This window comes from Apteryx rowi, unplaced genomic scaffold (assembly GCF_003343035.1).
Source record: "Apteryx rowi isolate R43461 unplaced genomic scaffold, aptRow1 scaffold_269, whole genome shotgun sequence".
In the NCBI taxonomy this organism is placed as follows: domain Eukaryota; kingdom Metazoa; phylum Chordata; class Aves; order Apterygiformes; family Apterygidae; genus Apteryx; species Apteryx rowi.
In genome coordinates, this window is record NW_020449074.1 from 671,838 (window position 1) to 741,453 (window position 69,616).

The 69,616-nt window shown below is 42.7% G+C and overlaps 6 protein-coding genes across 20 annotated transcripts in view; 4 read left to right on the forward strand and 2 right to left on the reverse strand.

Moving 5' to 3' along the window:
• ITSN2 (intersectin 2) overlaps window positions 1–3,735 on the forward strand; it is an 82,953-nt gene extending 79,218 nt beyond the window's left edge. For all 7 annotated transcript variants that reach the window (XM_026068098.1, XM_026068103.1, XM_026068097.1 and 4 more), the window contains 3 exons: window positions 71–154; window positions 451–624; window positions 2,234–3,735. In XM_026068098.1, coding sequence (XP_025923883.1) covers window positions 71–154; window positions 451–624; window positions 2,234–2,391 — 416 coding nt within the window. In that variant the 3' untranslated portion in view covers window positions 2,392–3,735. The remainder of the gene's footprint in view (window positions 1–70; window positions 155–450; window positions 625–2,233) is intronic.
• Window positions 3,736–4,674: 939 nt separating this feature from the next.
• FAM228B (family with sequence similarity 228 member B) lies at window positions 4,675–17,357 on the reverse strand. 2 transcript variants are annotated; one of them, XM_026068107.1, is made up of 9 exons: window positions 17,086–17,357; window positions 15,537–15,650; window positions 14,307–14,426; window positions 11,713–11,787; window positions 10,827–11,024; window positions 7,639–7,716; window positions 6,431–6,518; window positions 6,175–6,319; window positions 4,675–4,863 (listed from the first exon to the last, which is right to left on the reverse strand). In XM_026068107.1, the coding sequence occupies exons 1-9, from the start codon at window positions 17,152–17,154 to the stop codon at window positions 4,803–4,805; spliced, it is 948 nt and encodes a 315-aa protein (XP_025923892.1). In that variant the 5' UTR covers window positions 17,155–17,357; the 3' UTR covers window positions 4,675–4,802. The 2 variants fall into 2 exon arrangements, with proteins under 2 accessions (XP_025923892.1, XP_025923893.1); XM_026068108.1 differs by lacking the exon at window positions 7,639–7,716.
• Window positions 17,358–17,784: 427 nt separating this feature from the next.
• On the forward strand, window positions 17,785–23,719 carry PFN4 (profilin family member 4). Of its 7 annotated transcripts, none has more exons than XR_003253890.1 (6): window positions 17,785–17,890; window positions 18,374–18,573; window positions 20,152–20,289; window positions 21,896–22,001; window positions 22,092–22,212; window positions 23,175–23,719. XR_003253890.1 is itself a non-coding variant. In XM_026068110.1 (6 exons), exons 2-6 carry the CDS (start codon window positions 18,457–18,459, stop codon window positions 23,201–23,203), a joined length of 474 nt encoding a protein of 157 aa, XP_025923895.1. In that variant the 5' UTR covers window positions 17,785–17,890; window positions 18,343–18,456; the 3' UTR covers window positions 23,204–23,719. The 7 variants fall into 7 exon arrangements, 5 of the variants coding, with proteins under 5 accessions (XP_025923895.1, XP_025923894.1, XP_025923896.1 ...); XR_003253891.1 differs by having other exon boundaries at window positions 23,178–23,719; XM_026068110.1 differs by having other exon boundaries at window positions 18,343–18,573; window positions 22,129–22,212.
• A 70-nt stretch (window positions 23,720–23,789) lies between these two features.
• On the forward strand, window positions 23,790–32,327 carry TP53I3 (tumor protein p53 inducible protein 3). Of its 2 annotated transcripts, none has more exons than XM_026068104.1 (6): window positions 23,790–24,298; window positions 26,732–26,874; window positions 27,344–27,611; window positions 29,582–29,794; window positions 30,812–31,008; window positions 31,802–32,327. In XM_026068104.1, the coding sequence occupies exons 2-6, from the start codon at window positions 26,737–26,739 to the stop codon at window positions 32,000–32,002; spliced, it is 1,017 nt and encodes a 338-aa protein (XP_025923889.1). In that variant the 5' UTR covers window positions 23,790–24,298; window positions 26,732–26,736; the 3' UTR covers window positions 32,003–32,327. The 2 variants fall into 2 exon arrangements, with proteins under 2 accessions (XP_025923889.1, XP_025923890.1); XM_026068105.1 differs by lacking the exon at window positions 23,790–24,298 and adding an exon at window positions 25,882–26,053.
• A 340-nt stretch (window positions 32,328–32,667) lies between these two features.
• On the forward strand, window positions 32,668–37,920 carry SF3B6 (splicing factor 3b subunit 6). The gene is made up of 4 exons (XM_026068114.1): window positions 32,668–32,797; window positions 33,116–33,234; window positions 35,655–35,793; window positions 36,280–37,920. The coding sequence occupies exons 1-4, from the start codon at window positions 32,768–32,770 to the stop codon at window positions 36,367–36,369; spliced, it is 378 nt and encodes a 125-aa protein (XP_025923899.1). The 5' UTR covers window positions 32,668–32,767; the 3' UTR covers window positions 36,370–37,920.
• Window positions 37,921–42,268: 4,348 nt separating this feature from the next.
• Window positions 42,269–45,415, reverse strand: FKBP1B (FK506 binding protein 1B). The gene is made up of 2 exons (XM_026068116.1): window positions 45,301–45,415; window positions 42,269–42,556 (listed from the first exon to the last, which is right to left on the reverse strand). The coding sequence occupies exons 1-2, from the start codon at window positions 45,409–45,411 to the stop codon at window positions 42,428–42,430; spliced, it is 240 nt and encodes a 79-aa protein (XP_025923901.1). The 5' UTR covers window positions 45,412–45,415; the 3' UTR covers window positions 42,269–42,427.
• Between the last annotated feature and the right edge of the window lie 24,201 nt (window positions 45,416–69,616).

Sequence of the window (69,616 nt, forward strand, 5' to 3'; positions counted from 1 at the left end):
CTGGAGCTATTGCTACATCTATTGCTGTGTCTACAACCAAACCATTTAATTCTGACCTTTTCATTCCCAGCTCGCTCACAGAAGACCTCAGGAATAGGACGCTTGATGGTGCATGTGATTGAAGCAACAGAGTTAAAGGCCTGTAAACCTAATGGTAGGTGAAAGAATTAGTGGTAAATAACTTTTATTCCTGCAGCGTGTGGAAAGGCTTGTTGCAAGCAGTTTGGTGATTTGGAAAACATTGTGGTTTCAGCTGCAGCTTCTGAACGAATTAGCCATCACTTAGCTCTAGAGGACCCAGAGAAGGAACAGCTCCGTGCTGCTACAGGATATAGGGGTTGCATAACCCACATTTTCTGGRTGGCAGCAGAGATGATGTGTCCAAGCAGCCTTCAGCCTGGGAGGGAGGTTTCTGCATTGCTGAGGCATTTCCCTGCTTGTTCTGTTTAGGGAAAAGCAACCCSTACTGTGAAATCAGCATGGGCTCGCAGAGCTATACTACGAGGACCCTGCAGGACACCTTGAACCCCAAGTGGAACTTCAACTGCCAGTTCTTCATTAAGGATCTGTATCAGGATGTCCTGTGTATCACCATGTTTGACAGGGATCAGTTTGCACCTGATGGTAAGCGTGAACATCTGTTTCAGAAAAAGATCGTGGGTTTTATTGTGACTTGGGGTATGTAGTTTCTCACCAGCGGCTCCAAGAGCCTGCAGGTGTGATCATTTTCTGAGAAATGTATAAAAATGATGCCTCCTCACTCAAGGGGGTTGGCTAGCCCTGCAGAGCCAATGAAGCTCTGGGCAATCAGACTTGACCCTACTCCATCTCGTGCATCAATAACAGAATGATTTTTTGTTAAGCTGGGGAAACAGAAGAGTTGAAAGCAGAAGTTCCTCTCTTTCACTATAGGCAATGCCTGAAAATAAGATGCTAGGTTGTATTTGCAGACCAATAGTTTCAACCATTCTTTTTTCCTTGGAAACTGAGCACATCTTTGGCAATCAGGAGCTTCCAATAGGTTTTAAAAGGGTCAATGCTTTTTTTCCGGGCACTGATACACAGTTAATTAGTGCAGATTTGCAAGATTTTGCCTTGAGCTGAGTTGCCATATGCATAGGTATAGCTTAGGCTCTTCCTCATGTGAGGTAACGTGACTTTGCTTGCCTGTTTCACTGGCTCGGCTGATGTGCGGTTACTGGGTACGCTCCCTTCTGCCAGCTGGAGAGCAGGGTTCTTTCTGACTGTTCGTGGTAAACTAGCACCTTTTAATACACATACACCCATGCATATATATTGACATACATATATATGTTTGTATATGAAATGGCCACAAAGAGGGTATATCATTTTTGAATGGGATTGTGAACCTACTAGTGAGAGTGGTTTTTCAGGGTCATTGTCCTTGTGAAAACAATTATATATATATATGTATGTGTGTGTGTGTATATATATATATATATATATAAAATATGTGTGTATGTGTGTGTATATGTGTGTGTGTGTGTGTGTGTGTGTATATATATATATATATATATGTCTAATTAAAAGTTAGCTGAGCCAAAATAGTTGAATATTTTTTGTTTGGCTTCATAGCACTGCAAATGACTTGTGAATAGACTCCATCACTTAATTCTGTCCTTCCAGCACTAAGACAGGAGGACATTTGAAACAGCATTACTGAAAGGGGATCTGATATTTTCAAAGCCCTTAGATCAAACTGTGACATAAAGGCATGTTTTCCATTCTAATTCCATAGCATTTTTGTCTTCTAAAAAGCCCCTTTTTTGTCAGTACTGGCTGATTTACACAAGAGTAAAAATCCTGTCAAACAGGGAGCTTGAGACTAATGCTCTGGTACTGAATACTTACGCCCATGAACTTGCTCTTCATGTTGAGATTGTCACTTGTTGTAACTTGTAGTTGTTACAGATAGAAGTGTGATAGTACAGCAACATTAATGATAGCAGGAAAAGGTGAAAAGCCAAAGCTAAAGTGCAAAATCAAAGCTAGAGAGTTGTAAGGATGCTGCATGTGACATCAGGAGAAACTGCCGCGTAGACCTGAGCTCTCCTGTCTGTTGGGGGTAGCTTCCTCTTGAGGTGATACTGGCACGTTATTTTGGTCTACACACTACATAGCACATTGCTTCTTAACCTTGCRCTTTCAGGTCTTCTAAGCAAAGACGTCTTTGTTTAATGACATTTCTTACTCGTTTGCATTTGTCCAACAGATTTTTTGGGTCGCACTGAAATTCCAGTAGCAAAAATCAGAACAGAACAAGAGAGCAAGGGACCCACAACTAAACACTTACTGCTGCACGAAGTTCCAACTGGCGAAGTCTGGGTCCGTTTCGACCTGCAACTCTTTGAGCAGAAAACACTCCTTTAAGAACACTTTTTTAATTTATGAAGGACAAATGAAGCTATCTGCCTGAACATTTTTTCTAAAAGCTTCTTTGCCCTAAGCTGGTTATTGAGCAAGAATTCCTGCTGCTTCCATATTCCTCTTAGTTACTGGTTCTGTTTGAGTTCTTTGCTGTGTTCAAAGTTGTTGTTGATCTATGCAAACAAAAATGTTACTGTATACAGCATACATACATGTACACTGTATACGTGTATGTGTACATAGTATAGCTCAGTGCCTTTTTATGATATTGAAATATGTTGGGTTTGGATGCCAATGTTTCTGTTTTCAGGGCCATAAAAAGTATTAAGTAGAAATGTGGCATCAAAATGTATGTACATGTTACCACTTAGTCTAACATATAGACTGAGGAATGGTTTAGTTTAATGCTAGGATCATTCCATTTGAAACCTGAAAAGTGATATCCACTGGAATCTTCCCATCTCAGGATGATAACTTTAAAGATAAAAGCTGAAGAAGCCTTAGCACTGGAGGAGTCTCCAATATATTGTATATTCTTTAAAAATCAAGTGCAGTTCTTTACTTGACTTAGTTCTGCACTGAATCAGTAATTGCAACTTGATTTTTCTTTCTGCTTCAGTTTGATTAATCATTCTCTGCTGAGACAATGTGGTTGTAAAGAATAACTAGAAAAAATATTTTAAATACTGTGACCCACAATTATGTGGAAAAATACTCTTCAGCTTTTGATTTTCCTAAATGTAAGTTATTTGTGTACATATCCTCGGTTCTGCAGACCTCCATGTGAATCTTGAAGCTTTGTCATTGCCAACATGTATATAGAGAGTAAAATATAAAGTTTATTAATGTAATTTGTCTACAGATGTTTATTGATGCATAGTGATTTTTTTTAAAAGTATATTTTATTGTACAGAAGAATGTGAAATAATGAGAAAACTTATAGGATTGAATTCAAGAAAAGTTTATTAAAGTCTAAAATGTTTATTCTGGGGAACTGCTAGCCCAGCAAGCATCTGTAAAATGAAAGTGGTTGTAAAACAAAATCTTTCTCTTGGCGCTAATATCAGGGATGGTAAAAGAGAGTTTCTTTATGAAGTGTTTGATACATTGTAACCATTTTACTGCCTCCTTAAACTGCTTTGTTGAAAAAGCACTGCATGCAATTCTGAACACTGTGTGCCCTTTTTTATCAATCACGGGTGCTGCGATACCTCCTGATGTCCGGTAGTTTCGCACCCGATTGCCATCTGTACGCCCTCCTGTTATAGGACTGAGGCAGCCTGTTACTTGTAACAGGTTTCTGCGGTTCAGTATTTTCTAACCCTAAATAAAACTAAATCTTGGCAACTCTTTGAGAGATTGTGTCTGTACAGGGGGAGGTAAGAACTTCCTGAACCTGCACAGAGAAAACTGTGCGTCTTTTCAGGCTGAGCTCCTGTGTAGTCAAACTAGCAGAGAAACAGGGCACATAATGGCACAATAGAGAAATAATTTATAGGGCACTGGCAGCATCTATTGTTCAGTACTGATCATCTGAAAAGTACCAGACATTCTGACCCAGAACAGATACCATCTCCCCTCATTACTTCCTGCCTTCTCAAACAATGAATATATATGTTAGTTTGATTTAATGCATGCATGCTGTCAGACAAAATCCTCCGACTACCTTGCCTTGGTAGTACAGTAGGACCCTAGCAATATTTTGCAAGACATTCCGTATTCGAGTCCTGATAAAGATTTAAAGAAAAAAAATCATTATTTCCTTATCACTGCTTTCTAATCTGCTCTTCTGTACCTGTCTGCTAACCGTGCACAAAGCCGAGGGCACCTCCCTAGTCGTTTAAAGAGAGGGTTTGTTCTTAACACACAAGGTAACCCGTTTGAGCTTCTTTCGCAAAACTGCAAGAGTTGAAGCTGTAAGTGAAATTTGCTTTTCCCTCTGACCACTGCTAAGATTCGCGCTTCTTGTAATATGAGATACAGCAGACTCAGAGCTGTAGCTATCTGCAGTCCTGGGGAAAACACAGAGAGTCTATGCTGCACAGAAGAGTGGCTTAGCAGAATTTTTTTCTAACTTTTCTCACTAGTTCTGTCTCTTTTAATACAAAGACACCATCAGCTTATAATAAACTAGAGAATGTCTGCACTGTCTTCCTAGGGCCAAGCTTAAATTAAGTCTCCTAAAATATTATTTTGGATCCACACAGGTTTTGACCTGCAACTGGAAATAAAAGGAGCAACATCTCACACACTTCTTTGGCTGTTGTGTAAAGAATACTTCRGAAACACGTTTAAGGTGCTAAGTTTATTGCAGCCTGCCAGAAGGACTGGCCTGTTATCGCCTGCTTTGGCAGAAGCTCTAACCTGTRTATTGTGAACGGTACCTTCTGACGGCTGTGCTTCCCACCGCACAGTCAGCTGGAGGACAGGTGGCACGAGCTCTTGCCATCTTTGTGGTGCTCAACAACTTTTCGCCTTTAAACAGAAATAAAAACTATTACTACTCCCTTCAACACTATGATTGCTGCAGCCCAGCACAKCTTCCTGTGCTAGCTCTTTCCCCACACTGAGTCACTCCAGGAAACTTGGTTTTTGACCAGTTTTCTTCCTAAAACCTGCCACTATCCATAACTGCTCTAAATATTATGCTGGATTAAAGCCTTGGGCCAATAACAGGCATGAAAAAGATTCTAGTGGRGTGAGGAAGGTGGGGGAGGGGAGCATGGAAAGCAAGGATAGAGTGGGCATGATTCAGGAAAACCTCAGGCTCTCGCTTCAGTCTGATGTTCCTGTTGCTGGAGAACAGGAATTCCTTCAGGTGTTGTGTACTGCGAAGCAGAACCAGGGAGCTTTCAAAAGGGGGGGATGAGAGCACTGGGACTTTAAAAAAACCTAATGAAACAAAACTCACTCTTCGCTCATCCCAAAGGCTTCTCTCCCTGTCAGGGCAGCTGGGGTTCTCTGTTGTCCTCGGCTTAGGGAGCAGAGCAGCAGTTGCCATCGCTGCGCCAGTTCAGTGCTTGCAGGGTTGCAAGAGCAGAGAGCTACTGCAGCTCCATCCTCTAACCACCCTTCAGCTGTCACTAGGACACTGAAGGACCCCAGCTGAACAGTGTCGCTCCAGCCCAGGTGCAGACCCAGAAATTGTTCTGTTATTTTCCTTATCTTCTACCACAGCCCTTTAACGTTAGTGACTGCTACTGTATTTTGGATCTAACCACCCTGTAGGCAAGAAAAACCTGTTATGAACCTGAGCTCTGGGCTGCAACTTTCTGGAGTGGTGTTTAGCGCCCTGAGTACAAGCAGCTCCTTTACAGAAACAGCCGCGTTGCTCAAGCCAGGACACACACTGTATCACAAAGGTCAAAGGACACTCTGGCTGAGCAAACATGGATCTGATCTCACTCTGCTGCCAAAATCTAGAAACTGATAGCAAAAAAGCATGAACATTAAATCCTCTGAGATCTTCCAGTTACAACATCAAGGAGGTATTCTCTAGCCTGAACTGTAGGGCTGGCTGCCAGGCTGCACCCAGAAAATGCAAGAAACTTTTCACCAAAAGCTGCTTTATTTCAAGGCTCCACTTAGCCATCAAGCTCGACTTTTAGCACATCCTGCTGTCAACTCCGTACCTGAAGGCTTTCCCTTCACCAACACTCCCCTTCTCAGGCGAAAAGCAGAATTCACCATGAAATTTAGGTTTTAGCACTTTTGCTATGCAGCCAAACACAGAGCTTGTCCCCTGTAGCTCTTGCGCTGCCTCTCTATAAGCACGTTAGCTCTTACCGCTTTGTTTGGTGGACCTCACTAGCAATGTAGCCATGTGGTATCTTCAGCCACTCAACAGCATCCATACGTTGTCGGCTTAAAGGAAGCAGTGGCAGTTCTGCTTTACTGAGTTCATTCAGTTCTCTGGACGAGCACAGCCTTCCTGACAGGAAAGTAACAAGTGCACGGTGTGAGCATCTACTGTCACAAGCAAGGATGGCCCTCGATAGGAAATGCTTCCAAGAAAGGGTTCCTGATTGATTATTTTAAATACCTGTTTCGCACTGCTTGATAATGCGTTTCTCAGTAAACTTTCTTTGCATGTCTTTTAACAGCGGATCCTGTAACGTTGGTATTGAAACCTGTGACAGAGACAATTAGTTCATGCTACATAAGCACTTTGTCAAACAGCCTCAAAGACTGAAGTCAGAAAAGTGTGAACTTCAAGATACCACTGGTTAGCAGGGAAGAACCATCAACCTCATTTTTATGAATGAGGAAATAAGGCATGGACCTGAATGGCCTGATTCTGGGAGATGCTGAGCACCTCAGCTCCTGAGTCAGGCTATGAGGCATTCAGCAACTCTGCTGCACAATTAGACTATAGGCCATGAGATCTGGCTCCTATCACAGTGATGTCACGCGACAAGGAAAGGATCAGACCCCTCAYCCTGTTCAGTAACACTCTCAAGCCTTATTCCTCAGATGATACTCTCCTGGAAGGTGTGCGCTGTGGCCCTGAAGCCCCAATGTCAAAGGCTGCACAGTGCACCATTTCCAGAGTGCTCGGGCCAAGCTGGTGGAGAAATGGGCAGCTCTACTTCTGTTCTGGAGAAAAGGAGTCATTGCCACTGCACGCAGCGCAAAGTCCAGCAGGACCCAGCTCAGAGCGTGCTTACTGCATTAATCCATAGAGGTAAAGGATGCAGGTGACGTGGATGAACCCCAAGTGCCTCATTGCAAGTACCAGCTCAGTCCACACAGCTGCTGAGGGACTGTGGCATCCAGGAGGGATTTAGAGAATTGCACTTCAAGGATTTGAGTCCGAGTCCTACCTAACTCTTCCATTAGGTACCCACGTCTTTGKTGTATCTGAGTGAAAGTTTCTGTAAAGATTATATCTGAACTATTTCCTTTTACAGACACAAACCCAGCTTTGCTGTGGAACTCCCCTACTCTCCTTAGACAGGATGCTTCCCACGTGACCACGCTGAATGCGAGTTCGGGAAAGCAAACCTCCCCCCATTGCCTACTGTGCCTTCAAGTCTGTGTTTACTATCCAAACCCTATTCCCAGTGACACCCATTTTCAAACACTCATGGGCTTAAATGCAGTAGGAGCTGGGACCCCTGTTTGTTCAGCTAGAACGTGCTGCTTTACACCAGCCCCAGAACAGCAAGTCAGGAACATAACATGGCCTCCTCTTTAACCATTAACTTCATGCTGGTCATCTAAAACCCCCATCATAAATAACCATCACACCTTCCAGCAGTCTGTACACGTCTTCAGGAAGAACGGATCATACTCTGAAGGGTTGTAAGTGTCCAAAGCCGCATAGCCCTGGGGGAGAAGCAGGCAGCAGGTCAGGTCTCAAAAGCTATTGCTAATAAAGCAGTAGCAGAGCAGCCAGCCTAGGTGGAGGAGATTACGCAGCCAGGCATGGTACGTACACAGTGCACTGGAGGCAGCAGAGACTACAGGGGCTTCCGAATTTTCACCTCAGAAGGAAGGTGATTGAGTATAACAGGAAAATTCATCCATTTTAATTTATCACAGGCATAAATAATGCTTTCACGAAGCATCCAGAAATTAGAGACTGGAATCACAGTCATAACTAGGACTGTCCAAATATTGGGAATTCTGTCCAAAGGAAAAAATTTTGACACAGAAGGAAACTGATCTTAAAAAAGTGACTGATCCCCCACCAGCCATAGTTCCAGGCCGGTCACTATTCCCAAGATGGGAGTGGGGGGTCTCAATCATAAGCATGTTTTTGTTACTACATGTAAGAGCAAAGACCTGATCTACCCCTACTGGTTCAGACCACAGCTCCATCTCATCCAGAACTCTGCTGTCAATGAACTTTAGATATTTATTATGCAATTCAAGTTCCCTGTGACCAGAGATAGCTGGGGAACAGCAGTCACCACCACTCCAGCTTTCACTGTTGATGTCAAGACCAAAAAAACACCAGATGAAACAGGCTGTCAAGAAGCTGAACACACTGAGGTAGCCAAGGTCAACACAWTGAGCAGGCCTGATGATAAGGTAGATTACATCCATTTGCCTCCAAATTATACTGTAATGTTGACAGCCAATAAGACTAGACTCATCTAAATTGTATTAAACAGGAGCTGCAGAGATAAGAAAAAACAGAAACCCAAAATGAACAGAGGCCACAAGCAATGCCCACAGGGGAAGCACACAGAACAGTTCTACCTAATACTCTCAGGTCACTCTCATTCTTGCAAAATGTTTCCAATTAAGGTTTCTAGGTTTCCTGCGGAAACCATTCTCCAGGGGTCCCAGCCCTGCAAGGAAAGGAGCATCCAGCCCTCTAGATCTTCACTCTACACAGTTCTTTTTGGAGGTCTGTGAATGTGATTTCAAGCTGAGAGCTGGAAGTGTCATACTTTAACCTGAACAGTCCAGGACGTGCTGCAGAACAAGGCCAAACCACAGGAAGTGAGATCTGCAGCAGGTTTCGGGGTCACTGTGTTGAAGTTACTCCCATGGGCTAGTGACCAAGGCCCCAAGAGCCTGCGCTGTTCCCAGGCTCTCAGCAGGCACCTGGGCAGCTCTGCAGGGCTTGAGTTACTCCTGGAGAGCGAACACTGCTGTGGCTACAGGAGCCTCTGCTCCTGGCTCTGCCTGGAGAGAATACAGCAGCCCCTCTCACCTTCTCYGGTTCATGTCCCTGTAAAGCTTTATGCCTTAACATCACTTGGTTTGCAGAGTTTTAGTGCCACCCCTTGGTATATTATTACATATCATCCCCTTACCATACATGCTGAGGCCACAGTCCGTTGGGTTAGGTGCTGCTCAGCACACCCGTGTTTGACCCCTTTCACGCAGAAAGAATTAAGATTGGGTGAGAAAGGAGGCAGGGAAGCAAGATGAGAGAAGGACTGAGACAGAGGAACTTGGAAGGGACAGTGAGGGGAGAAAGAGTAGGAAGGGAAGAGGAGAACGGAGAAAAAGGGGAGGAGGCTTTGAAAAGCAAGGGACAGTGGAGAACTGGGGGAAATCTCAGCAGCAACAAGGGGAGGGAGAGACCAGGCTGGGGAGTCTGACAGAAAAAAGAGGCAAAGCAGTGGGAGAGTCGGGGGTGGAGTAAAAGGGAAACTGAGAACAGASACTAGAGGAAGAAGAATAGATATGGAAAGGGGGAACAGACTGATGACAGATACAGGACGATGAGGAGACTTGAGGAAGAGGACATGGAGAAGCCTACAAGCRGGGAGAAGAGCAAGGGAAAATGGACAAAAAGAAGTGAGAGGAAAAAAAGCGCACAGCCAGAATTCAGGATATTAACCAATCCACGGAAGTGTCCTAGCTCTGCAAAACRTATCGTATGCTGACATAATTAATGCAAACGTATGCAGATTAATTTTTCTGTTACTCTGAAGGGCTCCAGTCTGCTTTCCAGACACCTTCAAGACAGAGCTGACAACACGGGGCAAGGAGAAGAGGAGGGCATCCCTGGGTTGGGTGCAGCAAGCACACGTGTGTTATGCCACCTTTACCAGCCCCAGCCAGGCAGCACGAAATCATTCAGCAGCACGAAATCGCCATGATGGAGGCTGACCACTAGTGCTGCGCTTGTTCAGGGAGAAGAGGGACACATCCCAGAACACCAACCACTGCTTCTCGAGGACATCCAGCAAAGTCCTGACCTAGCACAGCAGCTTGCAGGATGGACTAATGCAAATACAGACAGGTACAGTATACCCAACATATCCTAAATCCCACAATGGTACACTTGTTCTTTTTGCTCTATATATCTAATTCTGAGACGCAGAAATTTAAGTCATGCAATGTGGTACTCAACAGCAGTCTGAAATGCACAGTGAAAACACAAACAAACAAATATTTCCTACAGTGACTGCAATTTTTGTGAGTACTGAAACACTTGGAACTACAGAATCCATGGCTTGGGTCTATTCACCTGTATGCAAGCCTAAAGAAATTGTTGGTGTCTTCCCATTGGTATCCTTCCATTCCCACCTTTTTTCCTTTTATAAAGTTAGATCAGCGGCATCCGAGGCCACAAACACTTCTCATTCACACTCTGCCAACATGCTGCAGTACTGCTTTAGCTGAACTCCCGAGGGTGCAGKTCAGTCTCCGGTAACATACTCAGCCTTTGGTTTCAGCTGACAGAGCTGAAGGTTTTCCCTCGAAACGGTTCAGCCCACAGAATGAAACCCAGCGTGTCCTTCGCTGCATTCACAACCYGGTTCATATTGAGTGCACCGAACAGGACAATTGTTCATATATGACGGTGAACTTAAATAAACTGCAGAGGTCCTTGGGAAGAGTAAGTTACAGACAAGGCATATCCGAACTCCAGGCTACTCAACCAAACAGTAAATAACATAAAACTGATTTTGTCTGCAACCCTCTGCATGCAACCCTTCCCATGACAGAAATTTACTCCTTGTTCATACCTTCTTTTTACAGTAGTTTAAATATAGAGAGAGTTGTTCTTCATTCCTTTTCCGTATTTCTTCACTTGATTTGCTGTCAACTTTGTCCTCAATTTTCTGCAGCAGTGGCTCTGAAACATCCCCAAGCCATTTCTTGTACAGGATCTCCTTCTTTCTCAGATTCAGGAAATCATTGTGCCTCAAATACCTGTCCACCTCCTACGTAAGGAATGGAAAATAAAGAAAAAAAATTACAACCTGTTAGCCAACCACATTAAAGAGTGAAGCTATACAGCATGGCTAACCTCATCTGACTAGTCACTACGGCCAAGGCCCTGCTTCCCAGCCCTTCTTGCTGCTCCTCTCTCGCCTCACTTCCCATCACTTAGCTCCAAACTCTCCCTTGCGTGGTCTCTGGCATTCAGACTCTAAATTCATTAGGCTCCAGTGTAACACGGCAGAAAATAATTCACTCTTCCCACCAGGTTAGTGAGCTGAAACCATTTCAGAGTGGGGGTCTGATGAGCACCAGCTTGTGCAAGAGAGGCAGTGGGAGTAGGACCTTCTCCTTGCAGCAGTGGCAGTCTGCTCGATCAGGTCAGCCCTCCTGTCCTTTATCCACAGGACCACGACCACTATCTAATCTCACCCACAAAACAAAAGATAGGGGCAAATGAGCAATTAATTCATCAAAAGAGACATATGAGTCCAAAGCTTCTATTTAGGATTACCACATCCTCAGGAGCCTGAAGATGATGGCGCTGGAGAGGCCAGAAACATGTACTTCTAAATTTAGCTTTCCAATATTACAGACAACTGACATTTTATCACCAATCACTGATGAAAGGAAACATTCTGACATGCAGGAAAGCAAACAGCAAATGAGAAAAGAGACATCACTCCTTACCCTAACGAAATAATTTTCTCTCTCCAAGATAGACCGAGCACAAGCAATGATGTCTCGACTTTCGTCAGGCACTGCCTAACAAAACATCAACAGAACACAGGAAGTAAGAGCAGGAGTTAGAACAGGAGTCAGAATTACCTTTGCATTCAAAATACTTACTGCGCTGTGACGGAAGTTATGTTACRCTGCGCCCCAGATGCCAGAGGCAGGCAGACCGCACAGGCAGGCAAACCCTCGCTAGACTCACTCTGAGCAATTCGATGTAGCAGCAGCAGCAACATGGTGGCAAGAACTAGACTGTACATGTCCGGTGGGACCAGACCACACACACCCTTGGTTGCTCCTCGCTGTGCCTGCTCCGTCACTTGCTCCTTGCCGCTACTGCTCACGCGTGCCAGAAGAAGGTAGCACAGAGCATCTCTCCGCACTGAGTCACACCTTCATTTTCCATACAGATACAACCACACTACACAAACAGCAATCAAACACACGAAAATCATGACGAGATGTTATGTCAAGGAATTCAGAGAAGCATAAAAGGAAAATGGAGGAAAACAGTTAAGTGTAAGAGGAAGGATAATGAGAAAAACCCTTCCAAAATAGGAAACTGCCTTGCTTCTCCCTCTGCTCATGAATTTGTCTACATTTTAAAACTCAAGGACTTTCATAGCATCAGCCAAGTTCTTCTCTAGCACCATTCTCATCTTACACTTTCTGAAGATCAAAATAGGGAGAAACTGTCCTCCGCATCATGAATATTAGGATCCTAAAAACATGGTTTAAGAACAGCAGCCCTTAAAATGCTCTATCAATCTAATTTTTAACAGGCAGTTCTGTGTATCACGCTTTATTATATAGTTTACTATGTATCGTGCAGCTTAACTGCAAGCCCTGCACACAGGCCAAGGACCACAAGGAAGAGAGACCAAATTCATCCATCATTTGTGGGTAGAGTGTCTTCAGGCAAGATTGGAGCACGTGCATGCGCACACACACACACACACACACACACGAGATATCTCTCCTCTGATCAGGCAGCACCTGCTCTGTGGGTTAACCAGAGGGATTCTTTCTTCAGGAGCAATCCACAGCTTTTATAAGCAACAAATTTACAGAGAATTTTAATTCTACAACAAAAATACTCCACAGCAAAATTTATCTTTAAGAATGCACTATAAAAAAAAAYGACCAGCAGGTAAGAGGCAATGCAGTCATAGTTATGGCAGGGAACTAAAACACGAGCTGTTTTAGACAGACCACCTCACTGATGCTAACCCGAMCTTACAATCTGTTTTGCCTTTCTGGGATAAACCAGCCGTTTAGGAACTGACAGCACTTACCTCACTTGCACTGGCTTAGCTTAAGACAGCAGGTACGCAACTGAAATTGAATAAATTCCCACAGCTTAACAAATTACCACTCGTTAGCTGATTTGCTGTAAATGGCATGTTCATAGCCTGTCCCAAATGAGAAGGAGTTGGGTTAGACCACCAGGAAGGCTCAGCTGGTAGTCTTAGGATTACCACCCCTTTCAAATCTGCATTTCATGCTAACATCGGCTTAGGTATCACTAAAAGTTTAAACTAGTTTCAGTACATCTACACTAAACATTTCCACCAATGTAAGAAGATTAATCCTAAATTAACCCAGCTTTACTTGAGACATAGACCTAAACCAGAGGCAAGGCTGAAATAATCTGCTGCACCTACTGTCCACCTTCTATGGTTTCCATAGGTGAATTCAAAGTCATCTGTGCTGCAATCTTCTTGTGCCATTTAAGAACGGAGCTCCACCATAGCATTTTTGTTTAAGCCTAACCTGCTGCTGACAGCACATGACTGAGCAAATGTGGCTGATATACACAGAATGGAAAACAAACCTGCTATTCCCTGTGCTTTATATTATTTTTTAATCCCAATCAGAAACACACTTATACCCTTGCTTGCAARGCTGCACAGTGTAGTTTGCAGTGACGTCAGCCTTGCCCCTGTTGGCCAGCTCCAACGTGTTTCTCACCCTGAGGTGACACGAGCAGACACCATACTACACCATACTTTGGAGCAAGCAATGAAGAGGAAGCAGGAACGGCCAAGCAGTATCAAAATAATAAAAAACAAATGGAAGAGGGGACATAAAATTTCAGATGTGTTTTAAGATCCTTTCATCCTAGTACTTGGAAAAAACAGCACATTACATTACAGCCAACTGATCTGCACCACACAATCACAGGACCTTTCTAAAAATAGTACCTTAACAATACAGGGAAACACAGCCCTCTCTCGAGCACAGGGTAGCTACTAGCACTCATGCAGACTGTACGTTGATAAACAGGCGAAAAGCTTTCCTTAAGGATGATATACTTTTGAAAAAGTCTTACAGAACTAGTCAGAAACTTGTTTAAGGTTTTATGTGAAACCTTTCCACACACCAAATTGCATGGAACTCAACATGGCTACTTCAAAGGGATGCAAGGATGTCTTAAAACTTTTACAGATCTTCATTCCTCTTCCCAGTGACACACATACCTCAGATTTTACAGGTATTTGCACAAAACCATTTTCATTCCATCCTTGAAGATACATTTTCAGTCCTACCTTCACATGGCGGAAGTCTTTCTGTGTTAGCCAATCTCTGGTAGAGTTTTTCTTCCCAAAACAAGTACTGCAGGCAGAATTATTTGCTGTGCTGCTCTTCGCTGGCACTGAAGAGAACCTCTGGATAGATTAAAAAAAAAGGAAAAGGTCCATATTAAAAGTCAACCTGCTTTATAAAAATCAGGTTCACATCTAGGTTCTGCAGTCAAGTTACAAACTGGGGTATAACTGTAAGTCTACCTAACATCTCTGCATCAGGCTGCCTTGTAAACCTCATTATTTGTGCGCAAATAGTATAGCAGGCAGGGCAACAAAGCGTTATTTTAGCAGTTCTCAGAAATACTTTAGGATAGGAAGAGGGGAACACTTCAGCCAGCTGAAACAAAAATGTGAACCACAAAAGTGGTTCACAAATTATTCCAGAAYGCTTGTCAGCTCTGACAGCATTTCAAGACTTATCAAATTCCACCTCCTGACTTTGGCTTCTTTCCTTTCTGCCCTTTGCAGTTATATAAAAGTTCCTTTTAAATAATTGCTACATTCCGACACAGGGATGGTTGCATTTTAGTGGTTTTTAAAGTTAGTTCTAACAGATGAAGCTTAAGCTAAAGTATTAACTCTGAGATCCAGCCAGGAAATTCCATATCCTGTATTGTACGCGTACCAGGATCTTTGGCTTGATTTGTAACCAGGAGATGGTAGAATCACACAGGGAAAATGGCTTACAATGAGGACATTACTACACGATTTGCAAAGCAGCTACTACGCACTGCCTTTCCCATCTGGAAATGAAGATTTTTGTCTACACATGCCCCATTGCTTCTGCAGAATGCCGTGTCTGCCACAGAGGAAAAGGGGATCTGGGGGGTTGATATTCTCTGTGAGAACTCCCCAGCTCCGAAAGTGATCTCCCCTTTTCCCAGACAGCCCAAAACTGCTAAGCTCCAGAGAATGCTGTAAAGCACATCTGAGCTCGTGGTTTCTGAGAAGTGGGAGAAGCATTCTCAAAGTTTTCCTTGTACTGTAATGACTAATTAAAGGAGTTTGTGCATTATATTACCTGCACAGATAAGTAGCGGCAAGCACACCCTGACCTAGCACTGAGCTCATTTCTGATATAAAACATGCAAAACAGGGAGGACTGATGCACATAATGATAGTCAAAAGTGCCAGCTACTTGATATGACACAAGTGCTTGTACTTTCCTATAAGCAATATATCCTTATCTACCTGCCAAGGTGCCAAGGGCTCCTGCTTCAGACCATCTTTTGCAGGTTTCCTTCCATTCAAAGTACTGAGGCTTCTCTTCTTCTGAGATAGGGATGCTGTAATTCCCTGGACAAGCTTAGGATAAGGAAAACACACACTTTAAAAGTTTCTAAGCTTACCAAAAAAAACCCACACTAGCATCCCCTCCATCCATTTACAATAACTAATATTAAGTCTTCATCTTAATCCAGCTTGACGGAGAGACTGAGCCTTTCTGTGAGCACAAAGGAAGGGAGATGTTTGCTTTCATCACAGCGGACTGGGACCCCAGGAGGGAGAAAAAATRGAGCAAACATAGTAAATCAGCCTGCTGAAGGTATCTACCTGTTAAAGAAATCACAAGTGGTAAAGTTTCTAGCTGCAGAATGTTCTTCTTAATCTTAAAAATTCAAGCTGTCACTGAGTCTTAATCCTTTTTCTGTTTTGTTTGGAGTCTTACTATGAGATGGTAACTCTCCATGGTTGATCAAGGCAGGGTCTACTTGTTTGAGACACCCATTGTTTTGCAGGTCTTTAATATTTGGTCACCTGCTATGACAGAAACACAGTAAAGGATTTCTAAAGTCTGAATGGACAAAACAAGACTTGAAGATTTCAAGCTAGCTTACCAGCTGCTKTCCCCAAATGCTAACCTATGTGAGCAGATAGGCTGTCATGTATTAGGACATTTGTTCTATCATGACCTAGCCAGAAATAACTGCCTAACTAAAATTTCTTGGAGGATATATCTGCATCTTATTTTGCCATCACCAGCACAGTTTTAGATAAGTAATGTTTTTAGAGACAGGTTTCTCTTGCTTCAGATCAGTTCTGTTTAGTAGAACAGAACTTTCTTCCCCAAAATACTCACCTCCTAAAATCCACACATAGTCCCTGTCCAAAGACAATGTTTGTAGAAACTTTGAGAAGACAGATTTTAATCATCATCGTGACAGAAAAGTAGTATCCTCACGTACTCAGTCCTCTCAACCCCCCCTTTTCCAACTAAAGCCTTTGTGAGAAGTTACCCCCGTGAGCTGTGCCTGTAGGATCATGCATCATCGCCTCCTCCRCACACAGGGAGATGCACGTTATCCCTTGCAAGCACGGCTGGCCATCTTTCCTGCGGGCTTAGTCCCCTCTGGTTCCCTCAGGCGCCGCGCGAGGGCATGAAGAGAGAACCAGCCTCTAGAGCAGGCAGGGCCCAACTCTGTGGACAGGAGCTGATAGTTTGGGAAAGGGATTTCAGTAAATCTGACAGTAGCCTGCGATCCCTATCCGAAACACGGCCTCAGCCAGTTCAGGGCAGGCAGCAGCCCATCGCTTTGGGGTGGAAAAGAAAATACTAAGCTAAGAGATAACGTGCACAGATCCAGCAGGTTCACAGATGCAGCGGGTGAGGAGAGGGCAGTGCCAGCGATACCGGCCTGCCCTCGGCCTGCCCCGGCCCCGCCCCGAGGCGAGACCACGGCCCCGCGGTGAGGGCAGGGCAGGGCAGGGCAGGAGACCCCGGGGACAGAGGCCCCCTCACCGGCTCCGGCGAGGCTCCGGGCGGCCCCGGCGGCAGGTCGCTGTGCGGCGAGGCAGCGCCGCGCCTCATGGCGGAGCCACAGCTCCCGCCCGCCCGGCCGCGGGGAAGATGGCGCCCCTCTGCCCCCCTCCCCCCGGCGGTGCTTTCACCCCGCCGCGCCGTGTCCCTCCGCCCGAGGAAATAGTCCCTCCCCACCGCCCTCAGCCTGGCGGGAAGCGGGAAGAGGAGCGGCCGCCCACGGGGAGAGCGACTCGGCTCCCCGTCTCCAGGGCGAGCACCTCCTGGCGGCCATCCCGGGCAGAGAGGGGGGCGAGCCGCGGGGGGCGGCCGAGATCCTTCCGCAGCCGGCGGCCAARCGTCCCTCGCTCCCATGGCGACTCSAACCCGGCCGCCCGCGCCGGGCCCTCCTGGGTCCCACCAATCAGAGAGGGAGCGCCTCGCCGAGTGAGCCAATCAGGAGCGAGGCCCGCCCGCCCCCGGGGCCGGGGAGCGTCGCCGCGCCGCGCGGCCGGGTGAGGCGCGGGAGCGGGGAAGGGCGCCTTCCCCCAGCCTCGCGGTGGCGGCGGCGGCGACTGGGAGACTACAACTCCCGGCACCCCACGCGCGCACGCCGCCGCTGAGCGGGGCGTGCTGGGAGCCGTAGTTCGGGTGGCGCGCTGCATGCTGGGAGGAGCGGTGGCGGCGGTGGCGCGCAGGCGCAGTCGGGGCTCCGCCATGGCGGCGTCGCCATGGCAGAGCTCTCGGCGGGGCCGATTTTAATTTTAATTTTAATTTAGTTATTCAGTTAAATCCTCGTGAGCCAGGGGTTAGTATTAAGTAGTGATCTAGTCTGATGTCCCTATGACAGCCCATTCACCGCGCTACCCCAGTGGAAACCTGAGAACTTTATTTAATTGCAATATTAATTTACCTTTCAATACCCTCATATATATATAACCTTCAGATTAAGTAGCAGTAAAGATGCGAGGTTTTTCTAGAGTTAGCATTGCTCACTAAATTCCGTAAGATTTGCTATCTTATTACACAATACCGACTTCCTGACACTGAAGCGACAATTTTCTGCTTTGGTTTGCTGATTGTAGCAAGTTTTTTCCTTATTTCTTGATATTTTTACTGAGGACTATTTCCTTACTGAGAAGAAAGTTAAATACCAGGAAAAAAAGAACATAGACATGCTTACACTACAAAAATGCAACTGGACTTTTATAGCCTGCCTTATGAAGGTGACTGTTTTCCTGCTGCTCCCTTGTTTTTCAGGATTTTTATACCGTTCTTTTACTTATCCTAGTGTTACTCCCGCTGACGCTCCTAAATTTCACGTGGAGGAAGATCTGGTTTCCAGTGGAAGAGGGGGGACAGATCRCACGGAAAATGAACGAGCTGCAGGCTTTGCTGAACGACAGCCTACTCAGAACGAAGCACGTGGAGAATGCAGCCCTCATCAACATAAATGAAAAAAAAGTCTGTGCGTCAACCTTTGGCTTTAATGTAAGAGACCAGGGAGTGTCCTAGGAAGTGGCGGTGGAGGTGGAAGCTCAGGGAACCCAGAGCACAAAGTAACCGCGAGGGCAGGGAGCGCTGCGCTCTGTGAAACCTGCTTGGTTCTTGCAGCCTCGGAGCTCAGCGGGTCCAGTCTCACTGCTGTCAGCAGCCTGACTTGCCATGCCGATTGCTAAGTTCACGTCTTTGATCCTTGGAGGAAAGATGCCGTTTAACTGGAACGTCCAAGGAGTCGTTTTTGAGCACTTTGGGCTCAGTGATTCCATCTGTGTTAGTAAATTAGATGTACCTAGGTCCGTTCTCTGGCACTGAGACCTGCTGTTTAGGAGTGGCCCGTGTCCATACGATAGCCTCAAAACAGAGTGGCTGTACCAAGCTGCCTATGGGGAATGGTCCTGGTCCACTCTAATTCCCAAACTGTGCCAGGAAGTTGTTTGGAAAAGTACTTGCCAGCCCTGGCCAAAACTGTACCTGGGACTGTTATAACAGTACTCAGAACTGTTCTCTGGCACTTTTCATTTTCTCATATAGATGTAGCTTATCTGTTTTCACTGCCCCCCACACCAGAGAGTCACCCCATGTTGCTGGAAGATACCACTTCCGTTCCTAATCCCTACGACACCAGCTTTCAGGCATTCCCCTGCAGTTTTTACAGGGGTACCTATTGCTACCCTTGGGATACCCTGAAGAATGTGTTGAGAAGATGCAGCATTTGTTAAGGTTCCTCAACAGAGGAAACTGTCATCAGTCCACTAGGCATTAAAGCAATAGTCTTCAATATGTAAATGACCTTTAATATATAACACAGCTTTTTAGACACTGCAGCCCGCTGGCTGTTCAGCAAGGCAGATTACATGCTGAGGTCTGGAACAAAGTCCTCCGCTGGTGTAAACTGTCACGAGCTCCATTGACTTGAAAGAATTTCAGGCCAGAAGGGATCATTGGATCATCTCATCCAACCAGCTGTATATAAACCTGCCATTTCATCGACTCGGTTACACATAAGCCGTTGTTCATTGACGTGAATGGATTTGTGGCAGTCTGACTCAGCTTGAAATGGGGTCCTGGTGCCTGTGTACACTGCTCCATTGAGATGTGAGGATTTAGCCTCCTGGAATTGGTAGAAGTTACACTTCCCTAATTCAAGATGAAGCGTATTTGAAACTGGCATCCTTGTGGCTCTGCACAGGCCCAGGGGAGGGCAGAGTCCTGCCCTATAATACCTTTAAACTGAAGGGTGCAGTCACCACTGCATGTATTGCTTACCCAGAGAAATGTCACTGACTGATGGGAGCATTAGACAGTAATCACAGCCTAAGCAGAGTGTCTCAGCAGAGACACTGAAAATATCATGTACAGCGTACAGTATATCTCACTGTACAGACACTAGAAGTCTAGTTTCAAAGCCAGGCACTTTTTTTCCTTTAAGATATCACAATTATAATCACAGTTAATCATTATATTCACAGTGAAGTTAACTATCAAAGAAAGTGGGAGGGTGGAAATGTGTCTGTGATTGCAAGGACGTGTACTGTCGGTCCATAACACTGTATTGTATAAACACAGGTGCCCGAAGAGAATGCTTTAAACCTGATCTACGCTTTCTACAAGAACTTAGTGCAAGTGAGGAGGGAAGGGCTCTACTTCAAGGAGAAGTACTACAAATGTGTCCGTGCAGATGAGCATTCCATCTATCTTCGAAATGTACGTTGGCAAGAGCTACCGCAGTCCTGAGAAATGCGTTTGGAAAGGATTCCTACTTTCTTCCCTCATGGCCTGGTTATGTGAATATCTTAACGCAAGTGGAAATCCTTCATGTGTTTCTTTCTTTCTGTTGATACCACCTTCCCAGGGGGTGTGGAATGAAATCAGTGCAGAATACAAAACTTGTCAGCTATATAATACAAATGAAAGGGGTAACACCATTCAAATCAAGTTAATCAAATTACTTTTTTTTTTTTATTAAGCCAGAGAAGAATGTTTTACCCACACTTTTCCTGGCACAATCATGTGCCTTTAGAGTAAGCAAAACATTAAAGCTTCTTAGTATGAGTTTCTCCCTTTTACAGCTGTGTGCAAAACCAGGATCAAATGCTCAGAGGGTGCAAGTTTGTGGTAACAGCAGTGGCCAGATTTCAGTGGACTACTTACCACCTATCATTCAATATTTGAATTAAAAACTAGAAGTATAGATCCCAGTGTTTCAGTCTAGATCTACTTTATGCTACTCTAAATTCTCAGTCAATTCCAGTTTCAATTAACTGTTCCTCTTTTAAAATGTTACAGTAAGTGCTTCTCTGGCATGAAGTGATTCCTGCATGTCTGTGTACATATATGAACCATACACCCTTACATGTCCATGTGCATCCCCCACACCAGCTGTAGTGCTTCCCATATCCTCCTGTGAATCTCCCTAATCTGGGAAAAAAATATCACTTTTTTTTTTCTGGGTTGTTTTTTTGCCACATTAAGGAGTTAATCGGGTCATAGAAGGGCCTGGCAAGCACTGGGACCAGCAGAAGGTCGTGGGAGCTGGTAGCTGGGTGGAGGGAGGGAAGGGGCACGGGTGAGCAGGACCTTGTCTGGCAGAGCTGTTAGACCAGCTTACCTGCCTTGTACGACTCCAGCCTCCGTAATTCACCTGTGAAATTCAGAAATAGAAACTGAGGGCACAACTGCACGCAGCTGTGCTCARGATGGCAGAATTTTGTTACTGCTGAGTCGCACAATCTGAAGTAAATACACCCAAGTCAGTGTTACTGGGGTCGTCTTCCTCTTCTTCCTCCCCCCAGTAAATCCACCCTTGAAATGCGCTGAGCAACTTGCAGAAGAGGCTGAGCAACTCTTAAATTTGGATTCTTTTTCAGAAAATGCTGTACTTTCCAATGGCTTTTTTCCATTCATTATTACAGATCAGTGAGGTAGAGTTTGGCAGGTAGGCTTCATAAAACACTGAGGATGCTTTCATGTAAATACCAGAATTATTTTATTTGCATTTAACCATGCTTTTGCATATTACATTGGGCACTAGGATAAAACTTCCTCAAAATCAATACAAGTGAGATTATGCAATATAATAAAGCATTTGATTGACTCGCTTTCATAGGCAATAGTCTTCAAAACATGCACTGTCAATGTTTGTCTGCATTCTGGGTTAGGCTTTCAGAGAGTATTTGCCTTTCTGCAAGAAAACAGGTATCTTGACAAAGAAAATGCCTGTAATTAGCCCAAATTATAAAGCAGTATATATGTATATGTATATATATTTTTTGAACCTTGTAATTTTACACCAATTTTCTTCATCATCTAGCCAGATGGAGGCGTGATAGTAGTGAAGACAAACACTTTCATCCTGGTTGCTGCTTACAGAGCGGGCATGTATCCCAGTGTGTGTGTTGAAGCTGTGGAGAAACTAGGTAAGAAAAATACATGTGTCTGCATCCGCACGCCAGCAGCTCGTGGATTAGCTCTGCCCCTGCAGACAGCTTCAGACATTAATCTGACAGATTACAAAATCCTGGAAATCTGTGAAATTGCATACAGATATAGATCATTGCTACATGGCTAAACCCTCTCCAGAGGTCACGTCCCACTGGGCTACCTACGTATGCTCCAAAGCCTCTGCAGGTATGAACACGTTGCAGAACTCTTATTCCTTGGCCTTTCTGGCACATTTCCTGGGACAAGTTTTCTGTTAGCTACCCTCAACCAAAATGGGATCTCCCACTCACACTGCCTTGACCCCTTTAATTAATGCTGATATAATTAACCCAGTGTCTTAAGGATACTGTCTCAGAGCATCAGCTTTGATACACTTATTCACAGTCTTCTTCAAAGACACATGAGCTCTCTAAGGGTTTCAAACTTTCTCTTTCTAGAGCTTGTTCCCATCTAGGCCAGTGTTAAATAGTGTTACTGAGTCTAAAAATTGGGCTTTATATTTTAAGTTGATTTCAGACTGGATCTATTGGATCTGCTGCTGATGGAGCTGGAGCATATCCAAAAGGTGCCATTGTGTTATTTAGCCCAGGTCAGTCTAGCTGACTCCAGAGCCATATCTCAATTCAGACTAGCTGCTTTGCTGCCACGAGAGGAAGGGAGAAAGTGTAAAGTTGGGAGACTGCAAAAATGCTAACACTTGCAAAATCCTGTAACAACTGGCACACAAGTCATTTGGTCTTGCAAACAGTCACATTGCCTGTAGTGGACTGATGTTCCTGAATAAAGTCTAAAGTCTGTTTTCAGGGTCAGATTTTCAGAGGTTTAGATAATGTGTTTTGGAGTTTATTCTTGCTGTTCTGAATGATTTCTTTGTGCAGAGAAAACAAAATGGCATTGACTTTTCTTTGCATCTTATGTGAGATTTCTGCAAATGATTTGTGCTTAAAGTGCTCAGTGTTTATTCTGTAGAATAGATAAGACCTCATGAATATAGGTACTAATATTTTTAATGTTCAGCTAGAAGTGCTGCTGTCCATTCAATTACAACATGGTCTGCAGTGGATTTGAACTTGAAAAATGCATCTCCATTAATAGCAAAGCTGCTTGATTTCTATCATTGTTGATCTTTTTTTTTAATGTTTTTGTAGCAGACTACTTTAGAGAGAAGGGTAGCTGAATCAACAGAAAACTTGAACTTCATCAAGCACATAAGGACTGTGCACTGCGAAATCAAATACAGAAGTTTGAAGTATTATCAAATTCAAGCAAGAAACTGTCTGCTGTTTTACAACATCCCAACCGCTGAGCRAAGCCTCTACTGGGGGGGAATCAGCCAAAATCCTGCTGGCTTTTCTTGGGGGTTAAGGTTCTTTTTCTGTTTTTTTCAATAGCACYTGAAGGTACACTGCTTATAAGAGGACTATGCTAAAAGTAAGTTTCTTAATAGAATTGAGAGTGATGTCCTCAAGACACTTGGTTTAAGATGCTTAATTTTTCATATGTTGTCTTTTAGCCTATTTCCAGATCGGAAAATTAGGAATCTCCCTAAGCAGAGACAGTTCTGTCATAGCATTTCTCTCAGCTATGCACAGCCTCACAAGCCCAGGGGACTAAGGAAATGATTGTATTAACAAGTTTTCAGATTGCCCTGTGTACCTTTGAATATTACAAATAAAACACTTTTTTTAACATAGCAATCTGCATTGTCATCGACTGCTATACAAAGTTTTAAAACTGTAGTGGATTGTGGAGTTCTCTCTTCCTTCTTCCCTCTTCTGAGGAAGAGGGACAATGTTATTACCAGGCTTTAATGAGACTCTTCAAATTGCTGGACCACAAAGAATCCACGTGGGAGTGAACCCATTAATATAGGGGGGACAACTGAGGCTCTGGCTAGACCACCAGGTGAAGAGCAGGCTCGAGAAGACCAGGCCATGGAGAAGACCATGATCTTTTCATCTGCAGAAACAAGTGGGGTACTAGCTCTTGGAGTCCTGTGAGAACAAATGAATTTTTGGCTCATTTGTTTTAAAATGAGTTTGGTCTCAAAGTTTAAAAGCCTGAATCAAAAAATCTCAAAATCAAGAGGAAAAAAAATCCACTGGAGAAGACCACACAGGGACAGACATATTTCTAATTTCTTAAATACTCGGAAGTGTCATTTTTATTCCCTGACAACTCTCAAATACTCAAGAGCTGGCAACTAGGATACAGAAAAAGGAATAATCTGATCCTTCTCCCACTGTGGGAAATGGCAAAGCTCAACAAAGAGGTGAGATGAGGCAGCTGAAACATCAGGTAGAAATGCAATGGGCTGATGGACACAAAACAGTAAACTTTAATGTTGTGCTTTTGCGGGAATGAGCGCATAATAAACCCTCCAGAGGTGGGTATATAGCATAAGCCCTAGTAACAGCTCACATGCCCTTAATGCAATTTCAGTAAAACCAGTCTGCACTATTCAGAGTTCAGAAATCAAAACAGCAATTAAATACTTTGCTTAGGAACATACAAATACACACCAGTTGCACAGATAGATGCCAAATAGCTCAGTAAAGGCATCAGACCGAACTTCCCTGTTTCCCATGGGGGGAGCCTTAGACCTCTACATCGTTGTCAAAGGGAAAAGGAGATTTCTGCCTTGATCAGTGGAACAGACAAGTCCGTAGGGAGAAGTAATGGTGAAACGAACCAATATTTCTGAYTCTGTTTGTGGTTTTCCCTCCAACATAAAGCACAGCTTCCTTCTTTCCACCCCCTTAACTTGCTTGGGAATAGCTGATTCTAGGGGCTGAGCTCGGAGAGGAGGAAATGGGATCAAACTCTGTTCCCAAGGACAGGTTGGGGTTCATCCCACTGTGGAGAAAGTATTCCCTTCTTTCCAGGAAAAAGGTCAGTCATAAACTGTAGCCAAGACCCAAATATCTGCTTTAAATTGTTGTTTTGGGCCACTACTAACAGATCTGATGATTTGAAATACTTGCACTTAGGAGAAACTTTGTTTTTGAAAGGGACTGACTTTAAAATCACTATTTTCAAATAGTTTTCCTATCGCGGGCCATCTCTGGAATTTAGGGGGTGAAGCAAAAATAGGAATGAGCAAGATTTTCTGTTCTTACTTGTTCATTTGTTCTGTGCATTTGAAGGCAATGTAGGTATTGGTATCTTCACTATAATTTTTCTTATACTTTTGTGGGTCTGCCTCTAGCAACAAAGACGAGCATTTATAAAAAATGTGGGTTTGTGGACTGTGTTCGCAAAGGGACTATGGGGTAGATACAACACTCTAAAAAGCCCTAATTTTGCATCTGATTTTTAATTCATTCCATTTGGAAAAGTAAAGAGAATAGGAGCAGGTATTATGAGATGGTATCTGGTGGGCTCTTGTCGCGGCAGAGCTGGCTTTCCAATCAATTTCTGTGCTAAAACAGGCAAATTTGGTGGGATTAAAGTAGCTGAAAACAACAAATAAACAGTTGTCAGAAAGAAAAGCCTTTCTTTACGTTAAATCTTACATTAATAATTGGTGGCGATTGTTTATTCACCATAAAATAGCCACACAGCACCACCCTGTGGGGATTGACATTCCCAAGGTTTCAAGGGGTTGGTTGGTCTGTGTATTTAGTCTTAGACCAAACACTTAAGCATGCACTTTTTTCATGCAGGTATCATCATCCAAGTAATTTTACAGAGGGAATTAGGGTATATCACGCAGTTTGTTTACTTGGCCAGAGTGTGGCTCAGAGCCTTGCCTTGCATTCATGCGTGCGCAGGGGGTCTGTACTGTATTCAGCATGGGAAATAACACAGATGGTCCAATCGTTCCCTTCTTCTCTTCGCCTTCCACCCAGCACCCATGGGGACGGAGGGACGACTCCTCCGGATGTGATTCTGCCAGGTGGACAAACGCTTGGCAATTCAGCACATCTTAGCAAGTTCTTGGTGCCGCAAGGGAGGAACCCAGAAACGCTGTTTCTGAGGAGTTACGTGGAAGTTCCTGCGATCGTGGCACCCCTTACTGCAGCAGGTCAGGAGGGCAGGAATCTCCTGCTGAGGCATGGAAAATATATAGGAAAATTTTCCACCATTTGCTATCTTTCATTCAGGCTAACTCGCTGGTGTTCCTGGGCATATCCCCAAGTTGCCATCCAAGGGCTGAACCATAAAGCAACCCTTGCATGAGTTTAAGTGTGTCAAACAAAGAATCTTTCTGCTAGGGATTTTAAAATTCTGTTTGCATCTACTGTTTTAAGGGCCTGTGAGGTCTTTTGAGCACTAGAGCCCTAATTTTGCAATAAGTCCCAAGCAAAGGCATTTTTTTTCATTTCCATGCTACCTTTTACAGTTAACACGGGTGGGTGGGCAGTGCTGGTGCCACGCACACCCAGCTCTGTGCAGGGTTAGGGCAATGTGTGACTTGATGCAATGTGATCTTTGTGTTTTACCAAATGGCTTTTGCAACAATATGTGATGGCCCAATTTTAACGTATTTCATTGCATTGTAACTCCTCAGCTTTCACTTTTACCTTCAAACTGTTTCAGTTTGTATTATCTGTCAACAAGTGACATCTGTGGAGCCCTCTGTCCTTCAGAGATACTGAGGCTTTGTGGTGGTTGCACATCGCTGTATCTTAACACTGAGCAGAGATTGTCCAGCAACACGTAAGCGTATCTGCCTTCATGCTGTCTTTGGGGTTTTTTTTAGAGAAAATGTTGGCAGTGTATTTTGATTGCCCAGGAGGCCCAGAGAATCTCTATGTGAAAGAAGTGATGAAACCACATCCAGGAGAAGGAGAAGTGCTTGTGAAGGTCTCTGCCAGCGCTCTGAATAGGGCTGATTTACTCCAGGTATGTGTACGTTAAGTGGATTTATGCATCTGAAAACTACCTCAAATTTGCAAGTCCCCACCTAAAGTCATGACAAACCTGAAAAGTTAAAAGAGGCCTGGTGAACATTTGGATGGGAGACTTCCAAGGAAACGTTCATAGGGCTGAAAGAAGAGGCGTGTTGAATCAGTAGATAAATGTTTCTGTCTGGGTCATTGTGATGCTGGGACCATGGTGCTTCTGGGTGGCATAGAAAGGCAGCTGTCTTTTGAGAAGAGCTGTAAAACTGGAGCCCCAGTCTGTCTGGATGCTTAGACCATTCCTCGGGTATTAGAGATGAATGCAGAAATGTTCCCTTGGCTGAAATCCAACATGGAAAAAATCACGTTCTGTCAAACTCTTGTCTGAGCTGCTCTAATTCGAGCTGAAAGGCATGCTCTGCAACCGGAGACCATAACATCTCCCTCTCTCTTGTTTTGTTTTGTTTTAGAGGAGAGGGACGTACCCTCCCCCAAAAGGAGCAAGTGAGATTTTAGGCTTAGAAGCAGCTGGGATTGTGGCTGGGTTTGGACCTGGTTGCAAGGGCCGGTGGAAGATTGGCGATGCGGTAATGGCTCTGCTCTCCGGAGGTGGCCAGGCAGAATATGTTACAGTACCCGAAGGCTACCTGATGCCCATTCCAAATGATATGACTTTTATTCAGGCTGCAGCCATTCCCGAAGCCTGGCTAACAGCCTTCCAGTTGCTGCATTTTGTAGGTGAGAGATGCATTTGCAAATCCATCCCATCAAAACAGCTGGTCTTCATTTCTTTTATTAAATGCTCTGTTTTTTGTCTCCATTTGAATGTTATTTGCTTTTGAAGAGCCTTTTCTCTGTCGCTCAATTCATAAAGTCTTTTTACCTATCTGGTCAGAATTAGGTATGCCAGACCCAAATTCTGAAACACTGGCCACAGATTGTGTATTTACAAGGAAGAATATGGAAGGTGGTTGACTTTTCTTTGCCTCTATGTTTCTTGGCTTGAATCACAATTTCCACTAAGACTAAACCCTGAAATAACTTGTGTGTTCTCCAAACTACTGAAAAATCCTATGTCAAAAGATTTGCCTTCACTACAAGGATGACCATATCATGAACTTGCTCACTAAGACTTGTTAGACTATGTCCTGTATTGCCTGTGGAATTATATTAGACAACATCTTCTTGTATCTTGGTTCAGAAAAAAATTAATTGTAGGTAAAATTCCCTCTTAGCTGATTTAAAACAGGTATAAGCTAACACTCTTCATTTTTAAAATATGCTACAGGGATGGTAACAGTAGCACTTTCCAGGGTTTTCCTCAGCTGACAAATATCCTTTCCTACTCTCTTCAGCAGTAGTACTTGAAAGCTTCACTAGAAAACAGGAGTACAGAGAAGTAACTTTTCTCACTATCCTGAATGCAGGCTCAATTTCAGGACAGAAATACACCAGCTGAGGAGCACCGTGAAGCTTGCACTGTTGTTTCTTGGAGGTCTGTAGTCAATTAGGACCACGTCTCAAGGACTGTTAGGTGTCCTACTTCCAGCAGCACGCAGTAGGACACAAACAAACATGTTAGGACAAGCAGCTCTGCAGAGAAGGACCTGGGAGTGCTGGTGGACACCAAGTTAAGCATGAGGCAGCAATGTGCCCTTGTGGCCAAGAAGGCCAATGGTATCCTGGGGTGCATCAGGAAGAGTGTTGCCAGCAGGTCGAGGGAGGTGATTCTCCCCCTCTACTCAGCCCTGGTGAGGCCACATCTGGAGTACTGCGTCCAGTTCTGGGCTCCCCAGTACAAGAGGGATGTGGCACTACTGGAGCAAGTCCAGCGAAGGGCCACAAAGATGATTAGGGGACTGGAGCATCTCTCTTATGAGGAAAGGCTGAGAGAGCTKGGCCTGTTTAGCTTGGAGAAGAGAAGGCTGAGAGGAGATCTTATCAACGTGTACAAGTATCTGAAGGGAGGGTGTCGAGAGGATGGGACCAGACTCTTTTCAGTGGTGCCCAGCGACAGGACGCGAGGCAATGGGCACAAACTGAAACACAGACAATTCCATCTGAACATGAGGAAAAACTTYTTCACTGTGAGGGTGACAGAGCACTGGAACAGGTTGCCCAGAGAGGTGGTGGAGTCTCCTTCTCTGCAGATATTCAAAACGCGCCTGGATGCAATCCTGTGCAATGTGCTCTAGGTGACCCTGCTTGAGCAGGGGAGTTGGACTAGATGATCTCCAGAGGTCCCTTCCAACCTCAACCATTCTGTGATTCTGTAACTGGTAGATGGTAAAACAACAGGTAGAATTGGTCCTTAAAGTTACCCAGCACTTCTGGCATTTCTCAGCTGTTGAATGCCTGATTTCTCAGTATCAACTGAGTGTATTTTCCGTTGATAGCAGTTGACAGTCCCAGTATAAAAAGGCTGACTGCACTCACCTAAGCCGCTTTGTCATGGATGCCCAGAACTGGACAGGGCTAAGTGAAGCCGTTCCAATGAAGTCAGCAAAATGAAGTTCTGGCTGTACAGTGCTAGTCGTATTAGTTCTGGATTCGTTTCTTTTATTAAGGATATGAAGATGTCATACTGGTCAAAACCTACTGGTCAAGGACATCTCTTTCAGCTTGCTATTCAGTTTTGTCCCCCTTGATCATGTTTTAATCCAAAGGTGATGCCAAATGGTAATCAGTTCCCTTATGCCCTCCCTCAGGTAAAATACAGAAGGGTGAGACAGTGTTGATCCATGCTGGAGCTAGTGGAGTTGGTATAGCGGCCATTCAACTGGTAAGACTGGCAAAAGCTATTCCCATTGTAACAGCAGGAACTCAAGAGAAACTCAAAGCAACAGCAAACCTTGGAGCAGCTGCGGGCTTCAACTACAAGACCGAAGATTTCAGTGAAAAGGTCTTGGCATTCACCCAAGGTAAGATCCTCTAAGTGAAAGATATAATACTGAGGAACAGTCTATACCTCCTAAAGCAACAATTCAATTTCAACCAGGAGTTTCCATCATCTTTTCAAAGAGACTGATTTTGCAGAGGCATGTGACTGACTGCAAATTTTTTGTGCTCCCTCTGGTGCTGGACAGGGTTGGGAATCCATCGTATTGAATCTGCTATACAAGAGACATTGAGAAGAGAATGCCAGAAGTCTTATGACTTCTTTTTTTCCCCAAGAATAACAAGCTCCTGGCCAAATTCCACATTGGTTTACTAAACCCTACCTCATCTCAATTCAGTGTGACATTCTTCACTTCCTATCCTAACTTTCTTTTAAGTATTGTACACTACATTTCATCTTGGAAAGTATTGATTTCAACAAAACTCTACTTGGGCTTGCAAAAATAGACTCAATGTCAGAATAGCATTTCTTTAACAGGCATGGATTTAGCATGGAGGGAGGTTTCACCTTAGTTAGTGAAGGAGCAGACAGTAAGTAATGACTGTATTAGCACAACCTAATGTCCTGTTCAGCCCAGGAAAGTATCTTTTGTTAGTTTAATTGGGCTTTTTTTTCTGCATGGACTCCCTTTGGCTTTGTGTTCATTCTGGGTGTAAAAAGTGGGCTTATATTCTTTTTGCTTCCACAAATTGAACTGTGAAAACAAATCCTAGCACTTGTCTTTGTGAGTGTTTGAATACAGGCACAAAAACTTAAGTTTTCTTACTGTTAGAAAAAAAGAGCTTTCTCCAAGCATTTGGGTCATAGTTTATAATGGAGCTCTGCATCTGTATATATGTATCATTCTTTTTTTGTGCCTGATTCTAAAATTCTTTATAAATCATTGTTCCAAATCCTAATTTCACTAGAATGATTTAAATAAGAATTTCAGGATTGGCTCTGTACCTATAGAAAACAAGGTTTTAGTGTTGTCTGAAATTATCCTACATTTAATGCATCCAGACTACATTTGCTGAACTCTTTTCTGTTTCCACTTGAGGTTCTGGAGTAGATATTATTTTAGATTGTGTTGGTGGCTCATACTGGGAGAAGAATCTCAACTGTCTGAGTACTGATGGCCGGTGGATTATATATGGACTACTGAGCGGARGTGAAGTACATGGAGATTTGTTTGCAAGGTTGCTTTCCAAAAGAGGGAGCATCCATACGAGTCTATTAAGATCACGAAAAAAAGAGGCAAGTAATGACTATCAACAGTGTATGCAGTTTGATCTTAAAATCTGTGATAGTTTTGAGAGCTTTCTTCTGACATCTGTGCTAAAGTAGAATCTAAAGCATTATCACCAGAAAAAACACCTTGAACTGTTATTACCTACCTTGGAAAACATTGCAAAATTAAGTTATATTTTTCTTTTTTCTACTCGCATCAAATGCTTCCCATTTATAACTATTGAAATCAGAGGAATAATACCCAGGATTACATATATGTACTTCTGAAGTACTGTACTTGAAAAATTAGTCCTCAAAGAAGCAAAATGTAAAAGATCAGACAACTTGAAGTTGGAGCAGGGGAGAGAAGAACCCCGATTAAATGATCTAGAACCACATTTTTCAGAGTAGAGACCAAGTCCATTTGGATACCCAGAAATTATCAATAAAAAATGACTTTATTTGGAAAATTCTCAGATATTACACAAAAAGCCCTAGGATGGATTCTGTCCACGAGCTAATCCATAACAGTCTCAAGAGTTTTATCAATCTGAGTTTTAAATGATGCTACTTTGAGTTTATACTCAAGAGAATTGAGTATAAAGAGAATTTCATCCTCTGGCAATATAGTTCATCTAAAAGCTTTCTTGTCCTTTGCAATTTACACCTTGCAGGCGTTTATACGTCTGTCTCCCTCTGATAGCGTCAGAAAGTTAGAGTTTCTCCGAGAATCGTGCTCATTTTGTGTGCTCTGCATAGAGACCCCTCTGTGAATGAAACGATTGGGAATAATCTTCAAAACGCTCTGATTTCTCCTCAGTATAAGGAGCAGCTGGTGAAGGCCTTCACGGAAAGCGTGCTGCCGTGTTTCTCCGGAGGCGCCTGCCCGCGGCTCTGGCCACTCGTGGACAGCACCCACCCTCTGCACGAGATCGCGGAGGCACACCGGTGCATGGAGGAAAACAAGAATATCGGCAAAATTGTCATCGAAATGCCTCCTTCGTCTGAAGGAAAGGCCTGACGCTGGAGTCGTTCCGTAAACAGATTTGTCACGGATGCTTCCGAAACGGGGCAGCTGCAGTTTCTGCTCCCAGGTCGGGAGCGATTCGTGGTGGAGGGAGGACAGAGGGGAGGAATACGCCGAGGTCCGGCAGGGCACGGCTAATAAAGGGACACAGGGGGAGCTTTGGCATCGGGTCTTGAACGCGCGAGTGGAATCCAAGCGAGCGCTCCTTAAGCGAGACTAAAGTGCCCTGCCCCTGCTTCCGGCCGCAGCTTTGGGTTCTTTTGCGGTGGTTTTTCCCCCCGGCGTTTTGCATTATCGTCGGGCTCCTGCCACAGGCTGCGGAGCGTGGGCGGGGCCATGCGCCGGGGCGGGGCGAGAGGCGGGGCGATGCATGGAGGCGGGGCGAGAGGGCGAAGCCATATGCGGGGGCGGGGCCATGGGAGGAAGCGTTACGCGGGGGCGGGGCACGGGGGCGGGGCGTCACGCGGGAGGCGGGCTAAGCGGAGGAGGTGTCACGCGGGGGGCGGGGCAAGCGGTGGCAAGGCGGTCCTGACGGGGCGGGGCAAGCGTCAGGCGTGCCGTCACGTATGGCGCGCGGGTCACGTGGCTCCTCCCCCTGGCGGCGGGGCCCTATCGCCGCGCGATACGTCATTCCCCGCGCGCCGCCGCGGGGCAGGCTGGGATCGCATCCGGGTCGCCGCCGAGGCCAGGCGAGCGTCGTAGCGGCTCCGCGCCCGCCCCGCGTCTCTCCGCAGGCCCCGGCCCTCGCCCGCCGCCGCCATGGCGATGCAAGCGGCGAAACGCGCTAACGTGAGTGTCCCCCGCCCCGAGGGCCGCGGGGCCCCCTCCCTCCCGGTTTGGGGCGGTGGCCCCCGTTTCCCTGCGGCGTTTGTCGCTGCCGCGCTTCCAGCGAGCGCTAGCACAAGGCCTCGCGCCCCTGCTGCCGCTTGTTCCCGAAGCGCTTGACAAAACGCAGGGAGTTCACGGCTGTGGAGGGCAGGAAAGGAGCCTTGACGCGCGCAGGCTCCCCCCGTGCCCTTAGCCGCAAGGCTGAGTGCCCGAGGTGCTGCACTTAAGGTGTGAAGTGACCCCGTAAGTTTAATAATATGTCTGTTGTCCCTGCCTCAGATTCGGCTGCCTCCAGAGGTTAATCGTATCCTGTATATCAGGAACTTGCCCTACAAAATCACAGCGGAGGAAATGTATGATATTTTTGGGAAGTACGGACCCATCCGACAAATCAGAGTGTAAGTACTTTAGTTTTCTTTGAAAAGTTAAGATTTATATGTGTTTTAGAATGTTCACTGTATGTCAGTATTCCTGTTAGAGAAGGCTACAACTGGGTTGCTCTATAACAGCAGCCCTGTGTCTCAAAGTTGTATGTGTTGATTTTCTCTTATGTGCAAATGTCATTAGAGAACAATATTGCCAGTAAACAAGTGAAAAAGCTTAAAATTGATGTGAATGCAGGTAAGTGGATAAAAATAAAAAGGTACTCTCTCTCTCGGAGAAATTGAAGTCCTGTCATTTCAAAGACTACCATTTCTTCCCTCTGTTGTCCAAGCAAGAAATCCTTTTATTCTAATACTGTGCAAATCTGTCTTCTACTTGCAGATATCAGTATTACTTTCACAGGAACCATAGAATGAACCAGGAATCTTTTTATAGTAGGCACTAAGCAAATTTGTAGTGAAAGAGACCCTTGTCTAAGTAACATCTTTGCCTGCAAAGCAAAGACAAAGGTTGAATATAACCAGTTTTCTATTTTAATAAGTTCTAGATGCTAACCTAATTAAAAAATAAATAACTGCTACTACTGCTTCTGAAACTGTCTCCCACAAAATAATACAGGACTCCCTGTACACCAGATACTGCTTCTCCCCAAGCCATATAGTGTGTGGATAATGGAGAGCTGACTGTAATACTAATACTCTTTTCTTTTTTCTTTTTTTTTTCTTCTTTTTTAATGCACTGAGCTTATACAAGTCTTTACCAAACCTGGGGTTGTTCTCTTTAGTTCCTTCAAATATTGAAGATCTGAGCTCTGATGTTCCTTTTTTTTTTTTCTTCCTTAAAAAGAAAACATTGTGAGCCAGACTTCTTTAGGTGTACAAATAGAAAGGAAATGTAGTCCCTGTTTCATAAGCTTTTTATACTGCTTTTATCCGACTGCTGACAGAATTAGCTGCAGCATTGTGCGTTCTCAACTAGGCTGTTTATCAGGTTTGTAGAGCAGAATGCATCCTTGTGGCTGATATCGCTCGCTATTTCCCCCTGCTCTGAGAGTGGGAGTAGGTAGTTAATCCCCAGTGTTTAGTTGTTTTGACTATGCAGGATATAAATATGGAATCAGTTAAACAGACCAAGCTTTACTAGCCCAAATAGAGATGCTTATTTCAGTCAGAGCTATAGAAATTAAAAATAATTGTTCAGTGTATAGAACAAACCGTGTCTTGATTATATAATTCAGCAAAAAAAGAAGTAGAACAAAGAGAGAAATATGCTCTTGAATGCTGTGTTGGAACATACAGCTAGTTAGATCTTGCTAACATAGTGAAGAGCAACAAAAGTGACTGGGGAAGTGACTGAAGGGACAAGGGGTAGAAGAATTTGCTTGGCTAAGTAGGTGGAATTCTTCCCTAGCCGGCATAAATTGACAAAGGAGAACTAGTACTTAAGGTTTCTGAAAGAGTATAGGTAGGAACAGTGAGACAGTAACAACCAAGAGTTAAGATGAATATCAGAGGAACTGTCCCTCAGTGAGATTTGTTGGAATATGCTTTCTCAAGGGAACTGCTGGCAGTCTCCTGATAATGGGGTAAAATCACTGATTTGTGGGGGTTCTTGCAGAAATTCTAGCACTGTTGTGAGACCAGCTGTAGTGCGGAACTGCCTGTGTAATGACTTTGGTCCTTTACTTTGCTGTTTTCAGTCTATCCTAATTTTCATACACAGCTGGGTGTGGGCATGTGCTGTGTTGTTTGTCCTCAGGAATTCTCTTTTTATAATCTGCATAGTGAGAACCTGAGAGAGGCGTTCTTCTGATAATCAAGTTTACTATAACTATCTTAAACATTTGCTGAGATCTTTCGGATTTTGTAAGCTATGTAACCTTTCCAGGGTAGTTAGCACTGTGTGCTTGGAGATGTCTCGTATCCGTCAGGCAAAGGAAACYGAATTGATGGCCTGGTAGGTGACGCTCGTGCTTCCGAAGTGGTATTGTGCCAGTGTGGCTAGTTTGAGTCTCTTAAATTGACCTTGTGATGTGCTAAAAACAGTATTCCTTCCTCGGGTTGCACATGTTTCTGATCTAGATAGCTGTTAACTGATAACCCCTTTAATTACTGTTAAAACAACTTCAAGTATTTCCAGAAACATGACAACCACTACCAGCAACAGCTTCCAGCACTTACTGTGGAGGGATGAATTCTCCTCAGAGTATAATACAGTACATGCCTCTGTTAGGTTTTGATACAATTTTTGACTCTGAATTGTAAAGGAAGATCAGTGCGGAAAGCAGGGATGTAGTTCAGTATCTAGAAAAAAATCATTAGAAGCTGGTTTTTGTGAAGATGCATTAGTTCATCTAATCTCTGTCATTGCTAAATACTAATAGAGGTGTTTTATATTTGTGTTGTTTAATATTAAATCTGATCTTGCTCTGCAGTGGGAACACTCCTGAAACAAGAGGAACAGCATATGTTGTCTATGAAGACATCTTTGATGCCAAAAATGCTTGTGATCACCTGTCAGGATTCAACGTGTGCAACAGATACCTTGTTGTTTTGTACTATAATGCAAACAGGGTAAGCATGCTTGGGGGGTTTTTGAGTTGCCGGGGAACCTAGTTTAACATAAATAAGTTTCCTTTCAGTTTGAAAAGGCAGTTGCTTGGATATTTTTTAAGAAATAAATCCAAACTGGTAGGGGAAGGAGTTGGTTAGAGATTTCACCTTTGGGTAGTTGATTGGTGTGCAAAAAGTATGTTTGGACTGAGGATATGAAAAACGTGCTTCTGGTGAGTGTACTTTGAGGAAGAGGTAGCAGGGACCTTAAAAGTTAACAGCTGCAACAGGATATGAGATCTTGTTTAATAATAAAAAAATCTCAAAGTTCTTGACATTCTGCCTGGCCCCCATAATATCTTGTGTCCTATGGCATTCTCCAAGGCTGAGAATTAAACAACACTGCATGTGATAGTGATGTAGTTCATAAAGATGAGCCATCTGCAGTTATTGGGAAATAGTATGTAATGAGATTATTCTTCTCATGTCTTTTATTCTTAATTACAGGCATTCCAAAAGATGGATACAAAGAAGAAAGAAGAACAGCTTAAACTTCTCAAGGAAAAATATGGAATTAATACAGACCCACCAAAATAAACTGATCTTTCTCTGGAAATACTGATTTTTAAGCCTTGCCATTGTGTTCTTGAACTAAACATAGGGATTCTCAGTCAAGTCTAGCTTTTCTTGTTTTGTTGATATGCTCTAACTTGAGTCTTTAGATCTTAGCATTAGAATTAAATAAATGAAGAACATTACAAAATCTGCTTTAAGATAAATCCCCTTAAATGGACATGGTTCCTGCATGTTGTAAGGGTGAACTGGCAAATGCTGCATAACCACAGTCGTGTTTCTAGCAGGATCTTACAAGAAGGACCAAGTACGTTGAGTGACTCCGGCCTACTGAAACTGTCACCATTCTCAAGTGCTGATTTTAAACATGGCAGCCAGTTAATTGAAGAGTTAGTTCAAAGGGCTCTGCGTGAACTGTCTCCATAAAGGTGAATTTCACTTGCCACTTACTAAAAATGAGGTATGGCAACTAAACAAGAGTGTCCCTGCCCCAGAGTGTTGCTGGGGTTTTTTTTCTTTTTTCTTTTTTTTTAACAAATAAGTATGGTTTGATAGTTCATCATACCTGTGGTATTGTACAGAAGTTACTGTGGCATTCAGCCTCTGGGAGTGTTTGAAGGAGCTTAACTCTGTTGGTTGTTAGGCTGCTTCTTACCAGAAACAAACAGAACCCAAATCCATGTTTATAAAAAGTTTCTTTTGCAAGTTATAGAAAGTGAATGGCCTTTTAAAATAACTGCTTAGGTGACTCCAGTGAAAGCATCTCATTCCCAGTGACCGGGACAGAATAGCTGTAGTGAAATAATTGTGCTTGAATAGTGCATGGCTGCAGGACTGACTTCGTGTCATAGGAGATTTTTATTAGGTGTATCAGGTTTGTGCTGAAGTTAAAAGAAGCAATAGGAATACACTTCACGTCATTTAACGTAGAGAGCACCCAAGCCAAAGCAAGACAGTAGATGATAATCGTAATTTTAGATACCTTAAGGTGATTGTTTTCTACCCAATGTTTTTGAACTTTAATATATCTCATGCACATGGATTTTAGTTGTACTATCTACTGGAGGAGGAACAAATTAAAAACCTTAGGCTCTTTTCTAAAAAATATCAGCAGTCATGTCTGGTGAATAAAACCGGGTGTGATACTGAGTATGCCTAGCTACTATTAGTCAAGAGTAAGCTCTACCTCGGTTCTGAACCAAGCAGGAGTTGTGTGATTGCTGGTAGCCCCCCTGCCTCTGGGGACGATTTATTACGTTGGATTTGATGTTTAACTTGTGTCCACACAACTTCCAGCCCGTGCAGGACCTGAGCAGATGGCAGCCTGTTTTCCCTGAGGAGTTGTAATATAGGTTAAAAAACTTTCAGTGCAGTATATTGTCGTAACGGAGTACTTCCAATTTTTATTCTTAAATTTTTGTGGAAAGTATTACTTCAAACGTGATGTTCTTGCATTCATTTAGTAAAAGAATAAATCTGCTTGTTTGCGTAGCCGCTTTTTAATCAAGGCTTGCTTTATACTGTGCCACTTCTACATGTAACCTTTTAAAAAAAAAAAAAAAGTCGTTCATCATCTGACTGCTTATAATTTGTGTAAGAATCTGTAAAGCATCCGTCACCATAAGGTCTGCGCTGCTGTGGGTGCGCCCGTGTGTTTGTACATACACACGTGTTCGTGTCGTGGTCAGGGGAGGGCGCGCAGCTCCGGGTGCCGGCGTCCAGGCCCCCAGCAGAAGAGACCCCCGGGAGCTGCCCCGGGCTGCGCACGTTGGTTCCCGGCTGAGAGCAGCGTGGAGGAGGCTGCCGACACGGCTGTCGCGTGGTTTCAGCGCTGGGCGGGTGCTCGAAACGCCGTCATGGTGAAAGAGCTGTTGTCTTCCCCAGCTGCCTTGGGAGAGGTCCCCCTGGGGTTTGTCCCCTCGGCTTACGCTGCAGAGCGTTACCCTCAGCGTGTTCTGTAAAGTCTTGTCCCTGTTCTGTGCCTCCTCCGTACTCATGTTATTCCCTTCAAATTCAGGCTGCTTCTTGCAACAGTGAGACTTCAGCTGTCCTCCGTGTCGCAAATAGAAATATCAATGTGGAACCGTGACAGAAGACTGCAGCTAGGGGAGAGGAAGGGGGTCACCCAACCGGGATGGGGGAGATTTGAGCCAGTTAGCAGCTGGCAAGGCTCATGGTCCTTTCTCTAAAGGTAAATCTCTGCTGCTCTTTCGGGCAGCTTTGCGGCTTGCCCAGCCATCTGTGGCCTCCCCTGTCAGGTGCAACTGGCACAAGTGGGCACGCGTTAAACGCAGAGGACCTGCACTCTGATCCCTGTCGTTATTCTTGCGCGATAGCTGCTCCCTCCTAAGCCAGTTTGGTTACCAGGCTTCAGCCATCAGATTAATATAAACTTAAGGTTCTCGGGCAAAACCCATTTGACTTTAAAATGTTTAAGTTAAATCTTAGAGTTGGCATTGCTTCTATGTGAACATCCATAGCTTTTTAAAAGTTACATACATATATATATATATATATGTATATATACACACACACGAACCCACTTGCTGGGATAACTAGGTTAGTGCAGCCAAAGTGCTGGGCATTCAGAAGGCCTCAAGTTGTAATAGGAACTGGAGGTGTTTGCTACCATGCTGGATTGCTGCTTCTAATAAATACTAAATAATAAATACTGATAATAAAATACTGAAGTGGTAATAATTGAGTCACGTTCTGTCAGCCTTATTAAAAATGTTTTAAATCATATGCAAATATTGCATTCCTTCTGTCAATAGCAGGAAGCCTGTCGCTTTCATTGTAGTGTCTGTTTTGATGAGGATTTGATGCTATTTGAAAAATATATATGAAAAGCAATTCTTCGGGGTAATAAGATTAATAAAAATTCCTTCAATGAATCCTCAAGATCAGCAGCTTTTTGATTTCTCTGAGAGCTCAGCTGCTGCCTTTCATTAAATATTCCATTTCATACTTCTTCTTCTAGTGCCTGTTCAGGGCTCTCAGTGTCCCTGCGCATGTAAAATGAAATAATAATTTGTACCTGCAAGACAGAGGGAATGGAAATCGAAAGCCCGGAGGATTATTTTGATGAGGTCTGCTCAAGATTTTGTTTGAAATGTAATATCAAAGGACAGGGAAATGAGTTCAGTTCTGTGAATGGCAGAGGGGGCAGCACGTAAAGCAGATGTTACCAGCCCTGCACTCTACATCTGTGCTGGGTTTTTGTGTGTGTTCATGTTCCATTTAATTTTTCAGGAAGTAGGGCATGAAATTAAGCCTGGAAGGTCATTTTTTCCATCTCTGCTGTTTAGAAATTAGTAACAAGAGCATATCTGATTACATAGGCGATGACAGTAAAATTTTTCCAATCCATTGTATAGTGGTAATAATTATATGTACTGTGTTGATAGATGATATAATTAAATAAATTAACACATTTGCAGTCAAATCAAGACCTGAAGATTACATTTCCTTGAAGACTTAATTTCCCTAAGCATCACGAAGCACAATTAGTTTCCAGATTTTTTTTTTTTCAATGAAAGCGACATGAGAAATACAGTAATCTTTGCTTCCAGCAAAGGTCTCTGAAGAGAAGGGGCGATGTGGGAGAGCTTCATCAGCCAGCTGTGACACGAGTTCTACGGGCTCGCTGATGGCAGCGCTGTGCTGCTGAGGGCAACAGGAAAGGTAAGTGCACAGCAGCTCTTCGGCCGGAGAGGAAATGCCCGAGCAGCTCTCAAAGCCCTGCGGGAAGACGTCTGCCACTGATAAGGACCCTAGCAGAAGCTCAAAGGTAGAGCGGTGCTGTAGCTACGGCTATAGGCGCAGCAGAGGCTTCCCAGAGTCTCAACGGGATCAGTAGGCGATGAAGGCGTACAAGGAAAACAAGGTCGTTCCAGGTAAGCCAAATCAATTCTTTGCATCGTCGTTCCCTTCAGAGCAGTTCAGGAAAGCTTAAAATGGGACCTAATGGGAGAAGCTTTCGACCAGTGCCCAATCAATCTGTTTGACAGGAGCGATGGGGCTACATTGCACGGACCCGCAAAGCCTGAAGGAGCTCCGGGGTGAAACTGGTGCAATGCAGCCTGTGATGTRTAACCTCGTGCTGAAGTCAAGACCAGTCCCAGAGGCAGGGAAGTGCAAAGGAGATCGTGCCCTTTGAAAAGAAGTTGGGAGAGCTTGTGGGCATCAGACAGGTCTAATTTCCTCTCTGCTAACAGGAAATTTCCCGTTTAATAGCATGAAATTAGTCTATCCTAAATAACAGGCCTATTAGTGAAACAGGTAGATAAAGTGTGATCTAGTTGCTACAGTGACCCTGGATTTCTGCCAAAAAAAGAGGTTTATTCCCACCATTAGGGAATAATAGCTTGTAAGAGATGGGATTATTTATATATTAACAAACTAAAATGCTGCTTTGTGGCTAAGACGAACATCCAGAGAAAGCAGCCAGATCTGTAGTCACTGGTGATCAGATTGCCAATCTGGATTTTCTGTGCTCATTTTATATTTGCTCTCTAGGAGGTATCATCCCACTGTCTACTTGCTTGAAGCTTTGCCGTCTGCCTCCTCACGCTAGTTGTGTTTTTCTTATACAGACTCACACAAGAAAATAGTGAATCAATTGTTTCAAATACTTCCATCAAAAATGCAGTAGTTGAAAAATATGCAAGTAGTTTATAGTTAAATAAAAATAATATCATGACCCAGGTATGTTCTTTTCTCTATAGCAAAGAGAAAAGGGGCTATTTAACTCAGTAATAACCAACGGTTTAACAAGCCCAATATGCCAGAAATTAAGTTTAGGCCAATGCAAAGTCACAGCACGGAGACAGCTTTGCTTATTAGGGTCTGCTCCAAAAACTAGGTAAATGACTCTTTGCACATCTTTGTACCTACAGAGGAGGAACCAGCACTTAATGAATTCACATAACTGTTGAAYGAAATAAATATTGACCAGTCTCAAGTGCCAGGAGCCCAGGTACAAATTAAGTTCACGGGTTAAGCAAGCAGAACCAGAAAGCGCAGCCTTAAAAAAAGATACTTCCAGCAGCCACGTCATTCCATCATTGTTAGGATTTATTTTGTGAGGCGAATGTGTATAATTCTACTTTTCTTTAGCCTATCTCAGTTCCAGGAGAAAATGTTTACCCAAGTTTCAGTGTTGTAAAGGCACAGAATTGGACCAGTACTAAATGTCTTGGAGAAACATTGCTTATTTTCAGTTTCTTCAGCRGCCAAAATATGGCCAGAGCTGATGGGCTCTCAGCAGGACAGGGGAGGTGGACAGTCAGGAGGACCGGTTTGTCCCAACAGCCCTTACATTCMCGGTCCTCATTTCCTTTGGTCCCAGAGCGATCTTCCACCGCGCAATTTATCGGTACGTGGACTTATGCATATTTCATATAAGAAGAGAAATAATTGAGGAGCAAATGGGCTGATGATAGTTTGAAGAACTCTTACACCGATAAAAAGAATTCCARTGGCCAGTGACTTGAAAGCAGAAAAACAGGAAACACAGAAATTGTAAAGTATCAAGATTTTATTGTTTTATATATATATTTTAATTTTTAAATGAGACAGTATTTTTCAAAACAGCAGCAAGCAGAACGTACAAGTTGAGAAAAGTGGCAGCGCAGGTAACTCTGTTTGGCTAATGCCCGTTCATGTACAAGGCGTACATTGGATTTTTTTGAGCACCTTTTTGTTGTTTTTTTTTTTCTTGGTTTAAGTGTACAGTAAGGCAGTGGTTTTTCAATAAGGAATATATATATATATTTATATTTATATATATTTTCAAATGTCACTGTGAATTTTTATTACATGCAAATTAAATAAAATATACAACTTGAAAATGTTACAACGGTAGGCATTTTTCTCAAAACAAGCTTCTAATAAAAGGCAAATACAGACACCACAAAGTTAAAAAAGAGAAAGAAGGCGTAAGGACCTAAGGGCAGGCGCTATTGACATGACAGCTTGAGCAGGGAAGATTAGGATTCCASTGAAGACTTCTCCTACTGCTGGGAAGGGGAGAAAGAATGGATGGTTATTGACAGATGTCTCCAGCCAGCTCCCTCAAGCTTCACTCTAACCTGAGAAGCTCCACATCAAAGAGGAGAGTAGCGTTGGGAGGGATGACTCCTGGGTGGCCTGTGGCTCCGTAGGCCATCTCAGGTGTACAGGTCAACTTTGCTCTTTGTCCTAAGCTCATCTGGGTTACGGAGGTTGGAGAAGGGGAAAGACAAGAGGAGAAACAGTATTAGGAAGAAAGCAAACACCAAATCACTACGATGTGGCAGATTCACTTGTGAGGAGAGTTYGGACCATCAGGAGTCATCTTTCAGTTCTTTAAGAAATCTGAAAGCTGCCACAAACAGCCCTCACTTAGGTCTCCTGACTCCTCTGGCTTCTCACTGCAGAGATCTGAACTGCCAGAGTCAGTTTTAGAGTCACAGATTCCTTTTAATGCATGCTTGGTCCACACCACTTACGCTGGAGCCAGCTGTATGAGGCTGGGTCCCTTCTGCAGCGTGCAGCACACATACATCACCTTCAGCAGGCGTTACGGAAAAGGCTCTTGGTAATAGATGGAGCAGGACTTTGTATTCATCAGAGAGCAGTTCAGAAAGGCAGTTAGGCTCAGTCTGAAAGGCACTGAGCAAATGTTCTGCTTCTTCAAACATAGGCAGGGCCAACGTCAAAACTATAGCTCAAGAGCTAAGGCTGTAGGCACCCAACTTTCTACTGCTGGGCAAATGCAAAATAAACACTGACACAATCCTAACTTGGTTCCCTAGCGTCAGCCAGTGCTGGGGCAGACACCTCACCTCAGACACTGGCTGCCTATTCCACGAGAGAGTCCTTGTCCCCAGGATGGGCAGACATGCTGATTGCTCTCAATCCAGGCTAGCCTAGATGGAAAAGTGCTCATCAAGAGTCAAATCCCTGCTCTACTAGCAAAGTATGTGGAGATAGAGCTTGCTCAAACTGGTATTAATACACCATAAACTGGTGACTAAGTATTTATTCATCAAGAACTGATCCCTGATTTGGAGCAGAGCTTTTAACTCTGATGTCTCTCCCAAGACCATACATAACACTGGACCTTACATTACACTATTTGTTGTGTTGAAAATTTTCCAGTTCTTATAAAATATGTCAAAGCTAGGGCGGGGGAAGAGGTCACATCAGGCAGAATAAAAATGTGAATATGACTTTCCTACATCCAGGGAGTATTCATACCGTCATGGGGCTGAGGGTCAAAGAGCAGAGGACCTCCCCACTCTGCAGTGTTTTGTGGGGGGGAAGTTGTCTGGTGCTCTGACTGGTGCCTGCAAGCAAGATAGCTGCTAAACCATGCATGGTTTTAGGCATGAGTCAACGCTGAATTGTCAGAAGTTGAGCACAGGAACAGAGATGCTGCTGACATCTGATAGTCAATGAATCAAGGTTTGAAAAAAAATCTACATATTGGATGTAACAAACTGCCCTTTTGCAAGTGTCTTGTGTCAATCATGCTCCCCAAATCCTTCAAAACCCTCAGCTGGAGACAGCCACATACTTAACACTTAAGTAAAATCATCCACTAGGAGGAGCAGGAGGGTAGCTTGTTGCTAGAATGATTCCTGGAATCAATTTAGGCCACTTATTAACTGAGGGACAGGAGTCAGTGAGCGAGAGTGTTCGAGAAAGGGATACGCTGATTTACCCAGTGCTTGCTGCAGCTTTACCTGCACGGGCTTCRACTGCGATCAAACTAACCCCCTGTGGGCCTTAAACACACTTTCAGGTTCCTTCTCTTTGTAGGGCTCCCTGGTCTTCTCATGCCAACATGCATATGAAAAACCACGGTACTCACAGGACATTTGCAAACTGTCTTGTTGCTCACTCTTTTGCAAACTTTTGTCCCTTTTCTCTATTCAGGCTATCATCAGTTCTGCATTTCTATGGTACTTTGCACATGGGGTCCTGAACTCCTCTTAAGCATTGTTGCAAGGCAAATAATAAAGAATGGAGCCTAAATGATTGAGAGGAAAACRGACACTTTTCAGAGAGTCTGGGATTCATCTAATGGACTTGCTCCTTCTCTGACTGGAGAGAAGGGAATGCTTGTATTGCTTTCAYCACAGGGCTGGAAACCAGGTTCTCTTCCACTCCTCTGGAAAAGCATGGTTGTATCATTTGTCATTGGATTGTTTCTCATTTTGCACTCTTTCCTTCTATTTATGCATAAGTTGTTCCTGTTAATAACAATACTTGAGCAATTCCCTCCTACACTGAGTGCTAGGACTCAGAAATGGGGAGTCACAAGGGATTTGCACCCTGATCTCCTTCACTCCTGCACTTGAGGCTGCATTGGCACAGAGTTGGCAATGTGCTGCACTGTAYGGCTCCTTCAGGATTTTAATGTGGTGGTACTAAACTTTAATTAATGGAAGGTGGTTTCTTTCTTCTTGGCTTAGGGTCGGTCACTGAATGTTAAATTTTGTAGTTGGGCATCTGGAGTCATAAAAGTTTAACAGTGCAGTTTGGTACCCTATTCAGTAAGGGTCAAACTCTGTAGCGCAGTCATGGGTGTTAGCAAAAGCGGCAGCTTGGCTTTTTATGGAATTGCTAAAGAGAAGTAAAATGCTGCCACCTGGAACATCTCAGATGCTTCTGTGGTCTGTGGCAGCTGCCCCCGGGAAAGGGACTTAATCCCCCCCCCACCCCGGCCAAATGCATACCACATTGAAATCCTCATGAGTAGGGAGTGTCCCTGGATAGCCACTGAAGGACTAAAGAAAATACTGTGCTCGAATGGCGCATGCTTTCAGGAAACCACCCAGGACTCTACATTGTCATTTCCAGTGGGTGCCCTTAGCTTATCAACGTTGCACTGAACATTACTGTGCTTACACACCCCTCAGCTGAAATGTTCCCTTTTGAAATTCAGCCAGCATTATTTCTTTGTACCTGTGTAACGCCTTCTTCAAACCCTTTAATGACTTCTTGCCTGCCAATCTTGAACCTGAAAGGCTTGTTTCGGTCTCTGGAGGAATCAAACTTCTTTCCATTCTGCAGCATCCCTGCCAAAACAACATAAACAGTTTCAATCCCAGCTACATCTGAATTTAAGTGCTTGGAGGGTGGAAGGAGTGAAAAAGTAATGGCTTGGTCACATCAGCTGCTCATTTCCATTTTCACTCTGAAGACTACTCCAAAATTGGTAAGGCAGGGAAGTCAAAAACGGTGGCACCATATTGTTACCTTTGCCTTCCAGTAATTCAGGCTCTAAAACGGAAGAAATGGAAATATATTCTCCTTATTAATCTTACCTCAGCAGGTTAGAAATTGTATTGTGCCAAGTGTTGTACAAAGATCCAGGAAAAGCTGCTCCTCGCCCAGCGGAGCTTCCAGGCTTAATAGATAGAGGCAGGCGCAGAGCAAGCAGGAGGCACCTCAGGAGGTGCTTCAGAGAAAAGTGTGCCTGTGTACATGTTCGTATAAAACCCTAAGAGGGCAATTATGGAGTAATCCGCCTATAAGGTATATTTTTTCATAACCTTCACCATTAGTGGTTGTCATACTCCTGAAACTTTTCACAGTAATAGTGGAGTGCTTTATGCAGGCTCACATGCAAGCACATACAGCATACACAAATATTATGCAATATATCTGCTCGGTGATATCCCTGAAATCCCCCACGCAGACGGGGAAGTCAGAGCAGCTGCCTGCACAAGGCTTTCTCGTTACAGACAAACAAGGTTTCATTTGGACAGCAGAAAGATAGCATGCATATGGAGGGGGCAGGCAGGGAGCAGCAGCTCAGGGGGGACGCTCAGGCATAGCATATAATCCTTTCTGAAGTATTTGATCTTAAATGGCACTCTTTCCTTGGAGTAATTTTATTTTTAAACACGTCATAAAATCTTATGTTTCTATGGAATGGCAGAAGGCTATTATAAATCCCCAAATTTAATAGTTTTAATATTAAAACTTAGTACTGCCATTATATTCTGCATGTTCAAAGCATTATGCAAACATTACTTATTCTCCTCAGCAGCCCAAAGAGATATTTATTATAAAATAGCCTGATTCAGGAAGTTCAGATTAAAATACAAAAAGTGCCACAGCATTTTAGTATGTTTTCAGTTTGTTTGGTAGCCATATCCTATCCAAACACCCCATTTAAAAGTTTGATGGTTTACTAAATACCACACACCAAGCCAGTGGCAGAGTCAGAATGAACTCTCTGGAGATCCTGACCGCAGCTAATGGACAGTGTTTCCCATTTAAAATCACGTTTCTATCTGCCTGTGGACTTGCTGGTCTTACACATAGCACATCAAACACTCATTTCACCATCTACAGAAGATGTGTCACGCCTTGGGGGAGAAAACAGGCTTGTTCTCCTATGTTTAGAATAACATCCTATTTTCTAGCAATGACCACTAAGTGATGACTTCAGAAATGTAACCTCGCCTATCACCACCCCACCGCTTTGCTTCCGGAGACAAACTGAGATTCAAACAGTCAGATGTGTTGATATCTGCTGAAGCTCTGGAAAGAGAGTTAATTTTTATACGAGTACCCTTTAAATGAGTACCTAGTTTAGAAATGAGTCAGTCCCTGTGTGCCCTGGAGAAGTTCTGATCTGGATTCAGAGCTGAACTTTGAAGCCTGTCTTTGTTCTCTATTTCTGAAAGTTTGAGTTGACTCTTCCATCTCCTGGGAGCTAAAACAGCATAATGTTTTATTCTCTCTCGTGCTAATGCATCAAATTGATCTTCTTTTTGTGAAAAAATTGATTGGGTTGATATTCTTCAATGAGGATGGATGCCCATCTCCAGCCTGCTAGCACCTTTATTTATCTAGCTAACAACACAGAGAAAGAAAAAGCCAATCTGGAACTGAACACAGTTCTGCAAAGTCAAAATTCCCTTGGCAATCAATGAGAGTTTTGACTGAGTGAGGACTTTTAGATGCCTGTATCCTTGCTTGATGCAATACCCTCACATTGGATTCTGAAAAGTAACAATCATTGTATTAAAACAATTGTACAAACTCATTTATCAGAATACTGTGGTTTTGAAAACATTCTGATCAACAAGGTGCCCTAATCAGCAATTAGGTGTTAAAAGGTGGCTGGAGAAAAGGACATGTTTCAGATCATGGGTCCTGCTGAATCACTTAAGTGCAGCTCATTGAAGCTGAAGCGGATCAAAGAGAAGACAAATAATTTTGTTAAGGGACAGGACTGGGGATACATCTAAACTGCCAAAAATAGAGCACTACTTGGGCTAAAACAGCAGTGAAAAAGCTTTAATCTAGGTTTAATTCAAGCTATTATTTCTTATTAAAACATAGATGTGTCTGCACTCTTCTTTTAGCAAGGATACCTAACTGAGGCCCGTCAACCTCAGCTAAGATCACATCATTTAAGTCTCTTTCCTAAGGGGGCAGGGATGTCTGTATTTGCCTAACAACTTTTGAATCTTTTAGCCAATTTCAGCCAAGCTGATGGATGCATGGAGTTCATGATAGAATGAAGATCTTATGCATTTAATGAAAAGAAATCTGTGTAGAGGAAAGAGATCTCATTAAGTGCTTCTTCCAAGAGAGAGAGCCGATCTTTATTTGTTATCAGAGAACCTATATTATGGGGGAGAGGTTAGGAACAGAAAGAAACAGTATGAACGCTGCAGCCAGCCCACGGTCAAAGTTTCTTGTTACACGTCAGTTCCTTCATTTGAGACTAATTCAGTTGGGAAGTCAACCAACCACATGACACAAATCCACAGAGCCAGCCCAGCTATTTAGGCACCTAACTTATACCTACAAAACCATGCCCCACAGTCAGGACGTATTATCTATAAAATGGACAGAGAGAGATAACACTGCAGGCCCTCCACAGATACCCTGTTAAGCTTAGGTGCCCGAATCTAGAATATTTGTGCACAAATTGGGTGAGATGAATTCTACCGCTAACTTTAGCCATCTCAAAGGTAGAAGCTGAATCTCAACCTGTCATCTAGACTACTTCTACAGTCAACAGAGAAAGAGAGGTACCGCCAAGAACGATTCAGCCCATCTAGATGTAGATCTTAGGACTGGAAGAATCTCCTATAACTGTTTATCATTCTTAGTCAACTAATTTACAGAAGTTAAACAGTTTTAACAACATTAATCCAGAAAGCTAGACAGCTAGATTTTTAGAGAGTCAAAGTAAGGAGACATTAACTCATCCATCCATACCTAAATGAAGTAGAGTGAATTACATCCCAGGCTTAATTGGCTCCACTGTTTATTGAATTACTTGTCTTTGCAGTGTTGACACATTCTGGGAATCGGAAGATGGAGATTCTAATGCAGGGCAAACTCCTCAATTTCACTAGCTGTTTCCCTTTTATTCTGTATAATGGGAATAATACCATCCACTTACCTCGAAAGAGGCATAAACTGAATAGGTGACTTTCAAAAAATAGTGGTATTCAAATATATTGTCTTACCTTATTTTTTAAAATGCAGCTACCTAGAGAAAGTAAAGTAAGCTGAAGAGAGTTATTTTTTGTATATATTTTGGCAGCAGAAATAAGGGCATAGCATTCAGAAGGTGTTTCTAGAACAGGCTGTCAATCTACTATCCTGTTTCATTTTATGTAGACCAGAGGTTCTTCAGGACAGGGACTATATTTTGATGCCATTTATTGCAATCACTTTTTCCATTATGCCATGTAGTAAGTCTGTGCCACTATAAACTTCTCATTAGTTTCGATTCCCCTGACTTTAATGGTTAACATTCACTGAGGCAGCATTTCCTGTAGTCAGTGTTGCTGTGGTTAAGAATTTTTGATCTCAAGTGTTTCTTTCCCCTAAAAATTATGGTTGCTAATCTCAAAATATATCAATATTCTGTCAGAATTTTACACAGGCTGGAAATTCTGATTTTTTCCCCCTTTATAATCTGTAACTATATCTCTGATACAGACTTTTAGACTGAAAAATACATTATACTATTGGGAAGTTTCTACAAACTACACAAAAGCCTTTGTCTCAACATTGACACCCTCACAGTGTATAAAGGAGAAGATGGTTCAGCAAAGCCAATATAATTGCATAGGAGTGATGGGAGAAACATATCCATAAAATCGCAAATCACATCCCAGGCTGGTTTACACCAGTAAAACTCCACTGATTTCCCCAGTGTTATTCACATTTTACATTAAAATAGCTCGATCCTCTTTAGGATTCAGTTCTGACATACCGCTGTAAGGCAGGACAACTCCTCCGCTTTCAATGGCTTTCCCACCTAGCTCATGGCTGAATCTCGTGCCTAACACACTGGAATAACTTGCCTTTTCCCAATCAGGAACAAAAGCAATTCCCATATGTCCTAAATGTGTGTTAAATGGAGAGATCAGAGCAACACTTTTTTTTAGGGCAAATAGAGTCAGTACCTTACACTTCTGGTTCCCAGGGAAATGTCCAGAGGATCTAACTGGCCTCTGGCTATTCAGGTCATTCCATCAGAACTCAAGTCTGTGCAAGTCAGGTATCTCACGCTTCTTACATCTTCATTTGTCATTTCATTATCACCACAAAACGCACTTCACCAGCTTACACCTTTTCACCATCATAACAGCTTCCAAAAAACTGTAGTTACATCTGGCCATGCCCCTCTCCTTCCAAAGGACTATACAATAAGTAGCGTATTCCTCTTGGATTTCTTTCATTTGACTGCCAAAGTAAACTCTTTTCCAGACAAATTTGGTGTCCATCAATTTTACTAATGGAAATAATTTTAATCAGAAATGATGGTTCTTGTAATGGAAGTACAAGAGTTGAACGTGAGCTGGAGGGAACTTTCATTTCCTATGCTATGTCTGACTAGTGGGCCATCTCACTGTGTCCTGCACAGGGACTTTGCCCGCTGAAGGAGGAAGGAAAGTGTGGCTTTGCAAGGGAAGAGCTCCACAACAGAGGTTTAGTACCACTGTAAACCTGAACTTTGTTTTTCCCTGCTAACTTTTCCTCCGCTTAATACAAACAAAGCCTTAAGAAGAAGAAAGATTTTCTGACCTAGACCATATTTTTTCTGGCATTTTATAATCACTTAAGAAAAATGATTAATCTTTTTAAGCGGACTTTAAGTCTACAGGGATAATAATCGGAGTGACTGGGGTGCATCTCCACAACACATCGGAACTTTACCACAATTTTTTATTTTAAAGGCACCAACAATGGTTAGGATGTGCCATTTGTTGCCATGACAAACAGTCACTGACTCAAATTACAGAAATGGGAAACAGTGATGGTGGTCAYTTCTTAGTTCCTGCTACCGCAGTGCACTTCAATAACGGTTGAGCTTTCCAACATGGCCAGCCTTGCTGCTGCTTTTTCCTTCATGTATTATATACTCATATATCTTTAATGTGGAGTAAGAGCAACACAATCAATTATTTATTATGCAGCTGACACCATGCAATGAAGATACAACAGACAACTATTCAATAATGCATTACCATGCACTATGTATCGGTGTTGTGTACAACTACAAGACAATATGACTGAGCCTTGCACTTAGCTTAACTTCACAGCCAAGAAAATTACATGCAATTGTCTAGTTCACTCTGCTGAAAGGCATTATTCTGTCCTAACGGCTTTATAGATTTGCATATTTTTAAAGGAGAAGAGGAAGTAGATTTACTCTCCAGACAGATATGAGGTTCAATAAGCATATTCTACATGAATTGTAAGGAGACCAAAACAATTCCGCTGGTATCCTGCTGCCTTAACATAGTCATTTTATTTTAGGGTCTGATTTTGTTGTCATTACAAAGTTGAGCTGTAAAATGTACATGCTCTACAGCAYAAGGCAAATTTAATTTGAGTAAGCATACCAGAATCAGGTCAATTTGGATATGCTAATGAGYGGGACAATAGCTGCCAGTATCAACAGAGAGGATATATCACTGCAGAAATACTTTGCATCTCTTGCACCTCTCCCATAAATACCATGTCCAGTAACACAGGTTCCGGAGGGTCACAGAATATTCCTGATTAGGCTAGATCTTTCTATTCCTGCACTCTTGGCACCAGCCAAATAGCACAAAGAGCAATTCAAGAGTGTGGCAGCAATATAAAGATGCCATTTTGCAAGATTTCCCACCCAAACATGTGTAGAACTTAGCCAAAGAATTTTGGCCATCTAGTAAGCCAAGGTAACAGGACAATAAAATTCATCTCTTTTTTTCTTCTTGGTTTCATTTTCAGTCTCATCCTATTCCACAATGCACATAAGTACTTCCTACCCCCTTCCTCATTTTTCTTTGGTGATTGCATACGCAATGGAGGTATGGATTTGACATTTTAGCCAGCAGTGCATACATGAATGTGCAGATGATCTTTCATAGAAAAGTTATACACTTCAATAGATGGTTAAATCTCACTGAAACAGGTGAGCGTGATAACCACCTATCTTCCAATATAAGGAACAAGAGGGTCCCAAGACCAAAACACAGGTTCAGCCAGAAAACAGAGCTAGGTTGCCAAAGCTTCTGAATACTGATCTGGATGCAGGGAGCAAGGGAAAAGCACCACAGAAAACGGAAAAAAAATCCCCAAGTGTTTCTTAGAGGAGCTCTGAAGTGGCTTGGGGATCACATGAAAGAGAGGTTTTGGATCAAGTGCTGGCAGAAGGAGGCTGGGAGCAAAGAATCAACTCCCCTGCTGGTTAATTCCTTCTCTGCTCAGGGAAATGCGGTGCTGAACAATCTGCCAGTAGAAACAGTCTCTTGGACATCAAACCTTCCCAGCCACCCTAGAACAGAGCAATAACAATATTGCATCAGAACATTAGCTCTGCTCTAACGACCAACTGTTCACAGATTGGGCATCCTTTGATTTTCCAACCGTAGACTTCCAGTACTTGCTTCCATTCCCTTCTGAATGAAATCTGTGCTAAAAGTTTCATTTCTCAGTGCAGCACTTTGGATTCCCTTGGCAAGAACTAGGAACAACCTAGTAACAGATCTACCCATCTGTAGCAGGGCACTGGTTTAAGAGGCTATGCACACACTGAGATACAAATTTGAACTTTAAAAGTATATTCTTAATATTCTACCACTTCATACCAACATGTTAAATAGTATTTTGGCCTCAGGGGCATTTGGAATTGAAAAATAACATTTCTCCCCTCATCCCTTGTGAATGAATGCTCTCTCCCTATTTACCAGGTTCTTCATTCAACTTCCTTTATGCAGAGCGTGGTTATACCACATCCACAGAGGGCTGTTCTGCTGAAGCTTATCTTGACAAACAGAGCGATCATCCAACACCTTGCAAAGGACTTAGCAACTACTGAGTCGCTAAATAAGGAGAAAAAGAAAAACATTCTCAGAAAAAGAGACAGAGACACAAGAAGCAAACAGGGAAAAAATAGTGTTTATACAAATGGGCGTTGGCTAAGCTGTGTAAGAAGGCCCTGCCAATATGCCAAGATTACATACGCTCTAAATAAGTCAGACGCAGACAGTACAGTTCCACCATGATCTCATACGTACATCAGAAATACATAACGCAGAAGTCAAATGCTTTTCCTCGGGGCATCCAACTTTTTGATCCAGACTGGACAGACATTTCTGTAACGCATTTTATTTTAGAGACATGGTATAATATTCCTAGCCGGCATTATGTAATATCCCCTCCCTCCACAAGCGTTCTGAGAATTCCTAAGGAATCGCCTCCTCCAGCCAGGGATTCCACATGGCAAAATGAGACATGACTTCACTGGCACCGATTCGATAAAAGCAGTCGGGACTCCGTGGTGCCTCACTTCAGCATAACACGCACAGTTTCCAGGGCAGTCAGGTGAAACACACCACTGCTTCGCTCAAGGAACGAACACACCAGTCAAGAGCAGAGAACGACGCGTATCTAGATGCTCTCTCTATCCACTGGACAGACCGTAGGCTTCTCACCTACCTTTAGCTATCTAGATGAATTCCACCCAAAAGGACCTGATCACAGCAGATTAGTGAAAAAATACAGTTTAAAATCAAGTTGTTTCTGATGGGCATACCAAACTTCTTCCCGTGGATTAGGCTGCCCAAGGTCCTTTAGACTCAGTGACTGGCGATCTACTTATACACTTACTGTATAGCAATATAAACAGGAAACATGCTGTATAAATAATAGAAGATAAAAGTCACTTCTATCTTTGAGTGAACTCTAAAAAGGGTTTATTAACAAGTTATGTATTGAATCACCCTCATTAGGTTGTCAGAAGTTCAGCCTCCAATTAAGATTAGATAGAAACACCATCTTGCCAATCAGTATCAATCTGCTACAACACTCCAGTGAAAGAATGTCTTATTCACATACCATTATTTATCTAGGCTATTTTTTTAAAAAGTTATATGTAATATACTGATTAACGGAACAAACCTCTCTGTAGATGTATAGTTTATTCTTCCCGGCTACTAGAAACATATCTGCTCTCCCCCCAAAAAGTATTTTTGCAATATTGTTTTCAATGTAAACAGTGTTTTATGTGTTCCAGATCAGACCCTAGCAGTGTCATAAGTATCTCTCTGCCTGTAAACTCCAAGAGCACGCTCTGAAATAATATTAGCTATGGAATTCTTCTTTTGCCACATTTGTTTCCAGATTTTATTCATCTTTCCTGATGCTGCAGATCCTCATTGGTGTAAAYTGGCCCAGTTCTGCTGATATCAATGAAAGTGCAAAAATACATGCCAGTTGAAGACCTGGATCAGCATAATTTAAAACTAAATTGAATGATGCACTCAAGACTATTCTCCAGAACAGAATTCTGCAAGAAGATGGAATAGCATAGGTTTGTGATCAGAGAAAAGCTGGATGTCAGAAAGAATAGGTTCTGCCATTGGATAGCTGTGTAAGTATAACTTACTTACCTTCATTTTATTGCCTGTGAAATAATGACTGTGAACTGATCAAGGTCAGAAAGAGAGAGTCACTGGCATATCCAGGAATAATATTATTAATTAATATACTTACTCCGCCTTAGGAATCTTGAAAGGCTTAATTCAGTAAGCCTTTAAGTATCTTCAGAGCCACAGTGGAAAGGAGCTATTAGCAGTGCAGTTTGTTATTATAAATAGGTCTTTTCCATCTCTAAGTTTTGATCTCTGTGATCTTATAAACGAACTATGGAAAAAGTGGCAGCTGTTATCTTGACAGATGGGTCTCAGGCATTGCTCTGCTGGACATTAGACAGTCATCTCTCTGGAGAACAATAGGAATTTCCAAGTGCCTGTATCTATTTTCATCTACTTAACAAGCCACTCATGTCTTGGACTAGTGAAGGGAAGAAGCAAGGAGAATACAAAACAAATGTTTTAGGGAAAACTTCTCATAAGAAAGTGGGAGGAAGAAGAATCAAATGAGTTTCACCTATTAGTGAGTTCCCCTTAGAGTTTTATAGAAATAACGGACTGAAAAATAATCAGAAGTTTCTTACAGAGGCAATGGAGACCACCAGGCACTTCCAGAAGGTAAGAAAGATACAACCAGCCTGTGCACTAAGTGAAGAGCAGCCTATAGTCAGCCACAGGCCAGAAAAAGTGCAAGGATGCACTTTAGTTCTCAGCTTTTTCTATAACTTAGTTAAGCATCATCATCCATTTTGGATGTAGAGCTTTGAATCCGATTCTAGGGACAGACACGAGTCTGAGAAAGGGTTCATCCTTTTTAAAGGATGGTTGGTAGCGACAGTGTTACTGCTCACCCTTTGCATCATAAACACTTGCTGAGAGCACCATGAGTTCAACTCCACCTCAAGCCTGGTTTAACCCCCCATCCTCCACTTTTTCGGAYGGTAGTCTTGTCATCAGACGGCAGAATACGCAATGGGATCACTCTCTACGCCCCCGCTTGATTCTGCAGGGTAACCTGAAGTGGAGAATCGCGAAGCTAGGAGCAGACTAAGAAAGAACCTAGTAATTAGGGAAGCCGGTGGGATGGGCAGAGACCTGGATCCCAGCCCTTGCTCCCAGGACTGTGAAGTCAGCTGTGAGTGATGCTGTGCAGGGTCTACCCCAGCACTGCTTAGACAAAGTTCTCACTGGCTTGAGCAGGAGTAATACATGCAAACGGACTGCACAGGCTGTAATGCTTTTCAAAAGCAAAAGCACTTTCAAGCTCAGGACTGCTGTAAACAAAAGACATCAATGTAAATTAAGCCAGTTTAGACACTATGGATAGAAACAGTAGTCAGTCATAGACACAAACAACAAAGATAAACATTGCCAAAAATATCCCAGTATCACAGTAGAGCGGAAAACAACACAAACAAGTTAAGAGAGGACCAAACAGTGAAGCGTTACATAAACAAATGTACTATTGCACCAGCAATGGAAGGTGGGAAGATTTCAGACTCTAAAACAAAAGGTGTAACATCACCATCCGCAAAAGTAAAGACTGAGAGATGGTAACTACACTGCATAACTCACAGGAATGGTTATAGACTAGAGAGCTCTGTATCAACAGGTCACAATCTTTTATCGCCCCACTGAATGTCACTGAAAGTTTTTACCACCTTAAAAAACATGGTGTGCTAAATGAAGTAAATAACACCTCTACTACTAGCAATCAAACGGGCTCATGTACATCATGAGCACAGTCACAAAAGATTTTCTTCTACAGAAAAATAATGGATTGTCCTGTTCAACTCCACCCAAAACTCTAAAGAAAATATGATCTGGGGTTGAATGGAACGAAAGAATGAAAACTTTACTTGAGAAAAAAAAATTGCTTTACACCACTCTGAAACTTTTTGTTCCACTGAGAATACATTGCTTTGTTCTCAGGTTACAAATACAAACTATTTATTTAAATACAGCTTCTACGAGGTCTAGCAATTCTTGAACACCACCACCTTTCAAAATAATTAATACCAAGTATTGCTTAGCTACATCCAATCTAAAAGATACGAGAGCTATTAAGGAGAAAACATAAAAGAGAAATCGAAAAGTTAAAACACATCAGGAGTGTGCTGAAAGGCAGACATGTCAGATAAAATTCAGGCATTCAGACAGCCAGACCACACAAAAAAAAGCCAGGATCAACTGAAAATTTGGATCAAAGAAGCTGTGACTTGTGTGAGAGGGATACAGTTAGCTAGTCTAAAACAACCATTAAGGCAGATACTCTCAGAGGTATTCTACATCACTTTTAAAAATCATAGAATAGATCTTCCCTGACCAGGTAACATGGCTTACTCTGTAATCCATAATCTGCAATGTCATGGAACATAGCTAAATTCCATGAATTAAGGTCGTTATTTCAGTTTTCCTTTTTTGCACAGTAAAGAAAAAGGTCTGCAGGAATTAATTTATCTCGGTATTGAGTACCATCTTAATGCTTGAACATGCATCTGCAGATTTACTGCCTCCTTGCATACGGAGTCCCAGTGATTCAGTTCACAAGGGCAGCAATCATCCAGGCCACTGAGTCTTTGGAAACCATTCATTAGAATTAGAAGTATTCTGGCTGTCCATATTATCAAATAGTTGCCAGGAAAGAAAGGAAATAAAATGGAAAATTACATAAAACCAATGAACGTAAGTAGTCTAAGTTTCAAATAATTAAAAAACCACTACTGATTCAACCCAAAACTGACACAGATACAAATGTCTCTCTTGAGGAAACAAGTTTATTTGTGGCTTTTTCAAGAAAAAAAGATGCAGAGAATTTAAATTTCTCTGTAAATCTAATTGGTGTTCTCTAACACAATTGAATACCTGCAAGCTTCTGCCTGCTCATGTGACCAAAGATCACTAAGGACAGAGCCAGGCATGCTTAAGCCATAACTCTATTTTAACAGAAACAAACCACATGAAGGCACGTACTGCATCTCATTTTGCATCTCATGTGCCTCTGCACARCCCGTGGGCTCAGGCAGTAGCCTGGAGACACAGGACACCATATATTGCATTCCTATTTTGTCTATTATAAGCATCCACCTAGCACAATAAACATCTCTGTGTAGTAAGAACATCATTATCACCAAACCCACTATTTTTGGCATCACTTAACTGCTGCCAGCTTAATAATCTGCCCTGAAGACAGGACACTTTGACTCATGGGAATCCCCTCTTTATCAATATGCAGGTCTTTACCTGTACATAATTCTGATGAAGACTTCTCCTGCATGTCCATGACCTTGGCAAATGTGGCTAATAAACCCATGCTTTATAGCTTGTGATGGGCTCCCAAATGATGGCTTTCAAATTTTTAGAGTCTTTTCTTTGAYACAGGAATCTCTGCCCAGATCATTCATCAGCTGTATTTTCCTGTTGATAAACTAAGAGGTTTAGCTGAGTTTTGGGTTTGCCTTGCTGTGCATCAGTGGCTCCTCTCTCCTGTAGACATGGTGAGGGTGCTCAGGCTGCAACTACAGCTTTTTATGACTGCTGGCTTTGCAACAACACCATGCAAACTATCTCTCTGCTGCCTTGTGCAGCTGCTTTGCTCTTCCATCACCGGGTACGTTGAGCAGAGCTCCATTTCTGCTAAGAACAAGCTCTTCAATTCAGAAAATGCTCAGTGGAGAACTTCATGTCATGCAAGCTGTGGCATGCAATCACAATTCCTTTTTCTGAGCTCCTTCTGCACTACCATACATACAGGTAGCACACATGGAGCACAAGACAGCAATTCTCCCAAAGCTCACAGTATTAGCCTCTTCTCTGCTTCCTCGGAAAATGGGGTAAGTCAGTAATGGAGGGATATCTGAGCTCATAAACAGGCAACTGCTGCTTGCACTACATCCTGAATGTCAGCCTGACTTTTTGGTGAAGGAGTGGTATCTAAAGCTATCATCTCACTTGGTRGAGCAAAAGTCTAAGGCAGCCATAACAACTCTGGTAGTTACATGCTTGATCTAGGCATATTTCAGCGAGAAATTGTTGCGTGCTTTGCCTTTTTAAGTCAAAGCATTATCTGCCCTCCTTGTGCACGCTGCATCCTCCTGTTTACCTTCTAGCTATAGGATTATATACTGCCTTCTGTCCCTGCGGAATTTTCCTCTCTTGCTTGCTATTCATAGTCTTTTTAGTGAGGTGGTCACGTTTCAAAGTCCAATATGGTTGGCATTTAGGAAAACTTGCCTCCAATTCTCCAGGCAAAAACTACATACAAGTTTTTGAACAGCTTGCAAATGAATCAGCAAGTCCTTTTGTGATCTGTACTTAGTACTGAGGTGGCTTCCTTAATATAAACGGCCTTTTCTGCAAAGATCCGAACATCTGATTCTGTAGTTTGCCTTAGACAGCAAATCTGAAATGCACATTTTGATGAACAATTTTAGAAATACACCTCTCATCAGTGCTTTCCCCAGAGTTTTTCAGAAAGTAGTGTCAAGTGATTTATAAACCAACTGCATTTGGATTTCAACATTGCATTAGGTAGAGAAGTCATTTTTGGTGCAAATATAGCAGTTGGTTTCTGTTTGGGTATAATATTTTTTCTACCTCTATTACACCAAATCATGTGCATTATACAGACACAGTGTATCTTGCAAGGAGCCAGAGCTCAGTGCCTAGTTGCATCTGTTTCAATGGAACTGCTTTATAYGACCACGAAACCTAAATATTGGTGCATTGCAGTTTGTCATTTTTAGCTACTGCAATACCATGTCTTGTTTTGGTGCCTACTGCCAGATTACATCAGCTTGTAGCAACTTTTTCAGTGGAGCAGCCAAAGCTGCTTCTATCAGGGTATTCTTGACTAGAAATTCAACAATCTCCTAATTTTTTTTAGTCTTGTCACTACAAGACTGGAGGAATGGGAAGAGAGAGGAAATTATAGAATCAAATCAACAAGGAAGTTCATAGATGGCCCTGGAAAAGACAGCGATGCAGATACTGTTGTAGTGCAGCCTAAAGGTGAATCAAACCTATCTCCAATAAACACATTAGTGGTATCAGTTCTTCAGAACTGGTGCATGCATAGATATATATACAATTCTATTTTCTCACATTAGCCTCTGTGCCAGAGTCTTTATATAGTAATCTAATAAAGGCTAGAGATGAAACCCCAGCAATGAAAACACAACAGAAAGACCTTGTCTGCTGTGCTGCAATGATGATTTTTGCTACAAATGCCCCYGCAGGCTGAGAGCATGACATCAGACTGTCACACAACATGGACTGCAGGTCCAGGCTGCACRTCTGAATATATTTGTCTTAGACTCCACATCAAGTTTGAATTTTAGAGATGCATTATGCGTGTTCAAATCAAATACTGAGCTTCCTCTGGGTGAGCTCCAAGACCTGTGCTGACTCTTGATATTGCCTAATAAAGAAGGGAGGCAAATTTAAACTACAGATTTCTGTCTTTCTTTTTCAGGTGACCTAATGCAAAAGAATGCATTAGCTAAAAGAATGATACRAACTTTCACATGTGGCAAGTTCACAGAGATCATTTCTAGCTGTAGCACAATATATGTTTTTATCCTGAGGCAGAGAGGCTTTGTCCTAGTGACTGGGAGARCATGTTATCTGATCCATAATTTGTTTAACAGTCTGCAGAACTCTTTTAGCCTGTTGCTCAGATATGATCTTTATTTCTGTCTTTATGGTAACAGTGCTACCAGATGAAGGACACTGGGCCATGTCCCAATTTGGTTGCTTACAACAATCATTTAAGCTTTCAGRAAAGAATGTAAAACAGTGTCACCTGCATTTTTAAGGTTACAAGAATTTCTACCCAATGTTGCAATCTCATTCAGAGCAAGTTCAACATCCCGCTTGCTCCGCTAGAGTGTCAACGAATGCGAAGCAGGATTATTACCTTTTTATCTGCCTCAGAAGCCTTCATGAAGATTAGGAAGTGTTGCTCTGATCTCTTCCAGTTCTATGCCACCTTACTATCTGGACACAAAAGGTCAGATTATCAGCAGGGGTAAATCAGTTGAGCCTCAAAAAGGTCAATAGAGCAATGCTAACTGGTCCCAGCCGAGAAGAAATTGTCACTGAGCTATTCCAGAGATATGAGTCTTTGGACACGGGGATTTTCCCACCACACACTTTCCTATAACCATTTTCTACTCTCGTACTCACAGTATCYCTAGCTCCCTAGATATTCTGTTTATTCCTTGCTCAGTTTTTTTCCTCATTTGCTGTATTCACAGACAATTTCTGTTCCTGGAATCAAGAAAATTAATATCATCCAATCCCTACACCATTCACTGCCTAACATGGAGTCTCAAGTTATTCTGCTGCACCCAGGACTCATAAACCTTGGTAGGATCACAAAAGATACAGAGAGAATGTTTAACTACAGCTCCTAATTACTAACAGTAACAAACATTATTATTAACACCTGGATCCAAAGTCTTTCTTCATTTGTCCTTGCATCAGGAGCCTTCTGCAAAGGAAGAAAGGAGCAATGGTATAGCCTCTCTCAATGACTTTGCATATACAGTTTTAAAGGACCAGGATTCAGGAAAGGTCTTTATGGTTTAATTTTYGTGAAGAAAAAAAGATCTGTGTACAAGGTACGAAAACAGTTAAGTGTCAATACTAAGGTACTAAAATAGCTAGGTTTCAGTACTTGTTACTGCCAAAGCAATATGTCTGATGCAAGATGGTCATATCAGTCAAGGGCTGCAAGAATAAAAGGAGGGCTTCATACCAGATTCCCCACCAAAGCCAAGATTAGCATGTTGAGTGAGCACAGAATAAAATAAATATGTTTCATTACCTTAAAATAACGCTTGTATTTTTTTGGTTCACACAGATTCAAAGCAAACTGCAGCCAGGTTTAGGCTGGCTGGTTTTGCTGCATTGGTGTGACTTTGCTAAAAATAGGCAAACCAAACCTGAGTTCCCTACTGAAGTGTGACCCTGTATTAATAGAAGAATACACGACCCTGAGACTCTCCCACACGAAACAGTCTGAATCAGAGTGGTCTTCCTGACTCATCCAGATCGCTCTTCCTCATTTTGGGTAACTTGTAAATGACAGCGGCATACACGCCRTGGCCGGGGCGACTTCAAAACAGGACTTGAGCTAATAGGCCAGTAAGTGATACTTGCATCAACACCTTCATATTTGGAAATTTGGTGTCTGTGCTACAGATAGTAAATAGGAAGGAAGACAGGAAAGAACAAATTCAGGCTGTGGGCTTTCAGAGACAGCCATCCTTCCCCACCAGYGGGGAAAGTGCCAAGGAACAAATTGGATAGGGTGTGCAGGAGGAAGAAAAAACCCTCTGTCCTGCTGTTTACTTGCACTGGCACATGCTATTAAATGCGTATGCCTTGGGGAGGTGCCAAACTACCCTCAGGAAATTCCGGCCTATCTCAAAGAGAGTCATCATTTACTACCGAAAAAAAAAAAATTAGCAGGGGCAGTAAGAGGCTCAGATGATTGGGTTTAACTTTTACTGGCCCAAAGCCAAATATGCAAGGAAAGGCTTAAGCAAACTTTCGTCGCATGCCTCTGAGCCCACAATAGATGTGGACAGCACAAATATTTACAGAACCAAAGCGGAGGGAGACAAAACGGGGGGGAGCCAGGCTGCGCCTGAAGTGCTTATTATAATGGTTAGCCCACGGCGGCTTTACRGCCCTGGAGCGACTGCTCCCCACGGCCGCAGACAGGGTGGAATGACTCAGTGACGACACCGCCAGCACAAAATGTCTTTTCACACATACTGTACTGTCCAGTCCTCCCCTTCCCTCGGAGGGTATTAATAGCAGTGTATTCATATTGTACATAGCATAGTATAAGCATCTCTCTCTCAAGTTAGCATAGGCAAGGCTGCCAGAGGGATAAAATATTTTCAAAATAAACAAAAAGATCTTGGAGACCTGGAGGAGGTCTTGAGTCCTGTGATCGATGCCCTGAATGCTCTCTTTCTCCCCAATGCCTCTCTGAGGCCACCTCCCTCTCCGAGCATCCCTCCTCAACACCTAAATGTGTCTTGGCATTAAAGAGAAATGCGCTATTTAATGGATGACTTGGCTGAGAGAWGTCATTTACTTTATCTTCCTTTGAAAATAAAAAGTGAACATCCTATTAAGATGTATGTGTATACTTGACTGTGTCCCTTCCTCCTCTGTTCTTTGCTGTTCACCCTCCGTAGCTGTCTGGGAAGAAGAGTTTCACTTAGTTTGTTTGTACAGAATTGGAGCTTTTCAATGATGCTGTGATACAAATATAATCAAATTCTCTTTTCTCTGTTCTCGGAGAAGATGGTGGTACCAAAAAAATGGTGGGAAYATCTACAGTGGGGATTTGAGAGCAGAACTTTGCCTTAAAAGCACCTTCACTGAAAGCAAAGGATCATTAAAAACTGTTGGTTTAAGTTCTGATGACTAGGTAGCTCGTCTCTTACTTTTACTGAGCTGATCTCACCCRTAAAACTGTGGTGGATAAATTCAATCTGAGATACATAAATAGTCTTCCTGACTATTTACATCTGAAGCCCAAGAACCACCACTGGTTGGTCCCTGCAGAAGGACAGACCTTTAGCAAGAAGGACCTTGAGGAATAGCTACATTCTCTAGCATCTAAGTAGAGGGGTTAACTGCATTATTTTGAACTACTTACAAATCAATTTCCCCCCTTCTCCCTACATACCCATGTTTACTAGAATAACTGGAAACAGAGCTAGATACACAGAAAAATACAAAAAGCAGTTAGATAATAAAGAATAAGTCTCTTCACTGGGAGGTTAAATAATGAAATGTCTTACAGCAGTCCTGAGGTCCAGCTCATGTCAGGGTGTGCAAGTGAATAATTTTCTATTTACCTTTTCCCCTAAAAAAACCCCCAAACCAATAGCATAACCTCCCAGTCACCCTACTGCAGCACCTTTCAGCCCTCAAGAGGTAGAGAACTACTCTTCTGACGTAGCCCTAAGGAGACCCGTAAAGCAAATACGACCCAGTAGATAAAGCAATGCTTGCCTTGCATGACTTTAACATTACATTGCCAAGTACCAGAAGGGTGTTGCCTGTGACCATCCCATGATGCCCATTAAATCCTAGCTTTCTCTCCCCTTGCCCCTTACATGCAAGAAATTAGACTGGTGTGTCCTGACCATTTGCAGAAGCTAAATCATATGCACTGGACATCCTTGTCATCAGGCTCTTGCTCTGCCCAAAATAAGAATAAATCAAGGAAACGCTAATCTGATCAGTGAGGCCAGCAGGGAGGTCTGTAGCTGGCTCTAGAGCCGCGCACGGATTTGCAAGTTGACCGAAGGCTCCAATATGCAGCCTGGCCTCAGTTACACGAACATATGTGGTGCAGGCAGGAAGCTGCTCCCAAACTCTGCGTGTGTGTGTGGTGTTACAAGTGCCAAGCCAAACGTAATCTTTCTCAGCCTAACTCTAAAACTTTTCATTCTTTTCCTTGTCTTTAAAGCCGTGTTTCTGTTCCCCAGTCAGAAATCCCTAAGCAGGAGCTGACCCATCTGATCCCAGCTGGGGGCTGAGCCAACACGGATTATCACCAAAGGAGAGCTACAAAATCAGAGCTGAGGTCACGGAGGTCTTCTCAGCTGAAATCGCTTTCTATCCTTCTCCTTGGTAGCAGCGTATCTTTGGTCTCGCTTTCCAGCCTAGGGAGCTGCCTGTGCTCTGAGACGACGGGTATTTCCACATCGCATTCTGGGGACATCCAAAGGCTGCCTGCTGCATCAGCCTCGCTCTATATTCAGCCAGCGCGACTACAGGGGCAACCCCAGGCGCGGCCCAAGGGACTCTGCGTCGAAGGCTGCCTGGCAGCTTAATATTCTGCCAGGCACCTTGGCGCACCGCGCGGGCAGCCTGGAGCCTGCCTGCAGGGCAAGCTGGTGCTCAGCAGCGGTGGCTCACACGGCTGCCCGGCTCACAGCCCTCTTACGCACTTGTCGGCTGCAATGCAGACACGGCCTGGGGTGTTGCTCGAGAACTGGAACGTGCTCATCCCCGATAGAGCAGATCCATTCAGTCTAGAGGCTGAATGTGCCACGTCTCCTAAGCCTGTGGAGCACACACATACATAACACGAGCCATCCAAAATCTTTATTAAATAAACCAATAAGTACTTCAAATTGCAAGCCAAATGGGACCAGTGTTTATTTAACGTAGACAGAAACGTCTAATGCTCCCCTATCTCAATGACTCATAACATCAACAGCCCAGCAAAAGCACAGAAACTCTCTGTGCCTGCTACAGAGCTGCACACAATCTTCTTTTAAGTGCAAATGTATGCAAAAAAGCAGTTTGTATTAATCATATTTAAAATGACATGTCTACCAGAATAAAAGAATGTGATACTTGGTCTCACACGCATTTTCTATCAATCATGTAAAAATGTTGGTTGAAGACGCAAGTTTCTCTTAATACCTGTACAATGATCACATCATATATATCAACACATTCAAACAGCATAGTTTTTCATGTAAACACAGCACAAAAAGCAGATATTTGAAGATACTTAGGTGCTTAAAGATGCAGTAGTCACACTGTAGGAATTTCAAATGCATCTGGGCATCTAGTTCCTTTTGATTTCAACTAAACTATTTCTAAAACATTTCATTTCTAAGTATTCTCTTAACTCTCCCCCAGATATAAAGTGCAACTACCACAAAGTTATAGTAATTGCTATCTCTCCAAAGCCAAAACACTTCATTAAAAAAGTTCAGTTTCCTAAGCTGCAAGAGCATGTGAAAAACATGCCTGACTCTTATCTCATCATTAATAAAACCCAATCCTTAAAAGTGAGGATACGGACAGTCAAGAACATCATCAATCTTACCATGTTCACATAGTATAAAAGACATTTTTATTATCTGGTATGAAGAATACACATTACATAACAAGAGGCAGCTATAATTTTGATCCACTGATTTTTATTTTTAAACTATTATTCTTGTTGTTCTTTTCACTTTCAGCATGTAAATATTTTAAGAAATACCAGTAAGGGGAAAGTATCAGTTAAGATGTGTATTAATAATACATTTATCATTATTTATGCTTACATTTTGATAGAGTATTCATAAATATTCATTCTGAGTCCGCTTTGACCTAACAATGCCCATTCAATAGACTGAGGTCCTCTTTGCTGAACTTGCTTACAAGACACACTAGACATTTTAAACCTAAATTTATTTCTGCCCTTGTCAACCTGCTATCTCATTATCTCACTATTCACTGACAAAAGAAATGATGAATCATGAACACTGGGCGTACAGAGAACCATATACACTAAATAAAAATAACCTCGTGATGTCGATTGTGTGTAGCGTGATGAAAACCTCCAGTGGGACCTCTAGGGGTTACTGTAACACAAGTAAAGAATAGTAGCATTGTATTGAAAATAATGATGAATACATACTTTAAGAATAAAATTCATGGCATTACTGGTGCATGGTAACATCAGGGCTATATGTGGATTTGCATTTGAGACTGATCACTGTGCGACATCAACAGATGAGAGAATTTAAATTTATCCTTCACAAAGGTTTTGTTGTGCATTTAGTTTGACCACTGAGCTATTCCCTCTAGAAAATCAACTGACAAATCTTACACCCAAACCATCTATGGGATAAAGCTGTGTTTTAAGAATGGATCCTAAGATATTCACATTCACAACAAACTAGAACTTGTTCAACACTGCTACATTCAGTACTCATGACACTGACACCAAAATATTGGCTATGAGGCCATCCTTGAATCTACTATACRTTACACTTCATGTAGGCCTAAGCTGTGGAAGATGTCAAGGTGCTTAGTATCTCCATGCAGGGGACGGCATGGACTGCACCTCTCTCCATCTGCACCGCGTGACGGAGCACACATACCCCGGGACGCGTGATCCTGCACTGGCTGTGTGACCACACGTCCCCCGCGTTCACGGTGTGACTCCGTCGACTTCTGTCTGCGTCTTTCAGTATAGTCATCCTCCAGGATTCCCAGGATTTGTCCCCAAACAGTCTCCCATGTTAGCAGTATTTTAAACACTAGGTGAACGTGTGTGTGAGGTACCATCATATTTTCAGATGGGATCATTTTATTTTATACTCAGTCTCTGCAGAATTTCTCCATGTTCTTTCCAGCGTGGCTATTTTTATTTTTACCATACACAGATGTCCTTGAGGGATGCTTAACAGCACAAACTTCTAATGCTGCTTACCAACGTAAAGTTCTCGTGTAACACGATGCAGTCCCAATGTGCGTGCAACATGCAAAACCGTACAAATGAGCATCCCGTGCGTGGGAGCACACGGTACAACACGTGTTAGGCGGGAGCGCTGCAAAACAGAGCTGGAGGTAAAACAGCTGGCTAAAATTAGTTCTGGAAAATAACTGCTACAGAAACATTAGAACTTGCTTTGCCTGTACTAATGATAATGCAGGGTTTTCCAGAAAACTCAGTCAAATAAAGTTGGGGAGAAAAACAAGCCAGCGGGACGTCAATTAAATGAGACGTGATTACTGCAAGGGGATCTATACAAACAGCTTTCGTTACCCTGAACAGCACACTGGCTCGTCAGTCTTCCTGAATGGCGAATATTTCTGTGCACCAAAAATCAGGACAGAAAGCCTCCCTGCTCACAGACACTGCTGCCTTCTGTTGAGGATTTCTATTACTCACCAATTTTATAAAAAGAACTATTATAGCTTTCTGGTCAGATTCACAGCACAGATAAAAGGTTTCTGCCCAGTAATCTCTGCATCAAAGAAATATCTTGAGGTTGAGTACCCATCTGTTCTAATGCAACTACTGTGTTTTCCCTATGAAATAAGCACTACCTAATAAAAATCATATCAAGCAAAGCAGTGTAAAAACCTAATTAGCCCTCTGGCTATGTACGGAAAATTACTTTGAATGAAATGTGATATTACATTCTAGAATTGATTAGTCATTATGTTAATCACTTTTTAATATGCTCCAAATACTTTTTGGAGAAGTGACCAATGCTGAGGGTGCACAATGCAAGCTGGTAAACAGAATACAAGGGAATATAAATGGTCCTCGGGCTCTGTATGGGCTCCCTTTTTCATGACAACGGAGCATCTCCTGCAAAATGCAGAGTGTCCTCTGATGCCAGTGAATTTCACCCATAACAGAGCATTTATTTGACCATTTTAAAACCAATTATTTTTAAAAAATAATTGACATGATCAAACCTAGAGAAGTAAATGAGTTCCAATTCAAATGTTGGTATTGTATGGGGAGTCAGAATAACTGTCCACCCAGCCCTAAAAGCCGTGAATCTAGGAAAGACCTGAAGACTTTAGGACTGATCTACATGAGGAAAAGGTCATGAGAAGAGAATATGACCAAAGCTTTCAAAATGCAGCAGAGCTAAAACTATCAATTAATAGACTTATATGCAAGAAGTGACCCCTACAATCTCTTCATCTGACTTCCTACTTTAATGTATGCTGTAGGATTTTCACTCAGTAATTCCTATGTGAATTAGAGCTGATTTAAAGATTTCTCAGGGCGATGAACTGATAGCAATCATTAATTAGTGTTCAACTGTAAATCATTATTTCCAGTTCAAATGTATTCCTTATTTTAAGGTGATCCTGTAAAATTTCACTTTCCACTTTTTTTTCCCACTTTTAATGAATCTTGGTGAACTAAATAGAACAATTTAGTTGTCCTATCGATTTTTTGTTGCCCATATGGGCACCAAACAATCCCCTAACCTCTTCTGCGATAAGCTGAATAAATTGAGCATTTTATGTTCAGGCAGGTTTCCCAACACATCTATCAGCATCATGTCTCTTTTCTGATCTATCCACAATTCTCCCCTGACTTATGGACCACAAAACTGAGCACGCTATTTTGAAATAGTCATAGTAGTGCAGAGAGGCCTCTGAATCTCTTTGCTTCTCCTCAGTGTTCCTGTTTATACATTCATGGACTGTAGTCATCTTTTTGGCAAAAGAGCTGCTCTGGAGCTCACGTTTAGTTGATAATCAACCACCTCTCCGCAAGTCTTCTGCAGAGTCACTGCTTCTCATGACAAAGTCCTTTCTAAGCACAGGCTTCATTCTTTGCTCTTCCACACAGGACTTTATATAGGGTTATTACGTACTTACGACCATTTTACCTAATGATCCCCATTACTCCGTATCAATGACCTATTGGAGGAAACCCTTCATGAGGACCCCCTACCTTCACGCTTATGTAACCTGCAGTCTTTTTTTATATCTTTCTCCATTGATAAAAATGTTACTTATAGTAGGACTAAGACCAGTCCATTCTGACGCCCACTGGAAAGCCCCCCTACTTAAAAAGCCCATTTTATATCCACTGACCTGTTTATTTTGTATCTTTTTAGTTTTTCACTCAAAGCATCATGGATTCCTTGCAGATCATGATAGAAAAGCTTATGATCCTCTGTAAACATTATCCAGTCATCTGTATGCCTATAACTGGAGAGCCAGCTTGACAACATCTGCTGTCCATAAACCCAAATCCTGCTCATTTGAGAACAGGAATTTTGCCACTATCACTAACCAAAAACACAGATAAGGGAAACTGGCTGAACTAACATAATAAATTTCAGAACTCCAATACTGAGAAAAAAAACAAGGAATCAATATTCAAAACATTTTTAAACAAAATCTAAGAAAAAAAAATTTTTTGGTCTAAAGTTTTTAACATAATAGTCTAAGATCTTTACACTTCAAGAACACGTGCACATACATAAACCTATATTAGAGACCATTTATTCAAGTAAGTCCAAGAGCAGGAGAACAAATTGTAAAAATCAACACTAATACACCTTAAATATATAAATGCTGATCCCATATTTAGGTTAATACAGACATCAGTTGTATATGATACCACAGTTTAAAAATATTTGGTATGTTAATTTGATTTTTTTCTAAATTGTCTCCCCAGCTCTTTGGCAAACAACAAGCAGAAAATCTTGCCTGTGCTGTTGCTTCTCACGGTAAAAAGGTCCTAAGTATTTTCCTCCTATGTAGGACAGTCATGAACTCCATCCCCACTCAGCTCAGTCAAAAGAAGCATTTCTAAATTAGCAAACACAGCTTCATGAGGAGCAGTACAAGAATAGTTCAGCAACACAGAGTTTCTTAAGTTTTAAAATACAAGAATCACCAACCYTTTTTGTGGGGGAAAAAAAACCACCATGGATCATCTTGTGCAGTGTTGCCACAAAATTTTCATTTGCACATGAACCCAAGTTAGAAGAACTTTGGAACTTTGGTTTTTGTTTTCGTCTTCCTCACTCTGCCCCAGTGCATTTTCTTTCTTTGACCGC

What these genes read in the sequence shown, in the direction of transcription:
- FAM228B (XM_026068107.1), bottom strand. Translation starts at nt 17,154, where the DNA reads ATGAGGCGCGGCGCTGCCTCGCCGCACAGCGACCTGCCGCCGGGGCCG. An exon ending in TAAACTACTGTAAAAAGAAG is followed by an intron (nt 7,717 to 10,826) that starts GTATGAACAAGG and finishes CTTCTCCCCCAG; the next exon opens with GGCTATGCGGCTTTGGACAC. An exon ending in CGTGTACAGACTGCTGGAAG is followed by an intron (nt 6,519 to 7,638) that starts GTGTGATGGTTA and finishes TCTCTGTCACAG; the next exon opens with GTTTCAATACCAACGTTACA.
- FKBP1B (XM_026068116.1), bottom strand. Translation starts at nt 45,411, where the DNA reads ATGCTGCAGAATGGAAAGAAGTTTGATTCCTCCAGAGACCGAAACAAG. An exon ending in TTGAAGAAGGCGTTACACAG is followed by an intron (nt 42,557 to 45,300) that starts GTACAAAGAAAT and finishes TCCGTAACCCAG; the next exon opens with ATGAGCTTAGGACAAAGAGC.
- SF3B6 (XM_026068114.1), top strand. Translation starts at nt 32,768, where the DNA reads ATGGCGATGCAAGCGGCGAAACGCGCTAAC. An exon ending in AAGCGGCGAAACGCGCTAAC is followed by an intron (nt 32,798 to 33,115) that starts GTGAGTGTCCCC and finishes TCCCTGCCTCAG; the next exon opens with ATTCGGCTGCCTCCAGAGGT. An exon ending in CCCATCCGACAAATCAGAGT is followed by an intron (nt 33,235 to 35,654) that starts GTAAGTACTTTA and finishes CTTGCTCTGCAG; the next exon opens with TGGGAACACTCCTGAAACAA.
- PFN4 (XM_026068110.1), top strand. Translation starts at nt 18,457, where the DNA reads ATGAACGAGCTGCAGGCTTTGCTGAACGACAGCCTACTCAGAACGAAG. An exon ending in CGTCAACCTTTGGCTTTAAT is followed by an intron (nt 18,574 to 20,151) that starts GTAAGAGACCAG and finishes GTATAAACACAG; the next exon opens with GTGCCCGAAGAGAATGCTTT. An exon ending in TGAAGCTGTGGAGAAACTAG is followed by an intron (nt 22,002 to 22,128) that starts GTAAGAAAAATA and finishes AATTGCATACAG; the next exon opens with ATATAGATCATTGCTACATG.